We start from the raw sequence: 64836 nt of genomic DNA, 5'->3' as shown, positions 1-64836 counted from the left end.
CACTCCAGCCTGGGTGACAGAGCGAGACTCCATCTAAAAAAAAAAAAGCTGCAAATGCCACTAAGAGAAGGCACGTTAATAAGAACAATGATACTAGCTTCTACTGAGCACTTACTGTATTGGGCTGTTTTTGCATTGCTATGAAGAAATACCTGAGTCTGGGTAATTAAAGAAAAGAGGTTTGATTGGGGCCGGGCACAGTGGCTCATGCCTGTAATACCAGCACTTTGGGAGGCCGAGGCGGGTGGATCACGAGGTCAGGAGATAGAGACCATCCTGGCTAATAGGGTGAAATCCTGTCTCTACTAAAAACAAAAAAAAATTAGCCGGGTGTGGTGACGGGCGCCTGTAGTCCCAGCTACTTGGGAGGCTGAGGCAGGAGAATGGCGTGAACCCAGGAGGCAGAGCTTGCAGTGAGCCGAGATCAACCACTGCACTCCAACCTGGGCTACAAAGTGAAAAAAAAGAAAAGAGGTTTGATTGGCTCCCAGTTCTGCTGGCTGTACAGCCATGGTGCTGGCATCTGCTCAGCTTCTGGGGAGGCCTCAGGAAGCTTACAATTGTGGTGAAAAGTAAAGTGGAAGCAAGCTTATCACATGGCAAGAGCAGGAACAAGGTCAGTGCCCTCTGGGGGGAGGTGCCACACACTTTCAAACAACCAGATCACTGTGAACTCAGAGCAAGAACTCGCTGATCACCAAGGGGATGGGGCCAAGCCATTTGATCACCAAGGGGATGGCGCCAAGCCATTCATGAGGGATCCACCCCATGATCCAAACATCTCCCACCAGGCCCCACCTCCAACACTGGAGATCACATTTCAACATGAGATCTGGGCAGGGCAGTGGGGACACACAGCCAAACCATATCACTTACTATATACTAGGTCAGTGGTCCCCAACTTTTTGGCACCAGGGAGTGGCTTTGTGGAAGACTATTTGTCCATGGTGTGAGGGGTAAAGGGGGATGGTTTTGGGATGAAACTGTTTCACCTCAGATCATCAGGCATTAGATTTTCATAAGGAGTGCACAACCTAAATCCCTCGCACATGCAGTTCACAATAGGAGATTCACACTCCTCAGAGAATCTAATGGTGATCTGACAGGAGGCACAGCTCAGGTGGTAATGTCTATGGCCCAGGGGTTGGGGACCCCTGTGCTAGGTGCTCTTCTCTACACTTTATGTATTTTTTAACTTATTTGATTTTCGTTTTGCTTTGTTTTTGAGATGGAGTCTAGCTCTGTTGCCCAGGCTGGAGTGCAGTGGTGAGATCTCGGCTCACTGCAACTTCTGCTGCTCAGGTTCAAGTGATTCTCCTGCCTGAGCCTCCCAAATAGCTGGGATTACAGGCACCCACCACCACACCTGGCTAATTTTTGCATTTTTAGTAGACACAGGGTTTCACCATATTGGCCAGACTGGTCTCAAACTCCTGGCCTCAAACAATCCACCTGCCTTGGCCCCTCAAAGTGCTGGGATTACTGGCATGAGCCAGCAGGCCCAGCCAACTTACTTGATTTTTACAACACCCTAAGAGGTAGCTGTTACTCTTCTCTCCCTGTTTTATTTATTTTAGAGACAGGGTCTCACTTGTCACCCAAGTGACAAGTCTCAGCTACTCGGAGGGAGCAGTGGTGCGATCGTGGCTCACTGCAGCCTCAAACTCCCAGGCTCAAGCAGTTCTCCCTCAGCCTCCTGAGTAACTGGGATTACAGGAAGGTACCACTGAACACCCAGCTATATCCCCTCTTGTAGAAGAGGAAACTGAGATACAAAAAGTTGAAGTGCCCAGGCTCATACAGCCGGGAGAAGCTGAGCTAGGACAGAAACCAAAGTGCTCAGGCTCCAAAGCCCAGGTCTTTCCACCACAATACATTACCCGACCCCCTGAAACACCCTCTCAGCCATCCCTGCAGCCTCTTTATTAAAGAGCCTCATTATAAAAGCCTCCTGGGAGCAGGTTTGAGTGGGAGGGAGGGGCAGAGAGCCCAAGTGCTTTGGGAGCCCAAGGTGAGGCGGGGCACAGAGAGAGAAGCTGGTGCTCCGCCAACACAACCGGGCAGCTTCCCAGAATGGGCCAGAGGCGTGGAGAGGGGCTGTGGGGCAGAGGTGCCTGAAGAAAGGGGCTAGACAGTCAGTTCCAGCTAGAGGAGGGCATGGAGGACAGGAAGGGGAGCCCCTTTCTCCACCTCATAGACTCTAGATTAGCTCCTCTGGCCCAGCAGGGCTACAGAAATCTGAGGATCCCTGCCAGCCAATCCTCTTCTTCCCAGCAAGAGTTCCCCTGGTTGCCCTCCAGTGGGCAAAGGACAGGACAGGATCACCCTCCACCACTCCCATCCTCCACATTCATCCTGATCTCATGGGATTGCTATAACACCCAGGCAACAGAGGGCAAAGGAGTCAAGTTCTCATGCTGCATTAAAAATGGGAAGACTCAAGCTGGGCACGGTGGCTCACGCCTGTCCCAGAACTTTGGGAGGCCGAAGCAGATGGATCACTTCAAGTCAGGAGTTTGAGACCAGTTTGGCCAACATGATGAAGCCCCATCTCTACTAAAAATACAAAAATTAGCCAGGTGTGGTGGCATGCGCCTGTAATACCAGCTACTCAGGAGGCCGAGGCAGGAGAATCACTTGAACCTGGGAGGCGGAGGTTGCAATGAGCCAAGATCACACCACTACACTACAGCCTGGGCGACAGAGTGAGACTCCATCTCAAATAAATAAACAAACAAATAGTAAAGACAATAAATACTCAAAACTCATCACTTACTAATTAGTTTACTACAATTTACTTTTTTTTTTTTTTTTTTTGACACAGGGTTTCACTTCTGTTGCCCAGATGAGTAGAGTGGTGCGATCTTGGCTCACTGCATCCCTGACCTCCCTGGGCTCAGGTGGTCCTCCCACCTCAACCTGGCACCCCTGGTGCCACCGTGTTGGGCTAATTATTTTTTAATAGACAGGATCTTACTGTGTTACTCAGGCTAGTCTCAAAATCCTGAGCTCAAACGATCTGCTGGCGTTGGCCTCCCAAAACACTGGGATTACAGGCATGAGCCACCGCGCCCAGTCAGTGGTGTGTTATTTACGGCCTATCTCTTCCAGGACAGCACTTGGTGGTGTTACATTGGTAACCTGAAATCAGCCATCGTGAGAGTATTTACACTACAAATCGACAAACATCATACATCAGAAGTTTTATTGATTTGTTGACTGCCTAGACCAGGGATGAGCAAACTATAAGCAAATCTGGACTACCACCTGTTTTTGTAGATAAAGTTTTTTTTTTTGTTTTGTTTTTGTTTTTGTTTTTGTTTTTTTTTGAGACGGAGTCTCGCTCTGTCGCCCAGGCTGGAGTGCAGTGGCCGGATCTCAGCTCACTGCAAGCTCCACCTCCCGGGTTCACGCCATTCTCCTGCCTCAGCCTCCCGGGTAGCTGGGACTACAGGCGCCCACCACCTCGCCCGGCTATTTTTTTGTATTTTTTTTAGTAGAGACGGGGTTTCACCGTGTTAGCCAGGATGGTCTCGATCTCCTGACCTCGTGATCCACCCGTTTCGGCCTCCCAAAGTGCTGGGATTACAGGCTTGAGCCACCGCGCCCAGCCTAGATAAAGTTTTATTGGAACACAGTCACACTCATGTATTTACGTCTTGTCTAAGGCTGTTTATGCACTACGCTGGCAGAGTTGAGTAACTGCAATAAGATCATATGGCTCCCAAAGCCTAAAACATTTACCACTTCATGGAAGGAGTTTGCTGACCTGTAGCCTGGATTTAAGAAAACACTGGAGGGGCCAGTCACGGTGGCTCATGCCTGTGATCCCAGCACTTTGGGAAGCCAAGGCAGGCAGATAACTTGAGGTCAGGAGTTCGAGACCAGCCTGGCCAACATGGTGAAATCCCATCTCTACTAAAAATACAAAGATTTGCTGGGCGTTGGGGCAGGTGCCTGTAATCCCAGCTACTTGGGAGGCTGAGGCAGGAGAATTGCTTGAATCTGGGAGGCAGAGGTTGCAGCGAGCCAAGATTGTGCCACTGCACTCCAGCCTGGGCAACACAGTGAAACTCAGTTTTTTTAAAAAAAAGAAAAGAGGCTGGGCTTAGTGGCTCATGCCTGTAATCTCAGTACTTGGGGAGCACAAGGTAGGTGGATTACCTGAGGTCAGGAGTTCGAGACCAGTCTGGCCAACATGGTGAAACCCCGTCTCTACTACAAACACAAAAATTAGCCAGGCTTGGTGGCGGGCACCTGTAATCCCAGCTACTTGGGAGACTGAGGCAGGAGAATTGCTTGAACCCGGGAGGTGGAGGTTGCAGCAAGCCAAGATTACACCATTGCACTCCAGCCTGGGTAACAAGAGCAAAACTCCATCAAAAAAAAAAAGGAAGGAAGGAGGGAGGGAGGGAGGGAGGGAGGGAGCGAGGGAGGGGAAAGAAAGAAGGAAGGAAGAAGGAAGGAAGGAAGGAAAGAGAGAGAGAGAGAAAAGAGAAGAGAAGAGAAGAAAAGGAAGAGAGAAAAGCGCGCCAGGCATGTTCACTTATGCCCGTAATCCCAGCATTCTGGGAGGCTGAGATGGGAGGATCACTTGAGCCCAGGAGTTTCACACCAGCCTGGTCAACATAGTGAGACCCAGTCTTTACAAAAACAAGTTTTAAAAATTAGCCAGGTGTAATGGTGCATACCTGTAGTACCAGCTACTTGGGAGGCTAAAGGGGGAGGGAGGATTGCTTGAGCCCAGGAGTTTGAGGTTACAGACAGTGGTGAAGGAAAATTCTCCCAGTGGGTGGAACCTTGGGGCAATACATCTGTGGATGCTTTCTGTGGAGGAAAGGTGGCCTAAGGTACAGATTTACACAGACTCGTGAGCAGCATCTGATAGGCTAGCCAGCTGCAGAGACTTGAAAAGAGCACAACTGGCAATCCGATGGCCTAGGAGACAGGACTGTGAACAGCTTCTCAAAATAGTCACAGGGTGGGAAGATTCCCATATGAAATGCCCATCAGAGAGCAATCGGTGGAGGAGCCCTCAGTGATGAGATACGATGACTCGCCGTAGATTGTGTCAGCCTCTTTACGTGGCCAGACCCATGCTTTCTCAATGGTCCCATACACAGAGTGCTCCACCACCAGATGTCTGTGCGTGCTAGAAAATGGCTGTGCTCAATTGGCCAGGCGTGGTGGCTCATGCCTGTAATTCCAGCACTTTGGGAGGCTGAGGCGGACGGATCACTTGAGGTCAGGAGATGGAGACCATCTTGGCCTACATGGTGAAATCCCATCTCTACTAAAAAAAAATACAAAAAATTAGCTGGGCGTGGTGGCGGGCACCTGTAGTCCCAGCTACTCAGGAGGCTGAGGCAGGAGAATCCCTTGAACCAGGGAGGTGGAGCTTGCAGTGAGCCGAGATGGTGTCACTGCACTCCAGCTGGGGCGACAGCGCGAAACTCCGTCTCAAAAAAAAAAAAAAAAAAAAAGAAAGAAAGAAAGAAAGGAAAAAGAAAATGGCTGTGCTCAGGCCAGGTGTGGTGGCTCATGCCTGTAATCCCAGCTACTTGGGAGGCTGAGGCAGGAGAATCACTTGAACCCGGGAGGCAGAGGTTGCAGTGAGCCAAGATCACATCATTGCATTCCAGCCTGGGCAACAAAAGTGAAACTCCATCTCAAGAACAAAAAAGGAATGCCTTTGTCTAAGTTTTTATACAGTGTTTTTAATTCATTTTCTTTTTTTTTTAAGATTTTTTTTTTTTTTTTTCCCCAGACAGAGTCTTGCTCTGTCACCGAGGCTGGAGTGCAGTGGCACAATCTTGGCTTACTATAACCTCCACCTTCTGGGATCAAGCAATTCTCAGGTCTCAGCCTCCTGAGTAGCTAGGACTACATGCTCCCACCACCATGCCCAGCTATATTTTGTTTTTATTTTTGTATTTTTAGTAGAGAACTAGGGTTTTGCTGTGTTGGCCGAGCTGGTCTCGAATTCCTGGCCTCAAGTGATTCACCTGCCTTGGCCTCCCAAAGTTCTAGGATTACAGGCGTGAGCCACCATGCCGACATTTCTTTTAGTTTTTAAAATTAAAAAGAAATATATTGCTAGGCCTGGTGGCTCACGCCTGTAATACCAGCACTGTTGCCCAGGCTGGAGTGCAGTGACAAAATCTCAGCTCACCGCAACCTCCGCCTCCCGAGTTCAAGTGATTCTCCCACCTTGGCCTCCCGAGTAGCTGGGATTAGAGGCATGCACCACCACACCCAGCTAATTTTTGTATTTTTAGTAGAGATGGGGTTTCACCATGTTGGCCAGGCTGGTCTCGAACTCCTGACCTCAGGTGATCTGCCTGCCTTGGCCTCCCAAAGTGCTGGGATTACAGTCGTGAGCCACCACACCCAGCCTGCCTGGCCAGATTTATTTATTTATTTATTTATTTATTTATTTATTTTATTTTATTTTATTTTATTTTATTTTGAGACAGAGTCTTGCTCTGCCACCCAGGCCAGAGTGCAGTGGCACAATCTCAGCTCACTGCAAGCTCTGCCTCCCGGGTTCACGCCATTCTCCCGCCTCAGCCTCCCAAGTAGCTGGGACTACAGGCACCCGCCAGCACGCCCAGTTAATTTTTTGCACTTTTAGTAGAGACATGTTTCACCGTGTTAGCCAGGATGGTCTTGATCTCCTGACCTCATGATCCGCCTGCCTCGGCCTCCCAAAGTGCTGGGACTACAGGCGTGAGCCACCGCACCCAGCCTGCCTGGCCAGTTTTTAAAACATTTTCAGGTTAGCTAGTCTTTGTTGAATAAAGGCAAACATTTTGCTGCATCATTACTTTCCATCTCCAAGAGTTTCTGACACCAGTGCCTCTCTGTGAAGAAAGCAGTGTGTTGTGATAACATCAAGTTTTTGTTTGTTGGTTTTGTTTTTTTCCAAGGACAGTAAAAATTCTTATGGAGCCAACCATTGATTTGAACCATCAGTATAAATGCCAAGGTAGTTCTTCCAAGACAGACTTTTTGATGATTCGTCATATGAAATGACATTAAATCTATCTTGGCTTTTTGTTTGTTTGGGAAAGCTGAAAAATTTTCTTGATGATCGTGCTGACCATTTACAGATCTTACTAGTACTATAGCGTGGTAAGCATTCACCATTTTATTGATGAAATCAGTTGACTCATCAACCAGGATAAAGATTAAGTTGTAGCCCGGCGCAGTGGCTCACGCCTGTAATCCCAGCACTTTGGGAGGCCGAGGAGGGTGGATCACAAGGTCAGGAGATCAAGACCATCCTGGCTAACACGGTGAAACCCCATCTCTACTAAAAATACAAAAATAAAATTAGCTGGGCACAGTGGTGAGTGCCTGTAGTCCCACCTACTCGGGAGGCTGAGGCAAGAGAATGGCGTGAACCCGGGAGGTGGAGCTTGCAGTGAGCCGAGATCGCGCCACTGCACTCTAGCCTGGGCGACAGAGCGAGACTCTCTCTCAAAAAAAAAAAAAAAAGATCAAGTCGTTTTTCAGTTTATTATCAAGAAAACAAAAATAGGCCGGGCGCGGTGGCTCAAGCCTGTAATCCCAGCACTTTGGGAGGCCGAGACGGGTGGATCACGAGGTCAGGAGATCGAGACCATCCTGGCTAACACGGTGAAACCCCGTCTCTACTAAAAAAATACAAAATACTAGCCGGGCGAGGTGGCGGGCGCCTGTAGTCCCAGCTACTCAGAGGCTGAAGCAGGAGAATGGCATAAACCTGGGAGGCGGAGCTTGCAGTGAGCTGAGATCCGGCCACTGCACTCCAGCCCGAGCGACAGAGCCAGACTCCGTCTCAAAAAAAAAAAAAAAAGAAAACAAAAATAAAATCCTGTTCAGTATCAGAGATCATGTCGTCAATATGTGAGGTTGCTGTTCTCTCTCAGGATAGAGTCTTTTCTTTCTTTCTTTCTTTTTCTTTTTTTTTTTGAGACGGAGTTTCGCTCTTGTTGCCCAGGCTGGAATACAGTGGCGTGATCTCAGGTCACTGCAACCTCCACCTCCTGGGTTCAAGCGATTCTCCTGCCTCAGCCTCTCAAGTAGCTGGGATTACAGGCGCCTGCCACCACACCTGGCAAATTTTTGTATTTTTATTAGAGACGGGGTTTCAGCATGTTGGCTAGGCTGGTCTCAAACTCCTGACGTCAGGTGATCCATCCTTCTTGGCCTCCCAAAGTGCTGAGATTACAAGTGTGAGCCACCATGCTTGGCCTTTTTTCTTTTTCTCTTTTTTTTTTTTTTTTAATAGACAAGGTCTTGCTCTGTCACCAAGCCAGTGGAGTTATCACGGCTCACTATAGCCTCAGCCTCTTGGACTCAAGTGATCCTCCTGCCTCAGCCTCTGGAGTAGATGGGACCATAGCATGCCACTGTGCTCGGCTAATTTTTAAATTTTTTATGGAGAGGGTCTTTCTCTGTTTTCCAGGCTGGTTTTGAACTCTTAGCCTCAAGTGATCCTCCCTCCTTGGTCTCCCAAAGTTCTGGGATTACAGGTGGGAGCCACTGTGCCTGGCCTATTATAGTACATTTAATTGTGAGGATTTCACATTTTTTGCAAGTTTCTTGTTTAGTCATCTGTCCTGCCCTTCTGTTTTATACCTTATTAGCCTCTGTGTTTTACAAATGAGTCTGACGGGTTAACGTGGGGTTTTTTAAAACATAGGCTGTGAAATGAAAGGGGAGAATTCTAGGCCTAGGTCCATGGACAAATCTGGTAAGGTTGGTTAGTGATAAAGAGTTACAACCTAATTGTAGTTAGGTTCTTTTCCATTTTGCTGGAGCCATTGCTACGTGTCTAACTGCAAATCACAGCCACTTGACAAGTAAATGTGCCATTTTAAAAAATATCTATTTGGGCTGGGCACGGTGGCTCACATCTGTAATCTCAGCACTTCGGGAGGTTGAGGCAGGAGGATCACCTAAGGTCAGGAATTTGAGACCAGCCTGGCCAACATGGTGAAACCCCATCTCTACTAAAAATACAAAAATGTGCCAAGTGCAGTGCTAGGCGCCTGTAATCCCAGCTACTTGGGAGGCTGAGGCAGAAGAATTGCTTGAGCCTGGGAGGCAGAGGTTGCAGTGAGCCAAGATTACGCCACTGCACTCCAGCCTGGCCAACAGAGTAAGACTGTCTCAAAAAAAAAAAAATTTTTTTTTACTATAATACTAACCTGCCTAATTCATGTTTTATCATGTTTACATCAACAGCAAAGTAGCAGGGAAGCAGCTGAGTCACAGCACTTACAAATTCTTTCTTTAGAAGGAAATTTTCCTCTGATTTTCTGTCACACCAGTTGAGTTTTGTTTGTTCCCATAAGTCAGTTGCTGGTGCATAAAGGGAGGTTGGGGAGGGAATTCAGTAGAGCAAGGACGATATCATCAGCCTCAACCTCCTCCCCAGGCCATGCGTGCTCACATACTATCAACAGACTTCCTGATGTCATGTTAAAAAATGAGAAAGACTCAACTGAATGAACACAGTCCTGCTTTTCTTTCTTTTTCCTTTTTTTTTTTTTTTTTTGGTGAGACAAGATCTCACTCTGTCACCCAGGCTGGAATGCAATGGTGTGATCTCGGCTCACTGCAACCTCCGCCTCCTGGGCTCAAGCAATTCTCGTGCCTCAGCCTCCCAAGTAGCTGGGACTACAGGCGCACACCACCACATCCAGCTTATTTTTTTTGTATTTTAGTAGAGACAGAGTTTCACCATGTTGCCCAGGCTGGTCTCAAACTCCTGAGCTCAGCTGATTCATCTGCCTTGGCCCCCCAAAGTGCTGGGATTACAGGTGTGAGCCACCACGCCCGGCCTGCACAAATTGTTTCTTTGTCTGCTGCTGGCAACAGATAGTGAGCTCCTTAAAACAGGAGCCATGTCTCTTTCATCGCTGGGAAGCCAGTAGCCGCTATGGACATGGCTCTGACCAAGCATTCAAGAAGCTGACACCCATAAGCTTCCAGAAGAGCTGTGCTGTGCACAATGAATTCAGCCTACAGGGCAAGCTCTGCGGTGGATTCCAGGAGGAACACAGGAAAGCATGAAGGTTACGGATACAGACTTGGAGTAAGATAGCACTGATGGTAAGTTTTCATTCATCAAGCAACTCATTTATACTCTCTGAGCCACAGCACCTTTGTCTGTCAAATGGGGATAAACAATATCCACCATGTGGGGCTATTGTGAGGATTAAATTAAATGTGTATGGGCCGGGCACGGTGGCACAGGCCAGTAATCCCAGCACTTTGGGATGTCGAGGTGGGCAGATTGTTTGAGGTCAAGAGTTCGAGAACAGCCTGACCAACAGAGTGAAACCCCATCTTTACTAGAAATACAAAAGAAATTAGCTGGGCGTAGTGGTGCACGCCTGTAATTTCAGCTACTTGGGAGGCTGAGGCAGGAGAATTTCTTGAATTCAGGAGGTGGAGGTTGCTGTGAGCTGAGACCATGCCACTGCACTCCACCCTAGGCGACAGAGCAAGACTCTGTCTCAAAAAAAAAAGAAAAAAGAAAAAAAGAAAAGAAAATGTGTATAAAGCAGTCCTCAATAAATGATGGCTGATAGTTTTATTTTGGTAATAACCCTAACAGGAGGTTTCCAGGATCAAGAAGAGAACAATAATGCCAATTAACATGTATTGGCCAGGCATGGTGGCTCACACCTGAAATCCCAGCACTTAGGGAGCACGAGGTGGGTGGATCATTTGAGGTCACGAGTTCGAGAGCAGCCTCGTCAACATGGTGAAATCCCGTCTCTACTACAAATACAAAAATTAGCTGGGTGTGGTGCGCACCTGTAGTCCCAGCTGCTAGGAAAGCTGAGGCAGGAGAATTGCCTGAACCCGGGAGGCAGAGATTGCAGTGAGGGAGATTGCGCCCCTGCACTCCAGCCTAGTGACAGAGTGAGACTCTGTCTCAAAAAAAAAAAAATTAGCCAGGGTGGGGTATAGTGGTGGGTGCCTGTAATCCCATCTACTCAGGGGGCTAAGGCAGGAGGATCACTTGAACGCGGGAGGCAGAGATTGCTGTGAGTGGAGATCGTGCTGCTACACTCCAGCCTGGGTGACAAAGTGAGACTGTCTCAAAAAAAAAAAAAAAAAAAAACACATAGGCCGGGGGTGGTGGCTCATGCCTGTAATTCCAGCACTTTGGAAGGGCGAGGCGGGCGGATCACAAGGTCAGGAGATCAAGACCATCCTGGCTAACACGGTGAAACCCTGTCTCTACTAAAAATACAAAAAGTTAGCCGGGCATGGTGGCGGGCGTCTGTAGTCCCAGCTACTTGGGAGGCTGAGGCAGGAAAATGGCGTGAACCTGGGAGGCGGAGGTTGCAGTGAGTCGGGATCGTGCCGCTGCACTCCAGCCTGGGCGACAGAACGAGACTCCTTCTCAAAAATAAAGTAAGAAATAAACAAACAACAACAACAAAAACTAGGTATTATGCTGTTAATATAAGGTTTACATATCTTAACTTTTTTGATCCTGTGGGCTAGGTGTTCTTATTCCCATTTTACAGAGGAAGAAACTGAGGCATGGGAAAGTTCAGCAACAAGCCCAAGGTCACACACTTATTTAGGAGGGAGTCAGGCAGTCTTCACCCCAGAGCCAACTGACCTCTAGATGGGACTGGAGACTGGACCACTTGGACCATTTTCTTTCCAATAACAGGGCTAGAGCAGCTGATGAAGCCATGGTGCCCCATAGACTTCTTGGTCCAGCTTTGCCAGTGACCTGTGGGGTCCCCTAGGTCCAGTCCTTCCCTTTTCTTGACCTCGGTTTCCTCATTTACAATGAAGGAGTTTGACACAATAATTCTTGATTCTGAACTGTAGTCCAGGAAGAGACATTTGGGAATGAGGCCCTGGCCTGCTGGTGACATCATAGAAGGGGGAGTTCCACGAGAATAGTCAGGCCTTTCTGGAAGCCCAGGGCCACAGTCTGCACTGAGCTCGGCTCAGGAAGGAAGGGAAATCCAGGCGGGGCCTGTTGGGCCCAGGTCTGGAGTTCTGTTCGCTCCAGAGTTCCCAGCACAGTCATGGATCAAAACTCAGTGCCTGAAAAGGCTCAGAATGAGGCAGACACCAATAACACAGATACGTTCTTTCGCTCCCACTCATCACCGCCACACCACAGGCCAGGCCACAGCGGAGCTCTCCACCATCATGGCGTGCCTCAGCGACGTGGTGAATCTCACCACCCTCCGGAGTTCGAAGACTTCCACGACCAAGCCTTCTCCTCCCACATCCACCCATCTCAACACCACAGTGAGGCGTGGAATCATGGCAGAGCCCACGGCCCCACAGGCTTTGGCCTGGCTCCCTCTCAAGGCGCTGTCCCCTCCCACCATTCCTACGGTGAGGACTACCTTAATGAGCTCCACCGTGCTGGCAGAAGGCATCATGACGGGTCCCAATACAGTGGGTTCCATCAGCAGAATGATTCTCACTACCGTAAGGCGTCTCACCATGGCAGACGCCAATATCTCGGTGAGAATTTATCCCACTATTCCTCTGGCGTGCCCCACCACCCCAGCGAGGCTTCCTACCATGGTGGGTCCTACCTGCCCCATGGAGCCAATCCCTACAGTGAGTCCTTCCACCACAGCGAGGCTTCCTACCTTAGCGGGCTCCAACACGACGAGTCCCAGCATCACCAAGTCTCCCACCATGGCTGGTCCACCCACCACCAAAGCCACCACCATGGCAGGTCGCATCATCACGAAGCCCAGCAGCATAGAAGGCCTTCTCATCACGGAGAGATCCTTTCCCCTTATTCCTCTGTGGGGTCCTACCAGCATGGGATATCTGACCATCACAGCGAGTACCCCCATAGTGAGCATTCCCACCACACACAGTACCACCACCGGACCCACCGGCACCGAGACCACCACAGTACGCATCATTCCAGTCACCTCTATGGCGACTACCAGTCCAGGGACTGCGTCCAGAGCACTTCCCAGCTCTCCATCCCACAAACGTCCTGGAGCCTGGTTCATGACGCCTCCGGCCCTGCTGCTTCTCATACAGGAGCCTTCCCCCCTCATATGGCACACCCACGGGGCTCGGCCCACAGCATGACTCGGTCTGTCAGCCACTCACGTGCCGCCCAGAGGTCCAAAAAAGTTCATCCCTGGGATACCTCCACCAAAGATTCAGAAGACTGGGGCAAAGAAGAGGGGCAGTTTCGGAGACGCAAAAGTGAGTCTTTGCTGGGTCCCCCATGCCAACTCTGCTGCCTGGCACAGGTTCCAGACCTGATCTCGGGCCCGCACTGACCTTCCACAGATCATAAGGCCTGAACCTCCTGCATATGTCCCCCATTGGCTATTCATTCTCCTGACTGTTCATGGTCCCATCTTTTATTTTTTGAATTATGCACTTCTTTAGGCCATGAGGTGTTTGTTCATTCAGTCACTGCCTTCTTTATTCGTATGTCCACCAGTCAAACATTGACACTCATTCAGTGTGGGTGTGTCACCTGCCTGCACCATGGCAGCACAGGGAAAAATTCAACACAGTCGCTGCCCTCGAGGGGCCCAAGACTGGGGGTGGTCACTTAGCCGACCACAGATCATCCTGTGCTCGGGGCCTGCCGTCCTCAGAACATTGACCATGGTGGATCCTATCTGTCCAGATTTCTCCCACTCAACTGTGAGCTGCTTGAGGACAGAGATTAGGAGCTAATGCCTGAATGAGGGCCTTATTGGAGGGCAAGGAGGGACCATGGGCTTTAGCTCTCACTCCACCGAACCTTCTTCCTAGTAGTTCAATAAACGTGACAACAGGCCAGGCGTGGTGACTCACACCTGTAATCTCAGCACTTCGGGAGGCCGAGACAGGCGGATCACTTGAGGTCAGGAGTTCGAGACCAGCCTGGCCAACATGGTGAGATCCCGTCTCTACCAAAAAAAAGACAAAAATTGGCCAGGCATGGTGGTGCGTGCCTGTAATCCCAGCTACTCGGGAGGTTGAGGCAGGAGAATCGCTTGAACTCAGGAGGCAGAGGTTGCAGTGAGCCGAGATCATGCCACTGCACTCCAGCCTGGGTGACACAGCAAGACTCCATAAGAAAAAAAAAACAAACAAATAGGCCGGGCGCGGTGGCTCACACCTGTAATCCCAACACTTTGGGAGGCTGAGGTGGGCAGATTGTTTAGGAGTTGGAGACCAGCCTGGTCAATATGGCGAAACCTTGTCTCTACCAAAAAAATACAAAAATTAGCCAGGTGTGGTGGTGTGTGCCTGTAATCCCAGCTACACAGGAGGGTGAGGCAGGAGAATAACTTGAAGCTGGGAGGCAGAAGTTATAGCGAGCCAAGATCACGACACTGCACTCCAGCCTGGGCAACAGAGCGAGACTCCATCTCAGAAAACAACAACAAATAAAACATGACAACAGTCTCAGGAACAAGCAGACAGGGGCAAGTGTGTTATTAAATGGGGGTGGGAAAGGCAACCCAGAGGAGGGAACATTTCATCAGGACCTTAAAGGGAGAGGATAAGTGCACCAAGAGGATGGGGTGATGAGGAGGTTGGGTTTTCCATGTGTAAGTTGCCACGTGAGCAAAGAAAGGCATGGAGACACAGGAGTGGGAGCCCTCAGGATCCCCAGAAGCCAACTCCAAATCCCCAACAGGCTGGCCCCTGCCACAGAAGGCACAGGACCAGCCTGTTGGGGATTTATTGGCCAGGGTGGTCTCGAACTCCTGGTCTCCAGGAGTGAGCTCCAGGTGCGAGCCATTACTTCTGGTCACAATTATCCCCATTTTAAAGACAAGAAAACGGAGACACAGAGCAGTAGTGAAGTCACGCAGCTGCTTAGGTAGAGCCGGGGAGAGCCTGGGAATCCAGGCTTGTGTGAGGCTCATGCTGAGGAGAGAGAGGACCCTGGGTGCTGGGGACAGCCCTGAGCGCACTCCTGTGTCCCTGCAGAGTGGTACTTCATAACCTTGGACTCCATATTCTTCTGCGTCTATGTGGTGGAAGCCGTGGAGGCCAGGAGTTCGAGACCAGCCTGGCCAACATGGTGAAACCCTGTTTATACCAAAAATACAAGAATTAGCTGGGTGTGGGGCAGGCACCTGTAGTCCCAGCTACTTGGGAGACTGAGGCGCGAGAATTCCTTGAACCCCGGAGGCGGAGGGCCAGCAAGCAGGTGGGAGTGACTATGGACGCTGAGCCAGGCTGGGGGGTGCCCGGGACCTCGTGTCCCCCACTTGCACACACTTGACTTTCTGGCCCTGTTCCTTTCAGCCGGCCGGCTCCAGCGGACCCACAAGAAGGGACACTCTACTAATCTCTTGCAGTGGCTGTGGGAAAAGCTAACCTTCCTCATTCAGGGCTTCCGGGAAATGATCCGGAAGCTGACCCAATCCCTGGCCTTTGAAACCTTCATCTTCGTCGTCGTCTGCCTCAACACCTTCATGCTGGTGGCCCAGACTTTCGCTGAAGTCGAGATCCGGGGCGGTAAGAGCCAGGGAGCCCTGTTCCCATGGAGAAGCCACCGATGCTGTTCCAGGACCTCCATGGGCCTGATTCAGTGCCGGGCGGTTCACAGGACTCAGCTCACTAGATCCTCACCCCTGGGAAGTAGATGGCATTGCCCAGCGTTTAGAGAGCGTCTCATAAAGACTCCGCTGAGGTCAGCCAGCCCGAGACAGGAGGACCAGCTAGGCGGGAGGCGGTGCTGTTCGCGCCGCAGCCACTAGGGAACGCATCTGCTCCAAATGTGCGACTGAGGGCGGCCGGGCGCCTGCAGCCTGAGCTTCGCGGGAAGGGCCGGGAACCCGAGAAGGCCCTGGAGGGGCGAGGGTGGAAGGCGCTGGAGGGGTGAGGGTGGAAGGCCAGGGAAGGTTGGGCCCTCTAATGTCATGGAGCAGGGTGAAGGACAGGAGCTGCCCGGCTCGTTGTCTCAGGCTCCAGTCTAAGCACTTCGCTTGTGTTCATGCATTTAATTCTCACAACTTTATCGAATGGACTTCAGTTATCCCTATTTTATTTTAGACGGAGTCTCGCTCTTTTGCCCAGGTTGGAGTACAGTGGCGTGATCTCGGTTCACTACAACCTCTGCCTCCCGGGTTCCAGTGATTCTCCTGCCTCAGTCTCCCAAGTAGCTGGGACTACAGGTGCCCGCCACCACGCCCAGCTAATTTTTGTATTTTTGGTAGAAACAGGGTTTCACCATGTTGGCCAGGCTGGTCTCAAACTCCTGACCTAGGGTGATCTGCCCGCCTCACCCACCCGAAGTGCTGGGATTACAGGCGTGCACCATTGCTGCCGGACACAATTAAACCCATTTTAAAGACAAGAAAACTGAGACACAGAGCAGTAGTGAAGTCGTGGAGCTGCTTAGGTAGAGCCGGGGAGAGCCTGGGAACCTGGGCTTGTATGAGGCTCATGCTAAGGAGAGAGAGGACACTGGGTGCTCGGGACAGCTCTGAACGCGCTCCTGTGTCCCTGCAGAGTGGTACTTCATGGCCTTGGACTCCATATTCTTCTGCATCTACGTGGTGGAAGCCCTGCTCAAGATCATCACCCTGGGTCTCTCGTACTTCTATGACTTCTGGAACAATTTGGGTGGGTGGGGCTGGGGCCAGGCCGTGTGTGTTTAGTCTCAGGGAGGCTCAGGATGAGAGAACGGTGGGGAAGGGAGCGCTGGTGTTGGGAGCCCGCCAGGCTCAGGAACCCTGTGCCCTCAGACTTCTTCATCATGGCCATGGCCGTGCTGGACTTCTTGCTGATGCAGACCCACTCCTTCGCCATCTACCACCAAAGCCTCTTCCGAATCCTCAAGGTCTTCAAGAGCCTGCGAGCGCTGAGGGCCATCCGGGTCCTGCGGAGGCTCAGGTCAGTGGCCACGGCTCCCACCTGGGGTGGGGACTCCAAAGGAAGAGGGGACACAGACCGGGTCCCCCAAGAAATCCACTGTGACCTGCTCAAGGGATGGGGGCGCCGGAGGCTGCTGACCCCAGCCTGCTTCTGCCTCCTGCCATGCACTGGAATCAGCCCCTTCATTTTTCCAGAGAGGGGCCGGGACTCACCCAAGTCACCAGCAAGTCAGGAGCCTCCTGCCTTCAGCGCCAGCTGTGGCTGCTAGGCATAAACACCCCCCTGCCCCACTGATGACTCAGCCCCCGCTCCATTTCTGCCCACAGATTCCTGACCAGCGTCCAGGAAGTGACAGGGACCCTGGGCCAGTCCTTGCCATCCATCGCAGCCATCCTCATCCTCATGTTTACCTGCCTCTGTATCCTGGTGCTGCAGGGGCTGGGGTGGGGGCCTGAGGGGTTGCGGTGAAAGGGGTGCGGGGAGCAGGGATGGGGCAGGAGGAGGGGTGCTGGGACAGGGATAGGACTGAGAGCCCAGTTTGGCCCTGAACAGCCAGTGCTCTTCTCCGCGGTCCTCCGAGCACTGTTCCGCAAATCTGACCCCAAGCGCTTCCAGAACATCCTCACCACCATCTTCACCCTCTTCACCTTGCTCACGCTGGATGACTGGTCCCTCATCTACATAGACAGCCGTGCCCAGGGTAGGGCAGGCCCCAGGCGGCAGGGAGGGCAAGGGATTGGGGGGGTGGACCGGCCAGGGCTTGGTGACCCCATCGGCAAAGTGGGGCTTCTGATGCCTGCATGTCAGAGTGTGGGGAGGGAGCAGGTCATGGTTGGGGGTGGCAAGCACAGCCTGACTGTGCCCTCTGGCCTGCTCCCCCTAGGCGCCTGGTACATCATTCCCATCCTCATAATTTACATCATCATCCAGTACTTCATCTTCCTCAAGTGAGGACTCGCCCCTGCTGTGCTGCCCAGCACCACCCGTGCTTCCTCCTCCCCCTGGGACCCTCACCCCAGCCCTCTCACCCTGGTCGTGCCACACTGAACCCACAGGAAGTACAGGGTGCCCCTCTCCTCTGGCCTCTTCACTGAGGGCACACTCCTGTCCCCTTCTCCAGCCTGGTGATTACTGTCCTGGTGGATAGCTTCCAGATGGCGCTGTTCAAAGGCCTCGAGAAAATGAAGCAGGAGGTACCAAGTGGGGTGGGACAGGTGGACCAGATCAGGAAGCTGGAGGAGTAAGGCCATGGGGCTCCAGGGTTGAGCAGGCCTGGGACTCTGACAGATCTGAGGCCTCTTCTTCCCAGAGGGCCGCCAGGATCCAAGAGAAGCTGCTGGAAGACTCACTGACGGAGCTCAGAGCCGCAGGTACCAGCTCAGCCCGCCCTGGCCTCACCTGCCAGTGGAGGCCATTCTCTCCATCCCCCTAACCTCCCTCCACAGATACAGAATTCCAGACTCAGTTTTAGAGTTTTAGAATTTGAGACTCAGGAGGACTTTAGTCCAGAGGACTCTAGGACAATCCTCCCAAAGCCATTTAAACTGCTTGTCAAATCGTTGTGGTTTTTTTGTTTGTTTGTTTGTTTGTTTGAGATGGAGTCTTGCTCTGTGGCGCAGGCTGGAGTGTGGTGCTGCAATCTCTGCTCACTGCAACCTCGGCTTCCCAGGCTCAAGCAATCCTTCCATCTCAGCCTTCTGAGTAGCTGAGACTGCAGGCATGCGCCAGCACACTCACCTAACTTTTTGTTTGTTTTTTTAGTAGAGGTGGGTTTTCACCATGTTGGCCAGGCTGGTCTCAAACTTGAATTCCTGACCTCAGATGATCCTCCCACCTCAGCCTCCCAGAGTGCTGAGATTACAGATGTGAGCCACCACACCTGACTGTGCTTGTCAAATCTTAAAAGACCTACTGGGGGCTGGGCATGGTGGCTCACGCCTGTAATCCCAGCACTTTGGGAGGCCGAGGCAGGCGGATCACCTGAAGTCAGTAGTTTGAGACCAGCCTGGCCAACATGGTGAAACCCTGTCTCTACTGAAAGTACAAAAATTAGCTGGGCGTGGTGGTGGGCTCCTGTAATCACAGCTACTCGGGAGGCTGAGGTGGGAGAATCACTGGAACCCGGGAGGCAGAGGTTGCAGTGAGCCAAGGCGACAGAGCAAGACTCTGTCTCACACACACAAAAAAAAAAAAAAAAAAGAAGAAGAAGAAAAGAAAAAATACGTTCTAATTGGCTAGGCCTAAGTTACCTGTCCTTGAAGCTGGGGGATGGGGCTAACCTCAGCCAGAGGACTTGGACTAAAAGGGGGTAGAAGTGATTTGTTCCTCAGGAAAATTGGGGTACTTCTTCCAGAAGTGGGGTGGGTGCTGGACAAGCAAACAAAGGGAAGTGCATCATGCGGCACGCCCGGGGAAGCAACCTCCTGGAGCAGCCTGTACAGAAGCTCCATTAGCCCTTATCTTCCTGACACATGGGGTTCCTCTGCCTCCTCTCCAAATCCAGGCCTTGACCTCACCCTTCTTTCTCTACATCCAGAGCCCAAAGATGTGGCCAGTGAAGGCACCATGCTGAAGCAGCTCATTGAGAAAAAGTTTGGGACCATGACTGAGAAGTGAGGAGACAGGAAGGGAGTGAGGCCTGGGGTGTAAGGGTGAGGCCTGGGGGCCTGGCTGGAGGGTTGGGAGGGAAAGGGACATTGCCTGCCCCTCTAGAACGGGATGGAGTGCTGAGGCTTGCGGATGAGCCTGTGGGTGCAATGTGGAGACCCTGAGTGGCTTCTGCACGCCCAGAGGTGTGTGTGCCACCTGGCTAATCCCAGCAGCAGAGATTCCACCCATTCCTTCACCCCAGAACCATCCGCAACCTTTGTCAGGTCTGGGCCCTGTGAGGGCTCCAGGGACCCAAAGAGGACACAGACTCAGCCCCTGCCCATGAGGACCCCACCTCTAAAGCCCTGTGTTGGGCCGTGGAGGCTGAGTAGACTTCAGCCAAGTGGAGGGATAATGAGGTAGTTGGAGGAACAGCTTAGATCAAGGCCTGGAAGCCAAATGCTCAACCTCCATTCCTGTCCACTTGAGTGGCCAGCTGGGCCAGGACATCTGGGAACTCTGTCACCCAGGCTGGAGTGCAGTGGTGTAATCTAGGCTCACTGCAACCTCTGCCTCCTGGGTTCAAGCTATTCTCCCACCTCACCCTCCCGAGTAGCTGGGATTACAGGTGCATGCCACGATGCCCGGCTATTTGTGCGTGGTTTTTTTCAGTAGAGGCAGTGTTTCACCATGTTGGCCAGGCTGGTCTCGAACTCCTGACCTCAAATGATCCGCCTGTCTCGACCTCACAAAGTGATGGGATTACAGGCGTGAGCCACCGCGCCTGGCCTCTCACTTATCTTTCAAACTCGGCTCATTGACGCTGCCTCCAGAAGTCTTTCCAGGCCCCCAGCACCGGGCAAGGTTTCCCTCCTCTGGGCCCCTCAGAACCCAACTTCACATCTCAAGGTGTCAGCAGCTGTCTGGCTCTGAGGGCAAGCTGTCTCTCGTTAATCTCCATCTCCTCTGAGGCCAAGCTGTCTCTTGTTCATCTCCAGCTCCTCAGAGCACCTTGCTGTGTTCATTGTTTCCAGTGTTCTTTGATGAATGGGTTGACAAGATGGCCGGGAGGGTGTGAATGGGACAATGAGTAATGTAGTGGGCGCATGAGTGGGTGGATGGACAGGTGGATGACTGACTACACTGCATGGTGAAGGTGTTAATGGGTGGGTGGGGGGTGGCTACAGGGAAGAGCTGGTGGATGGAGGGGGAGGTGAGTTGTGAGTGGCTAGAGGGCCAGATGGTGAGTGACTGGATAAAGTGGGTGGATGGATGGACAGATGGTCGAGTGGGCGTATTGGGAGGAATGGGGCAGATCAATGGGTGGGTGGAGGGATGGGTGGTTAGGAAGATAAACAAAGCCAGAAGCCTCTACGCTACAGGCAGACTTGGGCACTTTCTCATATCTGGAAAAGGAGACCTCCTGGAAATAAAGGTCTGCAGTCATATAAATTTTGCGGGGAGGAGGCAGGCAAGAAGAGCCTCTGGGTGCTTCTGGGGTCCAGCAGGCCCAGCCAGCAGGTCAACCCAGCCCATCTCTGCGACCCCCACCCATCACCCGCAGGCAACAGCAGCTCCTGTTCCATTACCTGCAGCTGGTGGCAAGCGTGGAGCAGCAGCAGCAGAAGTTCCGCTCCCAGGCAGCTGTCATCGATGAGATTGTGGACACCACATTTGAGGTGAACCAGGCAGGAGCGGGAAGGTGCTGGCGAGGGGCTTGTAGCCAGAAGTGTCCCCAAGTAACAGCCCCATGGGGATCGGAGAGGGCAGAGGCTGGTTCATTCACCCACCCGTGCCCCACTAACCCCTGCAGGCTGGAGAAGAGGACTTCAGGCAGTGACCCCAGGAGGACACCAGATACAGACTTCAACCCCTGGCAGTCTGCCCACCTGGGTGCACTGGGACGGATCCCCAAATCTGCTGGAAGGATTGTCCAGGCCCTGCAGAGCGGGGGCCCCAATAGAGTTTTTAAACCCCAGGAGGCTCCATGTCCTCACTGGCTAGGCCAAGGCGCAGGGAAGGGAATTGGTGCACATTCACGAACGAGTGTGAGCCGGTGCTCCCTATGAAAGGGGCTGCTCTTGATTCCCTCCAGCCCTACCAGGGCCCACATGCTAACTCAGCCCAGCAGGGCATTAACAGCAGCTGGAGGGGTGAGGCAGAACGTGGGCTGAGCTCAGGTGTCGGTGGTGCCGGGAGAGCCGAGGAGGCAGTAACCCTGCTTTGGGGAGGAAGGCCCATCTGGCCCAAGAGTCAGGAGAAAAAGAATAGGCCTGAACACCGCAGGGTTGCCAGGGCCTGGGGGCCCAATGGGCTCCAGGAATGGGGACTCAGAGCCCGGGAACTCAATCCTGCCAGGACCCTCAGCTCCAGGAGAAGAGCACCAACCAGATGGGGATGTCATGAACCCAGAGGTCAGAGGTCATTGTCATATCCTGCCCTTCCTGGGGTCAGACTCTAGAGCCCACTGAGGGGAGGTGGAGTCGGGGCTTCTCAAGTCCTTCTGGCCTCAGGGCAAGGGGCGGGCAGGGATGTGTGGAGGACCTTGCTGCTGGGAGAGGGAAGCAGGGAATGAGGCTGAAGGCTGTGCCCCACAGCCTGCTCTAGGACTTAGATGACCTCCGGACTGATAGCCTGAGCCTAGGCTGGATGTCCAGAGCCCCTGTCCCCATGGCTGGGGGTGACAGTGGGACACTGGCTTATGCTGGGTGCTGGAAACCTAGCACTGAGTAAAGTGCAAGCCTTGCCCTGGCCCCAGGGGTCTCTCCTTGAGTGGAGGGTTTTCCATTATCTACAATAGCCATCTCACCTCTAGTAGAGGTGAATCCAGGGTGCAGTTCAGGCCAGAGGGAGTCAGGAGCGGGAGCTGAAGGGCAATAGTTTTTTGCCAACCCTCCCATCTCTGGGCCAGACCAGTCAGTGCTGTAGCTTCCAGGGCCCCAGGACAGAATAAGCACCTCTCTTTCCTGGTCTGGCTGAAGGCACTGGCTGGCCCAGGACCCAGGAATAGACTGTGTGGAGGAAATGCCATATGGGATTTGGGCACAGATGCCAGGGGCAGAGAGGTCACCGGGCAGGTGTCTCTGGGCCTTGCTTCTCTCCACCACCTCACACCTCACACATTCATTCAGCAGGCATTTCCTGCCCCCCACCCCCTGCCTGCCCAATGCTGGGAGCCCCTGCTTGGTGGCAGATGGGAGCCCTTCTAAGCAGCAGGCCCCCCACACACCCTGGGCTGTCTGAGCTGCCACATCTGACAAGCTTGAGCAGAAACAGGGCTGGATGTCGTCTCCCGGGTCCCCAGCTCCTGTCAAATGCCACCCCTCAGCTTCTCACTCCCAGGTGGGACCCAGGATCTACTTCCTGTTTCCTCATCCCTATCCCAATATGGGCTCCGAAGGCAGATGGCAGGGCCTGGGAGCTGGGGCTGCTGCTCATTAGGCCCTAGCCTTGGGCAGGGGACTAGGCAGGCACAAGCAGGGTGTGAGGCCTTGTCAGAAAGGAAGGGCCGTGGGATGCTCTCCGCAGCCACTGCGGTGCTGCCTGCCTGGGCCTGATGGTACCGACACCTAGCACCCCCAAGGCCCATATCCCAAGTGTGGGTGTGTGCTGGTGCATCTGAGGAACACCTCTGGGTGTGGCACGTGGGTCCTTGGGTTGTGTTTGGGTTTTGTGTGTACATCTCCAGGTTGTTTCTCTAGGGTGTGTTGCTTCTGTGCTCATGAGTTGCTAGGCTGTGTTTCTCTGGGTATGCATGTGATATCTGCCAGCATCTGAGTGTGTGCTGTGGGTGTCTGTGTGTGTATGTCTGGTGTGTTGTGCTTTGGGTGTATGCGTGTGTATATGTATGGGGGAGTATGAATTGCAGCCACAAATTCAGGTGTGCAAATGTTGCAATGCCGCTTTCTTTTTTGAGATGGAGTCTTGCTCTGTCTCCCAGACTGGAGTGCAGTGGCGCAATCTGGGCTCAATGCAACCTCTGCCTCCTGGATTCAAGAGATTCTCCTGCCTCAGCCTCCCGAATAGCTGAGATTACAGGGGCCTGCCACCACACCCAGATAATTTTTGTATTCTTAGTTGAGACGAGGTTTCACCATGTTGGCCAGGCTGGTCTTGAACCCCTGACCTCAGGTGATCCACCCTCCTCAGCCTCCCAAAGTGCTGGGATTACAGGCATGAGCCACTGCACCCAGCCACGATGCTGTTTTCTTTAAATGACATTACATTGAATCTGTCCCCTCACCCCTCCTGTGGGTGGCAGACAAGCTCTGTCCCTCTAGGGCTCCCAGTCTAGCCCCTTTCAGGCATCTTGCCCAGGGCAAGGCATGAGAGGCGTCCTTGTGGTGTGGAGCCCACAGCCTGGACTGAGAAGCACTGTCCTAGCCCTCATGGTCTCTTGGCCTGCAGGGACTCTGCCATCATTGGGCCACATGCAGGTGGAGGAATCTTACAGGCCGGGAGCTCAGCGTCCTGGGTGAGGACACTGCCTGCTTGAAGCCCCACATGCCACCCATGAGCTCCTCCTGGGGCTGAGCAGGAGCAGAGCACAGACTCCTCCTCGGAGTGCTCCCAGGCAGCCGGCCCTGTTCTTGTCTCCGGGCATCGCCCCTGCTCTGTGAGTCTGCCCCCACCCCTTACCTCTGAGAATATCGGGAGTCTCTGGCTATGTGTGGGGGCTCCAAGGTTTGTTCCTCTCTGCCTGTGATGCTGGGGTGTTTGGAGGGCTCCACATTTGGAGGCTCAGCCCTGCACCTTCAGCACTGTCTGGGCTGGGACAGCAGCAGCTCTGCTGCAGGTGGCAGGGTGACCTCTCAGCTTGGGCGGGGGAGCTGGGAGCTGCCAGAAGTGGGGGTGGGGGATGGGGGCAGAAGTGAAGCACTGAGAAGAAACCAATGCAAGAAGCAGCACTGGCCATTTATTGTGACAGATACGGCCCATGGACCTGAAGTACCCTCCACCGTGGCCCCAAAACAAATGGCCTTCGCCCTCAAGGACTTATCACACCTGCACACAGTTGTGCTTTAGGAGCTGAGAGGAGTTCTGCCAGGGAACCACAAGGACCTCAAAGTCACAGCGCAGCTTCTGTAGAGAGAATATAGGGGAGAAGGAGGGGTGAGCCCAGCCTCGACCTGTCTCCTCCCAATAGCCAGCCCTCTGCCTGCCAGGCCAATCCAGGGCAAGAAAAGGGCAATCACTGACCCAATGGATGTCAAGCCACATGGCCGGGACTAGACTCCAGATCTTGGTAGCCAACTTCTCCATTCCCCAAGGAAGCCCCAGCTTCCTTTCTGCACCCCATCTTGGCCCAGAGGCTGACTCATCCAGAAGGCCGACAGGTTCAGCCAGACATCTGGACATCTGCATGTCCAGCCAAACCAGTTCAGGCTGGACAACCTGAGTGCCTGAGGCTCTGGGGAGGGCTGGGGCTGGAGGAGCCCAGCTGTTACCTCCTGCTGCGCCCCTGCTGCAAGGGGGCAGGTGGTGAGGTCCACGTGGTCTCCAGCGACCCTGGTCTTGCGGCAGTCTGTGCTCCCCATCTCCATCGTCAGGAAGTACTTGATGCCGGCCACCAGCTGGGGACATAGGGTAGGGGCAGGTCAGGGGTCTTGACCCTTGATCCTCACTTCTCACCTCCCAGCATATTCTCCTGTTGCCCCCAGGCACTCAGGTGGGGAGAGAGGGGGAAGGGATGATTCAGACCTGGGGTCCGGGGTGGTGGAAGTTCTGGTGGGTGTGGAGGGAGGAGAGGCCTGGAGGCTGAGCCCCACCAGCAGCCTGGGCAGACATCAGACATGCCCCACCTGGGGAACTGCCCACTGTCCCCATCTGCCTTCCCTTCTCCCCGATCTACCCCATCAGGGCAGAGACTAGGACCAGGCAAGCCAGGAAGGCAGGTAGTGCATGCAATACAGGATTGAATGATGTCTTTCCTTGAAATTTAGATGGCTGCCCATTGTGGAGTTTTGGCATTAATTCGATTTTTTAAATATTGCATGAAAATATCCCGGTAGCGCTTTCGGGCCCCCTCCATGCAAGCCCGGGCAGCGCCTGTGGCCTCCCCCGCCTGGGCCAGTATCCCCTGCCAGCACCCCGCCCGCCGCACCTGGCTCTGCGCCTTGATGATGTGCGTGTCTCGGAAGTAGTAGAGGCTGTTGCTGCCCATGTTGTAACTGGCCACGGCCGCCTGCGCCGCCTTCTGCACCTGCGGGTCGTCGGGCGACAGGTCCTGGCGTTCTCCGACCATGCGCTCCTGCGGCCGAGCCCGGGCGTCGCGGGGCAGCGCCAGGAGGCAGAATGCGACCAGGGCCAGGCCCAGCGCCAGCGGGAGGCTCGAACGCGCCATGGCCGTCAGTGCCATCGGAGCCATCAGAGCTGTGAGTGCCGAGCCTGCGACCGCGCAGCTTTTACCTGCTGGGCCGCCCCGCCCGACGCCCGCGGTGCGCCCCCGCGGCCAGGAGCTGGGGCGGGGCTCGAAGTTGCCGGTTTCCGGGGTCCTGCGAGGTTCAGGGAGCCCAGGAGGTCGAGGGGGCGGCGCGCACCCGCGTGCCAAGACGCTTCCCTGCCCTCCAGGACACACCTGGCCCAGGGAGGGAGAGGACAACGAAGGTCCCCAGCAACAAGTGCCAGTAAAGGGACGGTTCACGGGAGGGCTGTCCAGAGTGAACTACCAACCGCAGCTCTTCGTGGGCTCTTACTGTTGCCACCATTTCCTAGCTGTGTGACCTCGGAGAAGTCACTTAACCACTCGCTGCCTCAGTTTCCTCTTCTGTACAATGGGTGTTGTGAGAATTCAGTGAGCTGAAACAGGTAAAGTTCTTAGAAGCGGCCTGGTGCTGCATAAACAGCAGGTGAGTAGGACACATTACTGCTCAGCGCTGCCTGACAACCTTCCTGGAGCACCAGTGACTAATGTTTCCACCTGGCCAGGCGCCTAGGCATGCTTGTAATTCCAGCACTTTGAGAGTCCAAGGTGGGAGGACTACTTGAGCCAGGGTGTTCAAGGCTGCAGTGAGTCGCAATCTCACCACTGCACTCCAGCCTGGGCGACAGAGCTAGATGCTGATTCAAAAAAAAAAAAGAGGGCTGGGTGTGAGGGCTCACGCTTGTAATCCCAGCACTTTGGGAGGCTGAGGCAGGCAGATCACTTGAGGTCAGGAGTTCAAGACCAGTCTGGCCAACATGGTGAAACCCCCTCTCTACTAAAAGTACAAAAATTAGCCGGGCGTGGAGGCACACACCTGTAATCCCAGCTACTCAGAAGGCTGAGGCAGGAGAATTGCTTGAACCTGGGAGGCGGAGGTTGCAGTGAGCCAAGAGGGCGCCACTGCGCTCTAGCCTGGGTGACAGAGAGAGACTGTCTCAAAAAAAAAAAAAAGTCTTCACTTTACAGAGAAGGGAAAATGGATTTGCCCAAAGACACCGGCGGAAAATAAATGGTGACACTGGTTTCGGTGTGCTGGCAGTCTAAGTCAAATCTGTGATCTTAAACCAGACTGAGCCCAAAGGACACAAACTGCCCAGAAGGAGGGGGTGTCAGTCATGTCAGGTCTGCCATCTTACTGACCGCATGGCTTTGGGCAAGCCCCTCAACCTCCCAGACAGAGCCTCTGTGTCCTTGTCTGAAAGACACCTTATCTCCTAAGTTTGCTCTGATATTGATAATCCGAATCTGGCTCTCCTATAGATACAGTGAGCATGTGCTGGAGGTACCAGCAAACAAGGTCCATGACTGTGTTTTTAAAGACTCCAATAATTGCCAGGCACGGTAGCTCATGCCTGTAATCCCAGCACTTTGGGAGGCCAAGGTGGGCAGATCATTTGAGGACAGGAGTTCGAGACTAGCCTGGCCAACAGGGTGAAACCCCATTGTAGCCCGCAGGGACCTAGGGGGACTGAACAAAGCCAGGCAAACGCGGGAATAAAAGACAAGAGACAAAAGAGTATTATTTGGAAGAAGCAGTCAGGGGGCACCTTGCCTCCAGTGGACAAGGGCCCTGAGCTTTACCCAGCCCTCCGTATTTATCAGGCAAAAGAGATAGCGAGAAACGGGGGATGTTTGTCGGGTATGTCAGGTAGTTGTCAGTCAGCCATTTGGCCCATAGCAGGCTTGCGAGACTGCATCCTTTGAACAATAGGTGCTAATTTTCTCAGTAGATAACTTGAAGGAGCACAGCGCAAGGGAGTGAGGCCCTCAGCAAACCTTTTGGTGGCAGGACAGTGGGAGTTTGCCCACATCCTGCATTCGTGATAAACAGTTTGCTGTTTGATCATATAGCCTTGAGTGGAATGCCGAGTTGGTCACGATCCCTTTGGCCTTTTTGGCTCCCAACACCCCATCTCTACTAAAAATACAAAAATTAGTTGGGCGTGGTGGTGCACACCTGTAGTCCCAGCTACTTGGGAGACTGAGGTGGGTGAATCACTTGAACCCGGGAGGCAGAGGTTGCAGTGAGCTGAGACCACGCCACTGCACTCCAGCCTGGGTGACAGAGCAAGACTCTGTCTCAAAAAAAAAAGACTCCAATAATTAATAGATCAGGGTGGTGATCTGTTAATCATGTGGTGATCTATTAATCACACGGTAGCTCACACCTGTAATCCCAGGACTTTGGGAGTCGGAAGCAGGAGGATCACTTGAGGCCAGGAGTTTGAGACCAGCCTGGGCAACATAGTGAGCCCTCATCTCTACCAAAAGATCTAAAATAAATTAGTTGTGCATGATGGTGCACGCCTGTGGTCCCAGCTACTCGGGAGGCTGAGGTGGGAGGATTACTAGAGTCTGGGAGTTTGAGGCTGCAGTGAGCAGTGATAGTGCCACTGCATTCCACCTGGGTGACAGAGCAAGACCCTGTCTCAAAAAAACAAACAAACAAAAAAAAAAACAGATGAAAAGCAGTGTTGAAGTAGTCAACTCAGGAAAAGTCTGGATTTTGTTGAAAAAAAATTTTTGTATGTGTGACAGAGCTCTGTCAGCCAGGCTAGAGTGTAGTGGCACTATCATAGCTCACTATACCTCAACTTCCTGGCTTCAAGCAATCCTCCCATCTCAGCCTCCCAAGTAGCTGGAACCACAGGTGCATGCCCCCATACCTGGTTAATTTTTTTCACACCTGGCTAATTCTTAAATTTTTTTGTAGAGATGGGGGTCTCACTGTAGTGCCCAGGTGGGTCTCGAATGCCTGGCCTCAAGAGATCATGAGATCCTCCCACCTCAGCTTCCCAAAGCACTGGGATTACAGGCAGGCCTTGCTGGAATTATTTGTCTGCATTTTAGAGTTCACTGTAGTTTGTACTTGTAATTCCATGTTGCTGGGGGGCAGAGGCTTATTGTCCCTAGGGCACTAGGATCTTTTTTTTTTTGAGACGGAGTCTTGCTCTGTCACCCAGGCTGGAGTGCAGTGGCCGGATCTCAGCTCACTGCAAGCTCCGCCTCCCAGGTTCACGCCATTCTCCTGCCTCAGCCTCCTGAGTAGCTGGGACTACAGGCGCCCGCCACCTCGCTGGGCTAGTTGTTTTTGTATTTTTTAGTAGAGACGGGGTTTCACCATGTTAGCCGGGATAGTCTCGATCTCCTGACCTCGTGATCCACCCGCCTCGGCCTCCCAAAGTGCTGGGATTACAGGCTTGAGCCACCGCGCCCGGCCGGCACTAAGATCTTGCAGTGCTTAGAGCCTCCAGGGGCTTCACTGGGGCTTGGAAGAGGTGCTAGGTCACAGTACATAAAGAGCAGCCGGCAGCCCTCATTGGGATGGATATTGTGTATAGGCATCCAGCGTGTCACCCTCCCTTCCTGATTCTGGGCCTTAGAATTCCAGGACCACAAAAGGAAGTGATTTCCCACACAGAGACCTAGACCAGAGCAGTCACTCACTGCCCAGGGCAGCTGCCAGCCTGCTACCTGCCTCACTTCCTCAGCCCAGCTGTGGAAAACCAACTCTGCCATCTTCCTGGGATTCTAAGGAACCGTCACAAGTTCCTGGCAGCCTCAGGTGTCTGGCTTAAGGGGACAGACTCCAGTTTGTGGAAGTGCTGGCTGAGCTTGAGTTGATCAGGAGGATGACGCCTGGCCAGGACTCTGAGCTGAGAGCCTGGGAGGGGTAGAGGAAGAGGCCCAGGATTGTGCCACAGGGGCAAGGTGGGAGAAGCAGCTCCCCTAGGCCTGCTGTCTCATCACTTGGAGCTTAGCCATAGCTCCAGGTACCTCCAACACTCTCTCAAAAACTAGCCAAGGCCTGTCTGCGACTTGACTCACCATGGGCACTCACCCCACCTGCCACTGCTTTGTGCTGATGCCAAGGACTCTTTTGCAGTACAACCTAGCAATTTCTGAGCACTTTTCACCCACTAATTCTCACAAGCACCCTGAGGGAGCACACATTATCCTCACTTTGCAGATGAAAAAGTTAATCAGAGAGGTTGGGACACTTGTATAAGGTCACACAGCTAGAATTGGTATCTTGGTGAGAAAAGGTGGGGAGTGGGGTTAACAATGATAAGAGCTCTTGCTGTGTGCCAGGCCTTGCGCCAGGGATTCAATGTATGTTCTTTCTTTCCCATAGCAGCTGCAGAGGCAATGATTATCACCTCTTCCTACAAGGAGGAAATGGGAGGTCAAAGGGGAAGGGTAGTGGTGGGTCCTGGCGCATGAGTCCTTGGCTGCTCTACAGGGGTATGAGGTCTACTGTGCATGGTGTAGGGTTGTTTCTTGCAGGTGGGGTGTCCCTGAGTAGACTTTCCTGGGGCCTGACTCCATCCTGTCTGGACCACTTTGGCTTCCAGGAGGTTTGGGCCAAATGTGAGCTTGAGGTCGGTCAAATGTACTGGCCACAGGGCACAGCCTCCAGTTTTGCAGTGGCCCAGACATCCCAACCCAGGTTGTCCACAGCACCCCTCTCTTGCCCCTGGCCTGATGGGTAGAGATGACCAGGGCAGGTTCTTGACATCTCCTTCCCTCTGGGATCAGGCCCTCCAAGGCCTTGGTGCTTCCCCCAGAACCCTTTTCCTTGAACCTTCAGTTGGACAGAGGATATTGTCCTCCCCCAGGGCTCTGCAGTCCCATATCCTGAAAAGGAGATCCTTCGGCAAGGAAACCTGTAATCCAACAGGGATTAAAGCTCCCCTCTGGGGAGGAGCGCTCCTAAGCGCTGCTGATTCACTGGTTGAATCTTCACAACCCTGCACCAGCTGGCAAGGAGGCTGTAGCTCAAGGGAGTGAAGCAACTTGCTCCAGATTGCATGGGGAGCAAAGGCCCAGAATCGGGCCTGGCAGGCTCTTCAAGGCTGCCATCAGTCAAGGTTGGGAGTGACAGGAAAGAGCCCTGGTCCCTGCAGGGAGGGGCCAGCCTGGAAGGGGATCAGCCGTCACAAGCACCTGCTGGGAGCCTTCCATGCTCAGCAGGCTTCCGCGGGGCAGGGCTTGTGGTGCTCCAGGTAGCCTCCCCTTACTTCCTTTCCGGGGGCAGCAGGAGCCCTTCAGGACCCCGGAGTGCACGGGCTGTGTTCACACCAGGTTCTAGGCGGGCTCTGAGCACTCATGACTAGATCGGCTGAGGGGTGTCAAGCTCTGGCTGGGTGTGAGGGCATGGGGGCACGGGGTCAGTATTTGCTGATTTCCGGGCCCACCCATGTCCCAGGCTAGCGGATGGCCAGGCATGTCCTGTTGGGTACCATGGGCTGACACTTAGACAACCTGACTCTCACCCCTCACCACCAGGTCTGCTTTCTGCACCAGCATTCCAAGCTGTGGTCCCTTTGTCCTGCTGGCTGAGTCAGGCTGGATCTGAGAGGCCACACTGTCACAAGGTACATTCTAGATACCCTTTGTCTACTGCTGTCCCAGGACAGAGCCAAGAACTTGTGTGGGATGCAATATGGAGTCCTAATAAAGGGTTTGTGGCCTGCCACCTGGTATACGCACTGCCCGAGCCCCAAGGGAGAGGTGAGAAGGCAGGTTCCAGCCCCTTCTAAGGCAAAGCCTGTGGGTGAGCTGGGAAAGGCAGATGACAAGGAAATAAAGCAGACAGCATGAGCCGCAGGCTTCCAGCAGGCTCCTAGTGCCAGAGTCAGGCGAGGCCAAATCAGGAAGCCAGTGTGGGCAGGAGCCCAGGCAAGGGCTTCGTGGAGGAGGAGGGAGTCTCCATGACCTCACAGAGCACCAGCAACAATCTGGCAGCATCAGGGCTGAGGTGTGGGTGAGGCCAGGGCCCTGCAAAGTCCCCACCTCAGCACACCAGGCCTGCGACAGCATCACAGCACGAGGGTCAAGGCTGAGGGGACTTACCCAGGAAGACATCAGAAACAGTATGAAACTCAAGAGAGAGCCCTCGTGACCTCAGCCAGGCCTCGGACCAGCAGCCTCCCAGGAAGCGGCAGGAAGCACAAGCTAGGCCCTGCTGCAGCCACCCAGTGTCCCTTTCAGGCTGTGCCACTCGCACTTCCCGGTCCCAGCCTTGCCCAGAACTCTCATCCCTACAAATAACAATTTAGTTTCTGACCTGTCACACGATCGTTCCAGCCTCAGGTCTTTATTTTTGGTTTTCCTTTTATATTTTTATTGTTCTGAGATGTAGCTAATACACAGAGAAGGGCGCAGAACACACTCTTTTGGTCAATGCCTGTACCACCCCCCCACAGGCCAGAAACACAGGTCAGGGTAGGCCAAGCCTACCCTTAAGCCCTTCCACATCCTCCCCCAAAGATAATCACTGTAGACTTTTTCCTTTACCATTTACCATAATCATTTCCTTTGTTTTCCTATCTATGTAGGAATTCCTACGAACTTGTTTGGCTTCATTTGCTATTGAGATTTGTGTTGTACACAGCTATCATTTGTTCATTTTCACCTCCGTTCAGTGCCCGGTGGCATGAATGCGTATTTATCTGCTCCAGTGTTGACAGCCGCTAGCGTTGCTCCCAACATTGCAGCTGCGAACTCACCTCAGTCCTGCTGCAGGTGTTGGGGACTTTCTTCAAGGCACAGTCCTGAGAGTGGAACTGCTTGGTCACAGGGTGTGTCAGTTTTACTAAATAACACCCAACTGTCTTCCCGAATTGTTTAGACCAATTTATACTCCCACCAGCTGGGTATCAGTTCCTGTTGTTTCACCATCTCATCAATACTTGGTATTGTCCAACTTAAAAGTGTTTGCCAGTCAGATGGGTATTAATGGCATGTGATTTCTTATTACTAGCAATATGGAGCACCTTTCCTGTGCTTATTTACTGGGAGGGAACCTTCTTCTGTGGCCATCTTAGGTCTTCTACCTATTTTTCTGTTGTGCTGTCTGCCTTTTTTTTTCTTTTCTTTTTGAGACAGAGTTTCATTCTTGTCACCCTGGCTGGAGTACTATGGCATGATCTTGGCTGACTGCAACCTCTGCCTCCCAAATTCGATTCTCCTGCTTTAGCCTCCTGAGTAGCTGGGATTACAGGCGTGCACCACCACACCGGGCTAATTTGTGTATTTTTAGTAGAGATGGGGTTTCATCATGTTGGCCAGGCTGGTCTTGAAATCCTGACCTCAGGTGATCCACCCACCTCGGCCTCTGAAAGTGCTGGGATTACAGACGTGAGCCATCACGCCCAGCCAGTCCACCTTTTTCTTGATTGCAGTTGTATTTGTGCTACGGAAATACTCCTTTGTTGTTCACACTGCTGCAAATATCCTTTCCCTACAACCATCTCATTTTCCAAGTGGGAAAACTGAGACTCAGAGAGGATAAGCCATATGACCAAGGAACACAGGGCCCGGTCCATGCGTTTCCAAGCTAGTTCTGAGTTCCAGTCTGGCTACTTCCCAGGAGCAAGTCCACGGGCAAATTCGCCTCTCTGAGCCTCAAGTTTCCTCACCTGTAAAAGAGAAAATAATTATTATTGTGAAAGAAAAAAATGTTTGCAAAGATTTTAGCTTCAAGCCTGGTTCATACTAAGTGTTCAAGACATAACAGGGCTGGCCGCGTATGGTGGCTCACACCTATAGTCATAGCGCTTTGAGAGGCTTAAGGATCGCTTAAGGCCAGCCTGGGCAACACAGAAGGGCCGTCTCTATTAAGTTAAAAAGTAAACAAAAAGAATAGGACTAAAATGTACTGAGGTGTACTCCCCTCACATCCTTCCAGCTGTGATGCCTGTGCTCCTTCTCCTACCTAAGAGATCATGGAAGATGGCAAGCGCCCTGCCCACCCTTGCCGAGGTCAGAGGAGCAGATGATATGCTGACTGGCAGGTGAACTCTCACCCACATCTGGCCCACCCTGGTACCTCTGACTCCCACTGACTTTTCCACCAGGTGCTGCCTAGCCCAGCTGTTGACTTAACTAACATCTGGAACACAGTCCATCTGGCTCCCAGGAAAAGATCCACCCACACCCTCTCCCACATCACTCGGGGATTGAGACACAAGTCACCTGCCTGAGGCCTACATGGCTAGCATGACTGCCCTCTGAGAATGGAAGGGAAGCTGCCAGTTTCGGTCTCTACTGATAAGGAGTGAGGGAAACATGGTCCGTCCCTGGAGGAGAGGCAACTCCCAGCCCACTTGCTTTTCAGTGCACAAAGCCCAGTCATGAAAGCCACTGACTTTATTGATCTAAAAAACTTTACAAGGACAGTGACTGTTCTGCCCAAAAAGGAGCCAAATGGTATCAAACGGACTGAAAGTGAGGGTGGGTGGGTGAGGGACGGGGCCAGGAATCCATTCAGGAAAGCTGGTAACTGTCACCAGGGAACTGGCAAGGGAAAAAGGGCGGGGGAGGCATGCAAGAGCGAGAATCCAAAAAAGCTGAAATGGTTAGGGGAGAAAACTCCCAAAAGACCCTGGAGTACGTCGGAGGTGAGTACAACAATAGCAATCTTTTCCTTCGTAGAGGGCAGGGGAGGAGTCCCTACTCGGCTGCAAACTCTGGATCAGGGCTGGGGATTGAGAGCTTCCCAGAGAGCATCACAAGAAGGCGTCGCACCACTCTCGAAGGCATCCGAAGCAGTCCCGGGACTGCTTGGCGTTGGCGCCACACGTGTCCTTCAGCCATTCCCGGAAGAGGTCTTCATCTTTCTTTAGCACCAGAAACTGGCCAAGGACAACATAGGCCTGCAAAACAGGGAAAAAGGAAGGGGTGTGCTGCTCAGTGTTCAGTGAGGGATAAGAGCAAGGCGGCCATTCCTGTGCCATTCAGAGTACACAAGCCCAAGAAGCAGCGTGGGTTTTGCCCCCATCTCCTCTCCACCAGGTGCCCAGGCTCTGGCAGCCTCTTCAGATTATACCCCACTGTCCACCCCCTAGCAGATGGACTCACTTCCCTCCCACCCCCGCCTGCACCAGGTACAGGCGGCCACCCCACACCTTGTCAAAGCCCCTCTCCTCCAGCTTCTTGCCCAGGACTTCACCAATCCCAGCCAGGCTCCCCACTGGCTTCTCCCCCATGGGCTCTGCCACGAAGTCTCGGTGCTTTTGGGAGGTTGTCATCTTGATCAGGCTTAATCTAGGAATCCCAAAAGAAAGGCAGATTAGGGCTGAAGACCTGGAACTCCTAAGAGCCCACTAGCAATCTCACAGTAAGAGGCAGCCAAGCCAGGGGTTCCGGTGGCTTGCTCTATCCCCCTCATCCTGAAAGGAGAAAACCGAGATCCAGGGAGACCCTTCCCTACTATTCTGAAAAGGAGTTTCTTCCTGCAGGACCTGGATTTTGATCTTGCCCCAGAAGAAAAACAATCTTGCCTAACAGGTGGCGCAAGCGGGGCAGTGGGAAGATTCCCAGAGTCAGTAGCCAGGGCTGCCCGGAAGCTGTCACTCCCTCTGTGACCTTGGCTGAGCCAAGAAGGTACTGACTGCCTGGAACAGCCACTTGGCGTGGAAAGCTAACCAAAGGGTCTCTCTACCTACAGGGCGAAGCGCACACCGAGCGCTACGAAACACCCGCTACGCGTCCACGGGGCACACGCCGCACCCAGCTCCGCCCCCACCGCGCGCAGCCGCGGCCCGCCCCCTCCCGCGGCCCGCCCCCTCCCGCGGCCCGGCTTCCACGCGCCGCACCCCGCCCCCTCCCCGCAGCAAGGCCAAGCTCTCCCCCAGGGCCAGCCACAGCGCCTGCCGCCCCTCTCCTCCCCTTCTCCCTGCAATCCCTCTGGCCTCCAGCCAGGGCCCTGCTCCGCGGCTCGCGCTCACCGGCAGCTTCAGTTCCCGTAACGGTTCCTCCCGCCACCCTGCTGCTCCCGCGGATACCTCAAGCCACTAGAACTTTCTTTCACTTCCGCTTCCGGGTCGCCTCAGCCGCCTTTTTAAAAAAAAAAAAAAACCTTCCACGTTGGGCCCTTCTAGCCAGTTAGAGCTATAGAGTTGAGGCGCCACGGACCTCGAGGGCGTCCTTAGTAGTCGCTCCTTTCCGGTTCTTCGCGGGAAGCCCTGTTTTCTAAGGTGTCGCTCCTCGAGCAGTTCTGAGGGAGAGAGGCCTACAGGGAGAGAACTTCCTTTCTGTGCTGCCCGGACCCGGAACTCAAGGACTTAGGCTTGACCGACCTGGCGTAGGGAAGAGTTAGAAGACGGACAAGGGAGGGGACGGGTGGCCGGGAGGCCTCTGAGACAGCGCCGGAAGACGGTTTTCGGAGGGATCCGACTCAGACTCACGTCGCACTCCTCGCAGTGGGGCTGGTGGGAACTGGGAACGCTGGAGACCTGATTTCGAGGTGACGCTACCGTCGCGGCCGCCGGCAAGTTCCTTTACTGTGTTTTCTTGGCTCAGCCTTGAAGTGAGTCGTGGACGATCCTCTCTCAGCGTCCAGCCTGGACAGCGGGGTTGCTCCGGCAGCATCCCTGGGAGCCCAGGGCCAGAGACTGAGTGTGGGTGTTTCTCTGAGGGTCTTTTCTCCGGGATAGACAGGGAGGAGGAAGGAGAACGGCAACTAGAGATGACAGTGTTTCCTTCGGAAACCATCAGTCTTAAGGGTACTGGCCCTCGTCTTCTAAGTACGCAAGTCAGAAAAATGCAGATGTCGCAGACAAGCCTGCTCACCTCAACCTTTAATTAACTAATTCCTGGCTTGGACCATCACGGTGGCCACCTAATTTGTCTCCGGCTGTAGTGTGTTGCCAGACTGAACTTCTCTGTTGTGTGACTATGCCAGACTTGGGGTGTACAAGCGTGTTGAGAAAGATACGGTTTATTTCAGACTCCTTCCAAAGAGGTTGCCAGGATGATTTCTCTGGAACTTTCCTATAGTTTTACATTACACCAGGACTTAAGATTGTAGGAGTTACTTTTTTTTTTTTTTTTTTTGAGACCAAGTCTCACTCTGTTCCCCAGGCTGGAGTGCAGTGGCACGATCTCGGCTCACTCTAAGCTCCGCCTCCCGGGTTCACGCCATTCTCCTGCCTCAGCCTCCCAAGTAGCTGGCGCCCGCCACCACGCCCGGCTAATTTTTTGTATTTTTAGTGGAGACGAGGTTTCACCGTGTTAGGATGGTCTGGATCTCTTGACCTCGTGATTCGCCCGCCTCGGCCTCCCAAAGTGCTGGGATTACAGGCGTGAGCCACAGCTCCCTGCCAGAGTTACTTTTACATGACATGCACTGTTGTCCCATTCTGTAACAGTGCTGAGTTAGCTGTTATTTTTCTGGGACCTAGAGAAGTTGAATAGTTAGGAAATAAATGAGGGTAGGATTTGAATCCAGGCAGTTAGACTTCAGAGCCCATGTTCTTAACCAAGACACCGTGTCACCCCTCAGTAAAAGGCCCCTCCCCATCTTCAGAACAGTCCTGGGTTCTGAGCCTGCCATCCAAGGAACTCAGGAGGAGGAGTTGACAGTCTCTTCGTTCCTAACCGCCCTGGGACAACTTCAGCATGTCTCAGGCCACCAAGAGGAAGCATGTGGTGAAGGAGGTGCTGGGGGAGCACATCGTGCCCTCCGACCAGCAGCAGATTGTCAGGGTGAGTGGCTTTGGGCACAAGCTGCTCTGCTCCCCACCCCTCCGGCCCTGGAGGGCCCCTGGGGTGGTGGCAGGGTGCGCGTGGCTGAGAGAGTGTTTGACCGATGAGACTGATTCTTGGTCTCTCCTGAACCAGGTACTCAGGACCCCAGGGAACAATCTGCATGAGGTGGAGACAGCCCAAGGGCAGCGCTTCCTGGTGAGCATGCCCTCTAAATACCGCAAGAACATCTGGATCAAAAGAGGTGAGAGGATCACTCCTGTAATCCCAGCACTTTGAGGGGCTGAGGTGGGAGGATCGCTTGAGACCATCCTGGGCAGCATAATGAGACCTTGTCTCTACAAAAAGTAAAAAATTAGTTGGGCACGTGCCTGTGATCCCAGCTATTCGGGAGGCTGAGGCCTGAGAATCACTTGAGCCTGGGAGGTGGAGGCTGCAGTCAGCTATGATCATGCTATTGCATTCCAGCCTGGGCAACAGAGCAAGACCCTGTCTCAAAAAAAAAAAGAAAAAAAGAGAGACAGGGAGGTGAGAGAGGCAGCCCTCTCTAGGAGATAGAACCACTTCTTATGGCTTTGGCTTTCCTTATTGCAGGCAGGCCTGACTTTGCCTTTTCTCTTCTTACCTACAGGAGACTTTCTCATTGTTGACCCCATTGAAGAGGGAGAAAAGGTGAAGGCTGAGATCTCGTTTGTGCTCTGCAAGGACCACGTGCGCTCCCTGCAAAAGGAGGGCTTTTGGTAAGTGGTCCCCTTGATCACTGACTCTCTGGCTTCTGAAGGCATTGCCTTCCTAGCTTGGGAATTAGGGGAGGGAAGGTCATGGCATCCCAGGCAGAGACAGCTGGAAACAGCTCTTTTGTGAGAAAGTGATTTGTCCTCCCTGACCTTGCTTATCTCTTGGCATAGGCCTGAGGCCTTCTCTGAAGTGGCTGAGAAACACAACAACAGGAACAGGTGAGAAACAAGCCTTGCGGTGGGACACATGGAAAATAAGGGGTTCATGCTTTGGTGCCTTGAGGGAAAAATAGAGCCTTTTTTCCTCCTTACATAGGGTATCTGTTGAGAGCTTCTACGTATGTGGTACATAGTTATGAATGTGGCTTGAAGGTCAGATTCTCTGGGTTAAAATCCTGGCTTTGTCACTTAAAGCTGAATGACTTTAAGCACGTCATTTAATTCCTTCAAACTCTATTCTCCTTATATATAAAATGGGAGCATTGTGAAGATTAAAGAAGTGGATGGCTTGTAAAATTGCTTAGTGCAGCATCTGGTGTGTGATGCGGGTTCATTAAGCATTAGTTGGTGGTCGTAGAATCATTATTCCTGACTGAAACAAATGGCTGTGGCACATGTTTGGGGAGTGGGGTCAGTCTTTAGCCTGTTTCTCTAGCCAAGTTTCCCCACTGTTTGCTCTGCCTCTGTCCCTTGTTTTAGTCTTTAAAGGGTCCTGTAGGGCCCTGACTGCTGGGCCGGATGGTCCTCCTTTTTTTGGAACTCCTTGATTGTAGATCTGGTTTTCTCAGAAGGTGCTGGGCTAACTCTGCTCTCTTCCCTTCGTGCAGACAAACTCAGCCAGAACTCCCAGCTGAGCCACAGTTATCAGGAGAGGAGTCCAGCTCAGAAGATGATTCTGACCTGTTTGTTAACACAAACCGCAGACAGTATCATGAGAGTGAGGAGGAGAGCGAAGAGGAGGAGGCCGCCTGAGACTCCAGGACCCACTTTTCCACTTGCTCAGGGATGGGCCCCTGGCTCTTCTGGGCTTGGACATTCCCAGGGTGCTTTGCAGATCTTCACCCCTGGATGGGGACAAAGCAGGGCCCCTCTCTGAACTGATGTTTTGATTAGGAGAATTAAACCCCTGGTGGGTTGGTGACTTGTTCTGGTGTCTGAGTGGCTCTCTCGGGGGACGGAGACTTGTGGTGAGGTGAAGAACTGCTCCCTGGTAAAGAGACCTTGTGACTGGGTGGGCTGAATGGGAAGGAAATGGGAAATGGCTGGAGTCTTTCCCCGGTTGTTTGTTCTTTCTTACTGGGCACTTAGAAAGTGCCAGGCCCTGCGCTGGGCCTCCTTGCATGTGTGTAACAGCTGGGAGCACTCCTGCTTCCTTGCCTGCTTGCAGTTCATACCGATTCAAGCATTCAGGATGACAGCCCTAGGACCTAACACCCACCTGCCTCTAAGAGACGCTCAGGAGCCCATGGTGCCTCATGCTGTTCTCCCCGCCTTTCTAGTCACCCTGCGTACGGGAGTGCTCACCTCCAGCTACTGTGTCCATCCCCACATGCCATCCCGTCTCTCCCACCACTCTTCACCATCCGTCAGCTCCAGAAGGTGGCTGGCAAATCTTTCTGTCCTTACCTTTGTTTTTTTTTTTTTTTTTTTTTTTTTTTTGAGACGGAGTCTCACTGTGTCTCCCAGGCTGGAGTGCAGTGGCGCGATCTCGGCTCACTGCAAGCTCCGCCTCCCGGGTTCACACCATTCTCCCGCCTCAGCCTCCCAAGTAGCTGGGACTACAGGCGCCCGCTACCGCGCCCGGCTAGTTTTTTGTATTTTTAGTAGAGACGGGGTTTCACCATGTTAGCCAGGATAGTCTCGATCTCCTGACCTTGTGATCCACCCGCCTCGGCCTCCCAAAGTGCTGGGATTACAGGCTTGAGCCACCGCGCCCGGCCCTTACCTTTGTTTTGAATGGTCCGGCCATCTGACTTTAATTGAAACCTGAGTATTCCCTGAGGACATTGATTGTCTTGTAACCTTTTAAATGGAGGCTGCTTTTCCACCCTGACCCTTCATCCTTCTAACCAGCCCTGACATTCTCATGATTAACCTTCTGTCTTCACTTCCCTCTTGCATAGCATCAGTTCCATGGTCCACCCTACACCCCCGTGTCCCTCCATTCTGTTCAGCTAGTAAAACCCTAACCCTGGGTAAACCCAGTCATTCAACTCTGCCCAAACCCAAGTCACCGTCATTAGGTGAGAAAACAGCCAGCCTGGCCAGCCGTTGTACCTTAAGTTTATCGTTACAAACCTCAGATGGACACTAAGCACTGCCCAGTGGATCTACTCTGGGATGTCTATTTCAAAACTTCTCTTATCTATCAATTCCCCCTTCTTGTGGTAGTTACCACAACCCATGCCTCATTAAGAAATAGCAGCTATCAGAGGGAACACCTGCCTCCCCGTTACCAACTCTGCAGATGTGCTCACATACCTTCCCGTTGTAAGCCAGTGGGACTTAAACCTTACCTCTTGTGCTTCGAAGCCCCTTTTTTTTTTTTTTTTTTTTTTTGAGACAGATTCTACCTGTGTTGCTCAGGCTGGAGTGCAGTGGTGTAGTCTCTGCTCACTGTAACCTTCACCTACCGGGTTCAAGTAATTCTCCTGCCTCAGCCTCCCAAGTTGCTTGGACTACAGGCGTGCACCACCACACCTGGCTAACTTTTTCTATTTTTAGGAGAGATGGGGTTTTGCCATGTTGCCCAGGCTGGTCTCGAACTCCTGACCTTAAGTGAACCTCCTGCTTCAGCCTCCCAAACTGCTGGGATTACAGGTGCGTGCCACCATGCCTGGCTAATTTTTGTATTTTCAGTAGAGACAAGGTTTTGCCATGTTGGCCAGGCTGGTCTCGAACTCCTGACCTCAAGTGGTCTACCCACTTCGGCCTCCTAGAGTGCTGAAATTACAGGTGTGAGCCACTGTGCCCGACCTCTTTTGCTTTCTTAAAGACTTTGGTCGGGTATATGTGTTGTTGGGTTTTGTTCTGTTTGGGTTTGGGTGTTTGATTCTTTTGTTTTTTTGTTTTGTGTTTTTGGCCGTCCTGTCTACTGGATATGATGTGTTAGTGCCAAGCGTGCTGTAGAATCTCCCATTTCAGAAACAGGCGTGAAAACCTGTACTGATTCCCACGTCTTCCAGCTATCACTTCATTTATCTGTTTCTCATTTGCTTTCTCTTATAGTGTGGCTTTAAACATATATACATCTGTATATATGTATGTATGAATATACATGTATAAAATATATAGATGTATATACCAAAAATAGACAATATGGGTTAAAGATACGTATGTGTGTGTATCTATAATTCATCTGAAGTTGTTTTTCTGAGAGGTAGCAAACTTCTCCTAAAGGGAAAGTCACTTGTCCCTATACTATTTCTTGGACGGTTCATTCTTTGCTCACTGGAAATATCTTTTTTTTTTTTTTTTTGAGACGGAGTCTCGCTCTGTCACCCAGGCTGGAGTGTAGTGGCACAATCTCGGCTCACTGCAAGCTCCGCCTCCCAGGTTCACGCCATTCTCCTGCCTCAGCCACCCAAGTAGCTGGGACTACAGGCGCCCACCACCACGCCTGGCTAATTTTTTGTATTTTTTTAGTAGAGACAGAGTTTCACTGTGTTAACCAGGATGGTCTCGATCTCCTGACTTTGTGATCCGCCCGCCTCGGCCTCCCAAAGTGCTGGGATAACAAGAATGAATCAGCATGCCCGTCCCTGTTTTTTATTTTATTTTTAAATAAATATTGTAGAAAAATTAACAGTTTTTCATCTTCCTATCCAGAAATGAGGTATGTTCTTTGGGAAGGTGGTGTGGTCTTCACATGGGCTTTTACTTCCAATTTGATTTAGTCTTAGGAGTTTTATGAAAGTCCTAGTTACTGGTAGTGAAGGATCTGCAGAAATCACCTTTGCCCATCCCTGGCATCCACCTGTGTGTCCATCTTTGTGTTGCCCACCTTGTCGAATGCGCAGTTCTTCAGTTGATCTTGTGGCTTTCTAGATAGCCAAATTGTATCCCACTAATGGCAGTTTCATCTCCTCCTTTACACTCATGTCTATTTCTTGTGACTCCCAGAGGCCAGGACCTCCAGTGTGATGTTGCATGGCACCCTTGATTGCCCCTTTCTCAGTGGGAATGGTTTTCACGTTGCGTCCTGAGGTAGGACACTTGCTCTGGGCTTCCAGTAGATGATCTTCATTAGGCTGAAGATGTTTTCTTCTGTTCTAGCTTATTGGGTTTTTTCTTTTTTTCCCCTTCCCTTTTGTTTAACAGTGATGAATGTTGACATCTATGGAGAAAATAAAAAGATTTTATTGTGTGATTGTACTGAGTTACAGTAATAGGTTTCCTAATGTTGAACACACCTTGCATTCTGATATAAACCTTGCTTAGTTTTACAGTATATTACTTATTAACTTACGAGTTTTGTCTCTGTCCCTGTGCCAGTCCCCTCCCTTGTTTTAAAAAATGACCTTCCTGTTCTATTTCGATATTAGCTTTATGCTAGCCTTGCAAATGGGTTTGGAGACGTCTTTTTCTTCAGGCTTGAATTGTTTATAGACCAGGTATTTGTTTCTTTATCATTTTGTAGAACTTGTTTACAAAAACATCTGTGCTGGATACTTTTTTCACGGGTTGATCTTTGCCTTTTAGTTTATTCAGTTGTGTTCTGTCTACAGTTTTCTATCCTTAAGTCAATTTTGATAATTCATATCATTCTAGGATCATATTTCATATATATTTAAACTTTTTGGGCAAAAGGTCTTGCATAATATTTGTATTATTTGGAACTTTCTTTTTTTGTTTGTTGTTGTTTTGTTTTTGAGGCAGAGTATCGCCATGTTGTCCAGGCTGGAGTGCAGTGGTGTAGTATTGGCTCACTGCAACCTCCATGTTCCGGGTTCAAGTGATTCTCCTGTCTCCACCTCCCGAGTAGCTGGGATTACAGGCGCCCACCACCATGCCCGGCTAATTTTTGTATTTTTAGTAGAGATGGGGTTTCGCCATGTTGACCAGGCTGGTCTCGAACTCCTGACCTCAGGTGATTGGCCCCCCTTGGCCTCCCAAAGTGCTGGGATTACAGGTGTGAGGCACCATGCCTGGCCTATATGGAACTTTCTTATGAATGACAAAATTGAACTCAGAAGTAAACAAGGCTTGTTGACCTGAGGTCTCTGAGTGGCACGCTTCGGACAGGGTAAGCCAATGCCAGCAGCACGATTCCTCAGGCTCTCTCATTTATCTCTGTCATCTCTGCTCCCAGCTGATCAATGTCTTTCCCTCCTACAGACGTTTTCTGTAGGAAGCTTGAGTGTATACACAGAGCCTGTTCTTGAGGATCCCTGTATTTCAGTGAAGAGCAGTGGGTCTTCCTCAGGTCACTTGTTGTGCTGAAGCAGTCACTGCAGCCAGGGCTGGGGGTAGGAGGGTGTGGAGGACTGGGGTGGGGCAGGATGAGCCACAAGTAATTCTTATATGTTTCCCATGGAATAGAGAGGTTCTCTTACCAGAAAAAGTGGGGCAAGGGGTGAGGGCAGGTGAAATCAAGAAACACATGTTTATATTGTGTATTTTATTTGGCTAGCTTTGCAAGAGGTCTTCCTTACTGGCCTTTGCCTTCGTTTCTGTGGGTTTATTTGCTCATTTTGGATTCTTGAGATGTGGGCTTAGCTAATTTAATTTCAATTTGTTTTCTAATATATTCAGGGCTATACGTTTTCCTCTAAATAGTCCTTTGTTGCCCACTTTGTGTGTGTGTTTTTTTTTTGGCCTTGTATCTGTAAGCTTGGTCTTATGTTTTTCTTCAGCTCTCTCAGTGATACTGTGATCTACCTAGTAACATCTTTCTTTTCCCCCTAAAACCTTTTTGTTTCCACTTCTTCATCTCTTACCAGCCATTCAGCTTCTATGGGCTGTAACTAAGGGTCCTGATGGAGGTAGGGTCCTTGTATTCTGCACGATACTTTCCTGTGTCATTCTCTGAAGCTGAATTCCACCTCTGTTCTCCCAACTGAATGGTGGGATCCAACCATGTATGAATAGATCTCCCAGAGTGAGCTGAGATCTGACGTTAAGAGCCCCTTGTCCTGATGTCATGGCCAGTCCCTGTGACTGGCTGCCTAATAGTACTTACTGGCTTCTCTTGCAGTTATGCTTGAGACTTTGTGGCCCTTCAGACTGTGCACCTCTGTCACTTCAGGACTAACCTCTACAGCCAGGTCATTTCCACCACGGCTTCCCCGTGTGGCCCAGTGCACTTTCCTCCCTTGCCACCCAGCCACCCCTGTGTGTGTGCCAAGGAGCACAGATGGCAATCTGAGCTCACCACATGGTTTTCCTCCTCTAATCTGTAAATGTGATGGAATATCATAAATTTCTCACGTTAAAATATCCTTGCATTCCTGGAAGAAGATAGTCATGATGGATTTGTTATTATACTGCCAGATTTGGTTCTCTGGTATTTTGGCATCCAGGTGTGTAGGTGAAATGGTTTAAACTTTTCCTTTTCTGTAGTGCCCCCACCCTTTGTTTTGTATCAAGGTTATACCAGCTTCATAAAATAAGTTGAAAAGTGTTTTCCCTTTATTTTAATTACAAGTTTGTATAAGATTGGAATTTTGCATTTCTAAAATTTTTGGTAAAGCTTGCTGTAAAACCAACCATGCCCTGGTGTTTTTTTTTTAGGTGGGTGGGTAGGTAGGTTGGAACTAAATTGTCAGTGGTGATAGATTACTCAGGTGTTCTGTTCTTCAGTCATATTTTCAAGGAAAAAATGTTTATATTATTTATTTATTTATTTTTGAGACAGGATCTTGCTCTGTCACCCAGGCTGGAGTGAAATGGCACCATCTCTGCTCACCGCAACCTCCGCCTCCCAGGTTCAAGTGATTCTCATGCCTCAGCCTCCCGAATAGCTGGGATTACAGGTGTGTGCCACCATGCCCGGCTCATTTTTGTATTTTTAGTAGAGACAGGGTTTCACCATGTTGGCCAGGCTGGTCTCAAACTCCTGATTTCAGGTGATCTGTCCACCTCAGCCTCCCAAATTGCTGGTGTTACAGGCATGAGCCACCGCACTCAGCCCCCATATTTTCTCATGTTTGCTATGGCTTCAAATTTACTAGTACAGAGATATTTGTATGATTGCCTTATGTTTGTAATCTTGGCTGTATCCAAAGTTATGTCCCCCTTTTTATATGTAATATTGTTTATTTGTGCTTTCTCTCTGTTATAGCTGGTCAATCTTGGCAGAAGGTCATTATTAGTCTTTTCTAAGCACCAGCTTTTTGTTGTCATTCTTTGTCATTGGTATTTCATTAATTGCTGCTCTTACCGTATTTCCCACTTATACTCCCTTTGTTTTTTGTTTGTTTTTGTTTTTCTCTCATAACCAATGGGAAACAAACCAATCCCTCTGGGTTTATCCTGTAGTTCTTTTTCTTTTTCTTTTTTTTTTTTTTTTTTTTTTTTTTTTTTTTTTTTTTTTTTTTTTTTGAGACGGAGTCTTGCTCTGCCGCCCAGGCTGGAGTACAGTGGCCGGATCTCAGCTCACTGCAAGCTCCGCCTCCCGGGTTCACGCCATTCTCCTGCCTCAGCCTCCCGAGTAGCTGGGACTACAGGCGCCCGCCACCTCGCCCGGCTAGTTTTTTGTATTTTTAGTAGAGACGGGGTTTCACCGTGTTAGCCAGGATGGTCTCGATCTCCTGACCTCGTGATCCGCCCATCTCGGCCTCCCAAAGTGCTGGGATTACAGGCTTGAGCCACCGCGCCCGGCCTTCTTTTCTTTTCTTTTGTTTCTGAGATGGAGTCTTGCTCTGTCACCCAGGCTGGAGTTCAGTGGTGTGATCTCAGCTCACTGCAACCCCTGCTTCCCAGGTTCAAGGAATTCTCCTACCTCAGCTTCCCGAGTAGCTGGGATTACAGGCGTCTGCCACTACACCGGCTAATTTTTGTATTTTTAGTAGAGACAGGGTTTCACCATGTTGGCCAGCTGGTCTCGAACTCCGACCTCAGGTGATCTGCCCACCTCGGCCTCCCAAAGTGCTGAGATTACAGGCGTGAGCCACCGTGCCCAACCCCTGTAGTTCTTTTTTTATCCCTTTCGGTTACTTTTCAGCTTTACCTCACCCTCACCCCAAACTGTTTTAGAGAATTTTCAAACCTAAAGAAAAAGGTGAAAGAATTGTGAAATAAGTCTTGTTTGCCTTTCAGCAGGGTCACCAGTCGAACATTTTGCCGTGTTCTGTTTCTCTGCACATGCACACATGCATACAGTTTTTACTTTTTTTTTTTTTTTTTGAGATGGAGTTTTGCTCTAGTTGCCCAGGCTGGAGTACAGTGGTGCAATCTCAGCTCACTGCAAACTCTGCCTCCTGGGTTCAAGTGATTCTGCTTCCTCAGCCTCCTGATTAGCTGGGATTACAGACGCCTGCCACCATGCCCGGCTAATTTTTTGTATTTTTAGTAGAAACAGGGTTTTACTGTGTTGGCCAAGCTGGTCTCAAACTCCTGACCTCGTGATCTGCTGGCTTCAGCCTCCCAAAGTGCTAGGATTACAGGCATGAGCCACTGCGCCCGGCCAATTTTTGTATTTTTAGTAGAGACAGGGTATCTCACCTGTGGCTAGGCTGATCTCAAACTCCTGAATTCAGGTAATCCACCCGCCTTGGCTTCCCAAAGTGCTGGAATTACAGGCATGAGCCACTGCACCTGGCCTCCTTTCTTTTTAAGGCTGAATAATTCATACAGACCACATTTTGTTTATCCATTTATCCACTGATAGATGTTAGGGTGGCCTCCACCTTTTGGCTGTTGGGAATAATGCTGCTGTGAACATGGGTGTACGAATCTCTCTGAGACCCTACCTTCAGTTCATGTGGGTATAGATCCAGAAGTGGCATTGCTGGCTCATATAGTAATTCTATTTTTAATTTTTTGAGGAATCACCATTCTGTTTTCCATGACAATTGCACCGCTTTACATTCCCACCAACAGCGCACGAGGGTTCTAATTCCTCCCATCCAAGGGTTCCAGTTCCTCCCCATCCGAGGGTTCCAGTTCCTCCCCATCCTTGCCAACACTTGCTGTTTTCTGTTTTTTGTTTTCACAATAGCCATTCTGATGTGTATGGAGTATCTAGTATTTTACTTATAGCTTAGTTTTGAATATTTTCTAATTTCGATTATGGTTCCTGTTTTGGTCTATAAATTATTTACTTTTTTTTTTTTTTGAGAGTCTTGCTCTTGTTGCCCATCTGGAGTGCAATGGTGCGATCTTGGCTCACTGTAACCTCTGCCTCACGGATTCAAGCCATTCTTCTGCCTCAGCCTCCTGAGTAGCTGGGATTACAGGCGCCCACCACCATGCCTGGCTAATTTTTTTATTTAGTAGAGACGGGGTTTCGAGACCAGGCTGGTCTCGAACTCCTGACCTCAGGTGATCCACCCGCCTTGGCCTACCAAAGTGTTGGGATTACAGGCATGAGCCACTGAGTCTGGCCTATATTTAAACATTTTGGTTGGGCGTGGTGGCACATGCCTGTAATCCCAGCTACTTGAGAGGCTGAAGGGAAAGGATTGCTTAAGCCCTTGAGGAGTTTAAAGCCAGCCTGGGTGACATAGTGAGACTCCATTTCTATAAAAAATTAAAAGTCAAGAATAATTAAATATTTAGTTGGTTATTTTTAATAATGTGAGCAGCTTCAAACCCACCACCACAAAATAAAAGCTAGGACTTTAACAATAACCCAAGCAACATACTCTGCCTCCCAACCTACCCTGACCATCCCATTCTCTGCTGTCCCACCCAAGGCAACCATCGTCCGAGTTCCATGTGCACTTGTTTTCTTTTTACATGGTTTGCTTTATTTTTCCTTATTTTACTTATTTGTTTGTTTATTTATTTACTTTTTGAGATGGAGTCCTGCTCTTGTCACCCAGGCTGGAGTGCAATTGTGTGATCTTGGCTCACTACAACCTCCACCTACTGGATTCAAGTGATTCTCCTGCCTCAGCCTCCCAAGTAGCTGGGATTACAGGTGCGCACCACTACACTTGACTAATTTTTTTGTATTTTTAGTAGAGACAGGATTTCACCATGTTGGTCAGGCTGGTCTCAAACTCCTGCCCTCAGGTGATCCACCCGCCTTGGCCTCCCACAGTGCTAGGATGACAGGTGTGAGCTGCCGTGCCCAGCCTGGTGCTTCATCTTCAGTAGTTGCCCAGCTGTCCCCCAGGAAAGTGACTTGGATCACAGAACCCTGGATTTTGTCTTCATTCAAGGCCCAACCATCTCTACTGACCTATGTCTGAGAAGCATGCAGAGAAGTTTGGGTGGTTTCCTCAGTGGGAGCCGCTCTCAGAAAATCACTGATAAAGCAAGAAGTCAGGACACCATGGACACCACCAGCAGTTCATGCTGTGCATGTGTTTGATCCACTGGCGACATTTGCAAGAGAATCCAAAAGTCCCTGTGGGAGGTGTGGAGGCATGCCGCGTGCCTCACTTGGTGACACTGAAGAATGAAGAATTAGCAGTAGAGGCTGGGCGCGGTGGCTCACGCCTGTAATCCCAGCACTTTGGGAGGCCAAGGCAGGTGGATCACCTGAGGTCAGGAGTTCGAGACCAGCCTGCCCAACTGGTAAAACCCTGTCTCTACTAAAAAAAATACAAAAATTAGCCAGGTGTGGTGGTGCACACCTATAATCCCAGCTACTCGGGAGGCTGAGATTGGAGAATCACTTGAACCCAGGAAGGGAGGCAGAGGTTGCAGTGAACCGAGATGGCACCACTGCACTCCAGACTGGGCAAGAGCAAGAATCCATCAAAAAAAATATATATATTAGCAGTGCCCAGGGCTGTACACCAGGTGCCAGTACTGGCAGCAATTCTTTCAGTTATTGTGATAGATTCTCATGACGATAAAATACTCACTTTGTTATTTAACCCTTGCTAATCCACAAAAAGTTGCCAAGTACCAGAATCCTTTGTTACTAATAGACCAGACTGTTCATTCTTTTTTTTTTTTTTTTTTATTGAGACGGAGTCTGGCTCTGTCGCCCAGGCTGGAGTGCAGTGGCCGGATCTCAGCTCACTGCAAGCTCCACCTCCCGGGTTCCCGCCATTCTCCTGCCTCAGCCTCCCGAGTAGCTGGGACTACAGGCGCCGCCACCTTGCCCGGCTAGTTTTTTGCATTTTTTAGTAGAGACGGGGTTTCACCATGTTAGCCAGGATGGTCTCGATTTCCTGACCTCGTGATCCGCCCGTCTCGGCCTCCCAACGTGCTGGGATGACAGGCTTGAGCCACCGCGCCCGGCCAAGGCTGTTCATTCTTGAACAGCATTGGGGCATCACTTTGTTTTAATAACTCTTGTATGAGAAGAGCACTGTCTTTTCCTCCTGGTAGCAATGTGGCTCCAACTACTGGCTGATGTAAGAAGGTACAGGCAGTTGCTGGCTGTGTATTCAACTGACATTTAGAGAAGCCACCAGCAGAGGTCACCCTAAGCACGTAAAACCAGCAAGTCAGCACCTTGCCTCGGGCTACAGAACCCTAAAACATCGAACCTAGTAACACAGTCTCCTAAAGGAACTGCATTCTTGGTCCAATCAAAAGGTCCACATGCCCCAACAGCAGTTAGGACGCTGGTAGACCACTGTGAACAGAAGCTCCATGCCTGCAAAGATGGATTCACTCACCAGGCATGGTCAGAAGTGGCCTTCCTCCCCAGCAGCATTTATAAGCTGGAGTACAGTGCTTGGAGGGTGGTGGGGAACTGCCCTGGTTTGTTTGTTTTGTTTTTTGGGGGATTGTCACTCTTGTTGCCCAGGCTGGAGTGCAGTGGCGCGATGGCTCACCGCAACCTCCGCCTACTGGATTCAAGCAATTCTCCTGCCTCAGCCTCCCGAGTAGCTGGGATTACAGGCATGTGCCACCACGCCTGGCTAATTTTGTATTTTTAGTAGAGATAGGGTTTCTCCATGTTAGTCACACTGGTCTTGAACTCCCGACGTCAGGTGATCTGCCTCCCTCGGCCTCCCAAAGTGCTGGGATTACAGGCGTGAGCCACCACGCCTGGCTGCCCTGGTTCTTTCAGTTAGAAAGCACCCAAATTGAGGTGCAGGAGGACTCACATGGCGGTATCGGTATCTGGACAAGGATGAGGTACCCCTGTAGTTATTGTCTGAGGATTCAGGGAGCCTGGGACCTGGTAGGTTGGCAGCAAGGAGGGGCTGGTGAGACCTAAGAACTGTGGCCTCTGAAGGGGTCCTCTCCCCAGCGCCCCTCAGCACATGTATTCAGCTCCCCTTCTAGTGACTGCTGAAGCTTTCAGGCCTTTGGGGGTTTTGCCTCCCTGCATTCTTCTCTGAAGGCTCCAAGTGCCTTCTTTCATGTGGGTCCCCCAGCCACCTCATGTCTGCCATAATTTAGCTTTTGGGAATGGAGGTCTGTCTTACTGATCCTACTCATGATCTGTGGCCACACCCTTCCTTCCTCCTGCCCTCCCTTCCTTCCTTGCTTCGCGATCTCGGCTCACTGCAACCTCCAGCTCCTGGGTTCAAGAGATTCTCCTTCTCCAGCCTCCTGAGTAGCTGGGATTACAGGCACCCGCCACCACGCCTAGCTAATTTTTTGCATTTTTAGTAGAGACGGGGTTTCACCATGTTGGTCAGGCTGGTCTTGAACCCTTGACCTCAGGTGATCCACCCGCCTCAGCCTCCCAAAGTACTGGGATTACAGGCATGAGCCACTGCACCCAGCCCACACATTCCTTTTGTGGGGGCGGGGCCGCAGAAAGACCTGTCCATCTTTCCTCCTGCTTCTTCTCCCTTTCATTTTGTCCAGGGTTGACAAATCAGCCGTTTCTGAGGACCCCTCCTCTCTGCCTCCTCCCCCAGGTGGAATGTGCATTGGCACAGAAGGGCTGTGTTGCTTCTCTCACTCCCCTTGAACAGGTGCCTGGGGAGGGAAAGGTCTGGGACCCGAGGCAGAGCAGGTGGCATGCTGTGTCTGTTGGGCAGTGGTGAGGTGGGGAGAACACTGGCAAGGCTCGCTAAGGCCAGGAGGTACGGGGCTCAGGGACTCAGAGAATCAACATGCAATGACAGCATTGGTGTGTCTGGGGCTCAGGGAGAGGGAAGTGGGACCCAGCCTGGCCTGAGTGGAGACCCTGAGTAGGGCCAACTCCGTCTTCCCAGTGTGTTTGGGCTTTGGAGACATGCCCAAGGCAGGACAGCACTGATTCTCACCATAGCCGTGGGGGCCAGGATGGCTGTCTCCTCCCTACACCACAGTGAAGACATTCAGACCAACAGAATATAGGAGTTAATCACCAAGAGACAGAAGGGAACAAACTTCAGAAACAATGAAAAGATTTGACTATCAGTATTTTATTAATATCACAAAATACGTTAAGAGCGCTTACCATCTTTCTATCTGATCTGGAGTAGTTTAAATAGCATTTGAATGGTGTATTATCTAAAGGTAAAGCCTTTAGATAATAAACTTTTTTTTTTTTTTTGGTATGGAGTCTCACTCTGTCACCCAGGCTGAAGTGCAATGGCACAATCTCAGTTCACTGTAGCCTTCGCCTCCCAGACCCCAAGTGATTCTCCTGCCTCAGCCTCCTGAGTAACTGGGATTACAGGCACCCGCCACCATGCCCGGCTAATTTTTGTATTTTTAGTACAGACGGGGTTTCGCCGTGTTGGCCAGGCTGGTCTCAAACTGCTGACCTCAGGTGATCTGCCCACTTTTGCCTCCAAAAGTGCTGGGATTAAAGGTGTGAGCCACCGTGCCGATCAATAAACTTTTGAAGTTTTAAAAACATCTAGGCTTGGTGCCTTTTTTGATGTGTCAAAAAATAACCACAGCAAAGATTTACATTGTTTTTAGCTTTGGAAAATGGATAGCTCTTTATTAGAAGGCACCGTAGTGGGAAGACAGCAAGTTACAGGCCTAGGAAATGAAGAACTTTAGAGAAGAGAGGAAGGAGAAGGCAAAACCAGTGAGCTAGTTCCTTATGCCATATGTGAGTCACCATAGGAAGAGTTTATGAACTTTCACTCATTCTCATGTTGGCCTTTTTTTTTTTTTTCCTGAGACGGAGTCTTGCTCTGTCGCCCAGGCTGGAGTGCAGTGGCGCAATCTCAGCTCACTGTAAGCTCCGCCTCCCGGGTTCACAGCATTCTCCTGCTTCAGCCTCCCGAGCAGCTGGGACAACAGGCGCCCGCCACGTCACCTGAGTAATTTTTTGTAGTTTTAGTAGAGATGGAGTTTCACCGTGTTAACCAGGATGGTCTTGATCTGCTGACCTCATGATCTGCCCACCTCTGCCTCCCAAAGTGCTAGGATTACAGGTATGAGCCACTGCGCCCAGCCATGCTGGCCATTTTTTATATTTATGTCATTATGTAAAATGATGCTTGATGTTTTTTTTGAGACAGAGCCTCACTCAGTCGCCCAGGCTGGAGTACAATGGCACCATCTCGGCTCACTGCAACCTCTGCCTCCCAGGTTAAAGTGATTCTTATGCCTTAGCCTCCTGAGTAGCTGGGACTACAAGTGTATGCCACCAAGCCCGGCTAATTTTTGTATTTTTAGTATAGACGGGGTTTCACCATGTTGGCCAGCCTGGTCTCAAACTCCTGACCTCAAGTGATTTGCCCACCATGGCCTCCCAAAGTGGTGGTATTACAGGCGTGAGCCACTGCACCCAGCCAATGCTTGTTATATCTTAACATGAACTCAACATCAATTTTTTTTCTTGAATACTGTTATGTATACAAGAAAGTGCACAAATAATACATTCTCACAAACTGAGCACTCCCTTATCCAGCACCCAGATCAAGAGACAAAACAGCCCCCCAAAGAAAGCCCCGTGAGGTTTTGCACTATTGCCCCAAACCCCTATTATTATTATTATTATCATCATCATCATCATTATTATTTTAAGAACTGGAGTCTCTTTCTGTTACCCAGACTGGAGTACAGTGGTGTGATCAGAGCTCACTGCAGCCTCAACCTCCTGGGCTCAGGCAATCCTTCCACCTCAGCCTCCTGAGTAGCTGGGACTATTGGCACACACCACCATGCCCAGTTAATTTTTAGAATTTTTTTGTAGAGACAGCGTCTTGCTTTGTTACCTAGACTGCTCTAGAACTCCTGGCTTCAAGCAATCCTCCCACCTCAGCCTCTGAAAGTGTCGGAATTACAGGCATGAGTGACTGCACCCGGCCTTCTATACTGCTTCTAACAGAATAAAATAATGTTGCCAGTTTTTGTATTAAATGGAAGCAGACAGGAGGTACAATTTCATATCTGTGAGGTTTATCCATGTTACTCATTCGGTTATATGAATGTCTACCCTTTGTTGATTGTTTTTTTTTTAGAGACAGGGTCTCACTCTGTCACCCAGGCTGGAGTGCGGTGGCCATTCACAAGTGTGAGGATAGCTCACTGTAGCCTCAAATTCCTAGGATCAAGCAATCCTTTGCCTCAGCCTCCTGGGTAGCTGGGACTACAGCTACAGGCATGAGCCACCACACCCAGCTAAATTTAAAAAATATTTTTAGAGGTGGTTGCCAGGCTGGTCTTGAACTCCTGGCCTCAAGGGATCCTTAGCCTCCCGAGTTGCTGGGATTACAGGCACAAAGAACCATGCCCAGCTATTTCTTCTTCTGTTAATGGACATCTGGGTTGTTTCCAGTTTGGGGCTGTTATAAATAGTGCTGTTAAGAACATTCTTGTTCATGTCTTTGGCTGAACATATGTATACTTTTCTGTTGCTAAGCCAACATGTTCTTGTTCTCTCTTTTTAAACAAAGTTCTATAATGGAAATTTTCAAACATACTCAAAAGTAGATAGAATGGAATAATGAACCCCATTGTACCTGTTATGTAGCTTCAGTTTTCTTTTGTTTGTATCTTTTGGGGATTTTTTTTGAGACACAGTCGTGCTTTGTTGTCCAGCCTAGAGTGAGGTGGCATGATCCTAGAACACTGCAGTCTCCAACTCCTCCTGCCTCAACCTCATGAGTAGCTGGGACTGCAGGTGCATGTCACCATGCCTGGCTGATTTTTAAATTTTTTTGTAGAGATGGGGATCTCACAATGTTGCCTAGGCTGGTCTTGAACTTCTGGCCTCAAGCAATCTTCCTGCCTCAGCCTCCCAAAGTTCTGCGATTACATGCACGAGTCGCCATGCCCAGCCAATATCATCATCATTATTACTAACAATAAGACTATTAAATGTGTTTAAGAATTCATTATGTTAATTTAAAAAATTATTTTAATAGACATCCTACTAGGGATGTGAGGTCAAAATATTCTATAGACATCCTACTAGGGATGTGAGGTCAAAACATTCTATTGTAAAGTCTTTTGAAATAATTCTGGTTGGATGTGGTGGCTCACGGCCAGAACTGCAATAGGTGCAGTTGCCTGAACTGAATCCTTTTGCTAAAACAGACAGTTGGCTGGGTGTGGCTTATACTGCAATCCCAGCACTTTGGGAAGCTGAGGCAGGAGAATTGCTTGAGCCCAGGAATTAGACCAGCCTGGGCAACATAGCAAGACCCTATCTTTGCAAAAAAATTAGCCAGACATTGGCCAGGCATGGTGGCTCATGCTTGTAATCCCAGCACTTTGGGAGGCTGAGGCAGGCAGATGTCGAGGTCAGGAGATCGAGACCATCCTGGCTAACACAGTGAAACCCCGTCTCTACAAAAATACAAAAAAATTAGCCAGGTGTGGTGGCGGGCGCCTGTAGTCCCAGCTACTCAGGAGGCTGAGGCAGGAGAATGGTGTGAACCCGGGAGGCGGAGCTTGCAGTGAGCCAAGATGGCACCACTGCACTCCAGCCTGGGCGACAGAGCAAGACTCTGTCTCTAATAATAATAATAATAATAATAATAATAATTAACAAAAATTAGCCAGACATGACAGCATGTGGCTGTGGTCCCAGCTACTCAGGAGGCTGACGTGGGAGGATCACCTGAGCCAGGAGGTCAAGGCTGCAGCCAGCCATGATCGTACCACTGCACTCCACCCTGAGCGACACAGCGAGACCTTGTCTTAAAAAAAGTAAAAAGGACATTACTAGGCTGGTGACCTGCTAGTGGTGGCTGCAGATGGAGAGGCTTCCCTCAGCAATGATTTAGTGGGGTGGGATGGAGGTGGGGCTGGGCCCAGAGGAATTGACCCCCTTTGTACCATTGAGTGAAGCCAGTAAACCTGCCCCACCCCAGGCATACCCCCTTCTATGAGGTACTGCCCAGCCCGGCGAGCAAGCGTGCCCACTGCTTATCAAGGTGGAAGGCAGGATTCATTAGCTTGTAGTCAATGCAGTGCCTGCAACAAAGCTGCTCCAATCCAGAACGCACCCAGGGGAGAAATATGTCTGAAGTCACCATAGCTGTCTCGTCTGCAAAGTGACTTCCCGGAGGGTTACCTGACCTCGGCCCTACTGCAAAGGAATCATCACTGTGGGGTCCAGAACCTCAGGTGGGTGTCAGGGCCATCCGTGGGCACTGCAGGAGTACTCTTCTGTGGACAGAGTTCACATGTCACCCTCGCTGCAGGAAAGTGTCACCTACGGGTGCAGACATCCATGGAAGTGACGTATCTGCTGCCTACTTTGGTGCAAGGAAGCACGCAGGGCGACACAGAGGCCTCCACGCAGCCTGGTGTCTGTCATCTTGCCGGCTGTGCTGTTTGGGCCTGGCCCTCTTTTGGGCCTGCCTGAAGGTCAGCCACCCTGTCCAGAGCTTCTCCTGAGCCCCTCGAGGATTCACAGACTGTGCCTGGCCCCTTCAAGGGAGCAGGGAGCCAGCAGCTGCCATCCTTTCTGGGTAGAGGTGGGAAGGAGCCGGGCTGTGTTTGGGTCTGGGGTAGGCAGAGCCTCTGCTGGCCAGCCACTCCCTCAAGGCTGCTGTGTTTACAGAGAAGCAAACCAGGTGTTGTTCCTAACACTGGGTCCCACAAGAAGACAGTTCTAACCTCGTCCTTCCCATACACTCCCTGAGAGCCATTCCTGTCCCTTCCACATTCCAGAGCACGACGGGTGGGCACCCCTGGGCCTGCCTCGGCTCCCTCAGGCTCTTCTCCCTACCTTCCACGTCCTGGTGTGGGGGTGGTGACAGCCGTGGCTCTGCAGACCACAGGATCTGGCCTATATGTGACCATTTAACAGAGTACATGTCCCTAGGCCTGTATTTCCCTTAATTCCTCCCTCAAGCCCCCTAGCTCCCAACTGTAGCATTTAACTGGGCTGGGGCTGGGTAGGGTTGCTCTGTCCTTGGGGTGGCCAGGGACTCATCCAGTGCTTATAAATAAGGCCACAACTCAAAGAAAAAAAAAATAGACATTAGGACAGTTGGGGTCTAAAATGAGGTGGAAGTGATGCATCAGTGTACTTTTCCCAATGTCCTGGGTGGTGTTATGTGGGAGAACGCCCTTGTTTGCACGAAACACACACTTAGTTGGGGCAGTACAGAATCCCCTTGTCCAATGATTGTCAAATGCCTCAAGGGGAACACTTTGTATTGCTTGCAACTTTTTCTGTGGGTTCTAAACAGTATCACAGTTTTGGAAACTCTTTTTAGCAATCTCTGCATTGTCAGGGTCCTCAGCCCCACCCTGCTCTCCATTGTCCACGTGGCTGCTGGTGGATCTCTCTGGGAACTCCAGCCAATTAGTCCTGCTCCTCCGGGACTCTTACTGCGAAATCCCCACTTTCCTGGGACCAGCCTGTCCCTCCCACCCATGGCACTGGAGCCCAGAGACCCCACACCAGCAGAGCCAGGTCCTCACCCTGGTTGTCACCTTCAGCCACTGCCCAATGTACACCTGGGCTGAGCCCTTCTTGAGGAAGCCAAGGGACAATGACAGGACCAGCTGGGGAAGGCAGGGCAGGAAATTAAAGCCCTGGGGCAATCGTGGGTTTGGCACTGAGGGGCGCCAGGGACCACGCTGTAGGATGAATGGGGGCGAATCTGCCTACCAGGCCGTGCTCCTGAGGCCTGCGTCCACTGCACAGAAGGGCACCTTTTCCCAGGTCCACAGGGAGCCCGTGCTGGCAGGGCCTGCCTGGGCCCTCCAGAGCATCTCTGAATTGTGGAGGAAGAGGCAGGGCCCTGCCTGGGGCTGGGTAAGGCAGGTTTGGGGCCACAGGCTGAGGCTTGGAGGAGCCTGGAGGACCCGGGTAGGATGTGGGCACAGGAAGGGGCAGGCCCGAAGAGCAAGAGGAGGACCCTGTCCTGGCCTTGCTCAAAACCAAGGCCACACAGCACTGGACCACTGGCCTGTGGGCTGGGGTCAGCATCACCAACCCGGAAATCCCATCCGGAGGAGAGATGGGCCCTGGGAGGGCAGGAGCTGGGCCTCCTCCCATCCTTCACACCTGGCTATGCCCTTGCGCAGTGGCTGCTTGCTCTTGGGACCAAGCCCCACAGGCCCAGGTAGCCTGTCCGGCTTTGCTCTGGGGTCTTGGACAGTGCTTGCCAATGCTAAGCACATTTTTGTTGAAGTTGTGGAAGGATCGGTCCTCAACTATACAGTAGGGTGGCCCTAGAAGTCTGAGCTCACGCCCCCCTCCCCCCACCATTTTGTAGGTGAGACAGAGACTTGATGACCTGCCCCAGGTCATCCTTCCCAGTGAAGGGAAACACAGAGGACAAACATAAGCACCCTCTCCTCCCTGAGTGCCACCCGCCTGGCTCCTGAGGTCCTAGCTGAGGGCTCACTGACCCTCAGGGCAGCCTTTGAGCCACCACTGCCCCTCAGGTACTTGAGGGCAGGGGAAGCACTGTTGGTGTCTGGCTACTGAGCAGCAGAGCTGGGAAGCCTCCTTGGGTTCTGTCTCCCCGGGCACTCAGGCCTCCAGGGATTTGGTAGTTCCCAGCCACTCCCAGCCCTGGGCACACGGGCAGGACACAGCTGGGGAGCGGAGTAGAGTATGCCAGGGCAGAGAAGGGAAGTCTCTGGGCTGGGACCAAGAGCCAGAGATGCAGAGAGGAAGCAAGATGGCGCGAATGAGGAGGCCCCTGATTCACCACGTACTCTGCCCCGTTACTAGCGCCAGAAAGTGAGTCAGCCTCAGAGCTGACGCCAGCCTGTTCTACCCCGGCTCCACCTGGGCCCTAGTCCAGGCTGCGGTCATTTTCAGCTGTGCCAGCAGCTTTGACAGCCTCCTAAAGGACCATTTCCTGCAGATGTCAAGGTGTGACTTGAACACTAGGCCGGGGCCTGGGGTCCATGCCAGGGACAACTGACTGCCCGGTCCCAACCCTGAAAGCACCTCCTAGGCTTCCTTTATTTTTTTTTGAAACAAGGTCTTACTCTGTTGCCCAGGCTGGAGTACAGTGGCACCATCTCGGCTCACTGTTACCTCGACATTCTGGGCTCCAGCGATTCTACTGAGTAGGTGGGATTACAGGCACCCGCCATCACACCATGTTTTTTTTTTTTTTTTTTTTGGTATTTTTAGTCAAGATGGGGTTTTGCCATGTTGGCCAGACTAGTCTCAAACTCCTGGCCTCAAGTGATTCACCCGCCTCAGCCTCCCAGAGGGCTGGGATTATAGGCGTGTGCCACTGTTCCCAGCTTCCTCCTAGGCTTTTGAAACTGCCCCAAGTCCTAGTCCCAGCCTAGACACCCCAGGACACCCTTCCTGAAGAAGCCCACGAAGCAGCCAAGATGAAAACAGAATCAAGAGTCAGACGTCAAACTACAGAGAATACAGAGCTCAAGGAAGGGCACCCAAAGACTCAGCCCTGCAGCTCCAGTCACACAAAAGCAATAGCGTCAGTGCCAACCGTGCTACTGGGTTTTGCACCTTGTCTACAGTTTTCTCACCCCAAGATTATTTTAAATTTTTTTTTTTTTTTTTTTTTTTGTGAGACAGGGTCTGAGTGTCACCCAGGCTAGAGTGCAGTAGCTCAATCAGGGCCCACTGCAGCCTGTCTCCCGGGTTCAAGCGATCCTCCCACCTCAGCATCCCAAGTAGCTGGGACTACAGGCGCTCACCACCACGCCTGGCTAATCTTTGTATTTTTGGTAGAGATGGGGTTTTGCCACGTTACTCAGGTTGGTCTCAAATTCCTGGGCTCAAACGATCCTCCTGCCTCAGCCTCCTAAAGTGCTGTGATTACAAGCATGAGCCACCGTGCCCAGTTGATTATTTTTTAAAGTTCACAGTTTTCATCAATTTATTTTTTGGTTTCATTTTTAAAATCTTAAAACGTGGGAGCCACCTGGGAAGTATGTGAGTGTACGTGGGGCCGGGCACCAGTGTCCTGGGCACCCAAGGTGGCCGTTTGTCTTTCTATGGATTTGAGGCTCACATGTCCCCCAGCAGCTCGGTCAAGCTCTATCACAGAGTTCAGGCCAAGGATCCCATCGTTCTGGGTCACTGCACGTGGGCAAGTCTCCCAGGAGGCACTGGGCTCAGCCCTCCCCGTACCGCGTGCACAAAACACTCCCAGCCCTCCCCGTACCGCGTGCACAAAACACTCCCAGCCCAACCTTGGGAATTTCACTCCTCTACACACAGACCAGAGTGGCACAGGACAGCCAAGACAGAAGGTGGCACCTGTGCCCTGCCCAAAACCCAATCCCCAGCCCACCAGGCTGGGCAGTCCTGGGCTGCCCTGGGCTCTCTGACAGGGAGAGATTACAGGACAGTGACCTGTGCAGCCCCCGAGGCCAGGAGAGAGCAGGGTGACAAGTTTCTAAAACCGCCTTCCACTTTCTATCAGAGAGCCGGCCCTGCAGAGATGTGACCGACAGCCAGGGGAGAAGGAAGGAGCCTCAGAGGACCCTTCTCGCTCTCTCTTCCGTCGTTTAGTTGTGTCATCTGATGGCCGGGTCTCACCTAGCAGGAGCCAGACTCTGTGCCACACCCAACCAAGGATCTAACCCTGGAATCTGTACCACGACCAGGGAGGAAAAAATAAGGAGGGAGCTTTATTTAATATGAAGGTTGCGGCGGGGCTGGGGAGGGAGGGCGCTGTCACTTGGTGATGGTGTTCCTGCAGAGAAGAACAGGGCGTGAGGCTGCAGAGGCGGGCACAGGCCACGCCACCTCTCCCCTCCCCACCCCACACACCCAACCCCACCAGCCTCGAGTCACTCACGCGTTCATGCTCTTGCCGCTGCCGCTAAGCACGATGTAGGGGGTCTTCTGAGCCTTCTGCTTCTCCTGGAGCAGGGCCACAGTGCCCAGGGGCGTGTCACTGGAGCTCATCTTCTTCAGGAGCTGCGGGGTCAGGGCCACTCAACAAGGGCTGCAGTAGGCCCCACACACCAGCCACCCCTGCCCCGCCAGGCGCAAGGCCCCCCACGTCCCCAAGAGCACCCACCGCCTCCTCATCCAGCTTCTTCATCCGCCGCTCTGTCTTCATCTTGCCTGAGCCCTTGCCATGGAAGCGGTGGGACAGCTGCCGGAAAGCCTGGGGACACAGGGCATGAGGGGAGCTGCAGAGCCCTGGCTGGGGCCGGAGCCACCTGTGCCCACAAGGTGTGTAGTAACAGGGCGGGTGTTGATTCACCCCAATGCCAGGCCTGGGGTGATGGGAAGGGGATAGGAAAAGGGCACAGACCCTGGCACTCTGCAGGGCCCCAGCAGAGGCCGGGAGACCAGCTTGGCTAGCAGATGTGCTGCCATGGTGGCAGAGTACAGGGAACCTGGAGACCTGCCACGCAGGGGCGGGGCCTGGACGCTGGGGCTGGAGGGAGACAAACCCCAGAGAGCATGGGGGCAGCTGAGTGGTGGGGCAGGAGGGTCGGGCAGCCTACAAGAGTGATGGAAGGGTCTGGATGCTGGAATGGCCCTGCGGGCCAGGAAAGCTGTTGAAGGGTTCACACAGGTGAGGACAGGAGGGCAGAGGTCCCGAGTGCCTGTTGGACCCTCCTGCCTGGCCTGCGAAAGGACTGCTGTGCCCACTAGAGACAAACTGAGGCAGAGCCCTTCTCGGCCCTGAGGGCCCCCTCCCTATCCGTGGCACTTCACCAGGCCCCCGGCCAGAGGCTGATGGAGCCAGGACCCTGGGGCATTGCACGGCCCTGGGCTTGGCCTCCCTGTGGCAGGCTGGGCCTCCGCCTGCAAAAGGCCCTGCTCACCTCCTTGGGTGTGAGTTTCCGGCCCGTCTCATCCACATATTCGATCTTAACATCAGGTTTGTAGCCGTCCTTCTCCTTGAAGTCCTGTGTGAAGCCTCGGTACTCCTCCCGCCGGCTGTACTTGTCATCGATGGCCCTGGCCCGAGACAGAGGGGGCCTTAGTGTGAGGAGCTGCTGCCTGCTGTGTTCCTGCAGCTCCGAGCTGGCACAGGCCCATCAGCCCTGCACACACCCCGCCACACTCACATCTTATCCTCGATGCAGTACACGGCTGAAGGCAGCGACTTGTTGGGGGCCTTCACCCGGGCCACCTTCTGCACTGTGGTCTCCAGCAGCCCTAGGGACGGAGGGGTTGTGAGACTCCCAACCCCTTGAGGGCCGCAGCTCCAGGGCCGCCTGAGAACGTAGAGCAGGCCCTGCGGGGGCACCTCCCTTTCCTTGTCTCTGGAAAGCCGTCAGGCCTGTTCTACAGGCAAAGCAAAGATGCCAGAAACGCGCCCCATGCCAAGGGCCACTGGCCAGGGAAATGCAGAGCTGGGGTCCTAACACCAGGGCTCTCTGTGCCACAGCTGGACCAGTTTCAACTCCGCTCTCCTTCCTGGAGCAGGTGTGGAGCCTCAAAGGCAGAGCAGACGGACAGACGCCGGGGTGGAGGGGAAGGAGTAGCTCTGGGCCAGGGACTTGGCTCCAGCATTGGGACTGAAAGGGGCAGCAGAGGGGACCGGAGGGGGCCCTGCCTGCACCTGCCGCACCGCAGGCCCTCACCAGCCCTTTTCCTGCTGCAGCACCCAGGCCCACCCAAGTTAGGGCTGCCCTGAGCTCCCTACCTTTGTTCTGACACAGGAGCAGGGCAGCCGCCAGCCCCCTATTCACGATCGGTTCCTCGTCCAGGATGGTGGTGGAGGAGGCCGAGAACTAGGGGACACGTGACAGAAGTGGTTAGCAGGCCACACCGGCTCTTCTCAGCCCCACCCACTGGTCACCACCCACCAGGCACCAGGCCTCCACAACATTTAATTTCCTCATTTACTCCTCAGATAGCCCTGAGAGGTCTACAGAGCCCACTTCGGATGAGGAGGCTGAGGCTCTGGACACTGAGCCCAGTGCTCATCTCTAGTTTGAGCGCCACCCCCATGCCCACCCGCCAGCGGCGCAGCCCTCACATCCTGCTGCTGCTTCTCCTCGTCCAGGTTCACTGTGCTCCAGCCGATGTTCTCCTCCCCGTCAGATTCGGAGCCGCCGTTGGCCGAGCGCTCCTCATCCCGTTCAAAGTCCTGGGGCACAAAAGGCCAGGGTTGGTGCAGGCGCCCAGCCAGCCCAGGGAAGCGCAGGGTGGGGCCGCCCCAGACGCACCATGAGCTCCTCCTGTTCCTCGCGGTTGCCAGCCAGCCCGTAGGTGGGGATCTCCCCCAAGGTGCGGCAGAACTCGGACGTGGCATTGAACACGATGGCCCCCTTCCGCTCAGGATCCTCATCCTCCTCCCAGCCCCGCTGGCGAGACTCCAGCTTCTTCACAATCTCCACCACCTGGGGGAGGGAGCAGCTGTGGGCAAACCCAGCAGTTTCTGGGGTGATGCCATTGAGACCCAAGAACCCAAGGGTCCTCCCTGGCAGCAGCAAGACAGGCCACGCCCACAGCCCATGCAGGCCCAGCTGCTCTCTGCCTCCTGACTCCACTCTGCACCTCTTTCACTGGGGTCACTGTTCTGCTCCAAACCCGTCAATGGGTTTGGATGCCCTTTAAATGAACACCCAACATCCTACAGGGCCTTCCTGACCAGGCCTGTGCCGATCCCCCTCCAAAGCCCCTCGCACACTACCTCAGCCTCAAGCTCCTTCCTCCAGGGTCCCTCCTGCCACTCGCCCCTCCCCCAACAAACTCGTTTCAGGACTCTCTAGACAGCACTTCTAGAACCCGCAGGGCGGTGAGGTGGCCCACTCTTTCGACTTCCCACAGCCTAGCTTCTCACTTCCTGCTTCACCAAGAAAGCAGGTTCCGTGACATGGGAAGAGAACTCGCTCGTGCTGCCAGCACTGAATCCAGTGACCCCCACACAGGCACCAGCACCCTCTGCTTTCCCTCCTGTCACAGATGCCCAGCCACACGCAACGATTACCCACTATCTCCCCTCTTAAAAAAACTCCTTCCTCAACCCTGCAGCCCCAACAGCAAACTCCTCACTCCTTAGTGAAGGTTCGAGTCACTATGTCCACTTCTGCATCCCTCTTCCATTTTATATGACATTCATTTTTTAAAAAAATCTTCTGAGGCAGGTGGACTGCTTGAGTTTGGGAGATCGAGACCAGCCTGGGCAACATGCCCAAATCCCATCTCTACAAAAAATATAAAAATCAGCCATTGTGGTCGCACACGCCTATAGTCTCAGCTACTGGAGGCTGAAGTGGGAGGACTGCTTGAGCTTGGGAGATCAAGGCTGCCAAGATCACACCACTGCACTCAAGAGTAGGCAACAGAGTGAAACCCTGTCTCAAAAAAAAAAAAAAAAAAAATCTCCCAGGGGCTGGGTGTGGTCGCTCACATCTGTAATCCTAGCACTTTGGGAGGCCAAGGCTAGAGCATCACTTGAGCCCAAGAGTTCGAGACCAGCCTGGGCAATAAGGTGAAACACAGTCTCTACAAAAAATACAAAGATCAACCAGGCATTGTGGTGTATGCCTGTAGTCTCAGCTACTTGGGAGGCTGGGGTGGGTGGATCGCTCGAGCCTGGAGGTCGAAGCTAGGGTGAGCCGTGATGTTGCCACTGCACTCAAGCCTGGGCTGAGCAATACACTGTCTCAAAAAAAAAAAAAAAAATCTTCCAGGACATCCAGGAACATTTATTTTTTTAATGAATTTCATTGTAAACATAAAAGGGGGTATATGTAATGCATCATATGCTATTTATTTATTGAGATCATCTCACTCTGTCACCCATGCTGGAGTGCAATGGCGTGATCTCGGCTCACTGTAATCTCCACCTCCCAGGTTCAAGTGATTCTCCTGCCTCAGCCTCCTCAGTAGCTAGGACTACAGGTACATGCCTCCACGACCAGCTGATTTTTGTATTTTTAGTAGACACAGGGTTTCACCATGTTGCCCAGGCTGGTCCCGAAACCAACTTCCAGTGATCCACCCACCTTGGCCTCCCAAAGTGCTGGGATTACAGGTATGAACCATCACACCCAGCTGCTATGCTTTTTTTTTTTTTTTTTGAGACAGAGTCTCGCTGTTGGCCAGGCTGGAGTGAAGTGGCACCATCTTGACTCACTGCGACCTCTGCCTCTCGGGTTCAAGTGATTCTCCTGCCTCAGCCTCCTGAGTAGCTGGGATTACAGGCATGCGCCACCATGCCCAGCTAATTTTTTTTTGTATTTTTAGTAGAGACGGGGTTTCACCATGTTGGCCAGGATGGTCTCGATCTCCCGATCTCATGATCCACCCGCCTCGGCCTCCCAAAGTGCTGGGATTACAGGCGTGAGCCACCGCGCCAGGTCGCTGATGTGCTTCTTAAAACAGTAACTAGGCCGGGCGCGGTGGCTCAAGCCTGTAATCCCAGCACTTTGGGAGGCCGAGGCGGG

The 64836-nt window shown here is 52.1% G+C and overlaps 5 protein-coding genes across 11 annotated transcripts; 2 read left to right on the top strand and 3 right to left on the bottom strand.

The window, feature by feature from the left end:
* Positions 1-11924: 11924 nt before the first annotated feature.
* Positions 11925-21415, top strand: LOC112617440 (cation channel sperm-associated protein 1-like). The gene is made up of 12 exons (XM_025374210.1): positions 11925-13218; positions 15274-15486; positions 16483-16596; positions 16719-16866; positions 17175-17266; positions 17405-17548; positions 17732-17795; positions 17969-18041; positions 18158-18218; positions 19385-19460; positions 21002-21116; positions 21251-21415. Exons 1-12 carry the CDS (start codon positions 12057-12059, stop codon positions 21275-21277), a joined length of 2289 nt encoding a protein of 762 aa, XP_025229995.1. The 5' UTR covers positions 11925-12056; the 3' UTR covers positions 21278-21415.
* A 2915-nt stretch (positions 21416-24330) lies between these two features.
* On the bottom strand, positions 24331-25828 carry LOC112617442 (cystatin-M). Its single transcript, XM_025374215.1, has 3 exons — positions 25541-25828; positions 24885-25010; positions 24331-24519 (listed from the first exon to the last, which is right to left on the bottom strand). The coding sequence occupies exons 1-3, from the start codon at positions 25802-25804 to the stop codon at positions 24436-24438; spliced, it is 474 nt and encodes a 157-aa protein (XP_025230000.1). The 5' UTR covers positions 25805-25828; the 3' UTR covers positions 24331-24435.
* An 8169-nt stretch (positions 25829-33997) lies between these two features.
* LOC112617443 (barrier-to-autointegration factor) lies at positions 33998-35914 on the bottom strand. 4 transcript variants are annotated; one of them, XM_025374216.1, is made up of 3 exons: positions 35596-35914; positions 34774-34912; positions 33998-34521 (listed from the first exon to the last, which is right to left on the bottom strand). In XM_025374216.1, exons 2-3 carry the CDS (start codon positions 34894-34896, stop codon positions 34375-34377), a joined length of 270 nt encoding a protein of 89 aa, XP_025230001.1. In that variant the 5' UTR covers positions 34897-34912; positions 35596-35914; the 3' UTR covers positions 33998-34374. The 4 variants fall into 4 exon arrangements, with proteins under 4 accessions (XP_025230001.1, XP_025230002.1, XP_025230003.1 ...); XM_025374217.1 differs by having other exon boundaries at positions 35653-35906; XM_025374218.1 differs by lacking the exon at positions 35596-35914 and adding an exon at positions 35079-35585.
* Positions 35915-36011: 97 nt separating this feature from the next.
* LOC112617441 (probable RNA-binding protein EIF1AD) lies at positions 36012-39237 on the top strand. 4 transcript variants are annotated; one of them, XM_025374212.1, is made up of 6 exons: positions 36012-36267; positions 37176-37354; positions 37490-37598; positions 37986-38094; positions 38263-38310; positions 38919-39237. In XM_025374212.1, the coding sequence occupies exons 2-6, from the start codon at positions 37268-37270 to the stop codon at positions 39061-39063; spliced, it is 498 nt and encodes a 165-aa protein (XP_025229997.1). In that variant the 5' UTR covers positions 36012-36267; positions 37176-37267; the 3' UTR covers positions 39064-39237. The 4 variants fall into 4 exon arrangements, with proteins under 4 accessions (XP_025229997.1, XP_025229999.1, XP_025229998.1 ...); XM_025374214.1 differs by having other exon boundaries at positions 36023-36137; XM_025374213.1 differs by having other exon boundaries at positions 36023-36267; positions 37181-37354.
* Positions 39238-59320: 20083 nt separating this feature from the next.
* On the bottom strand, positions 59321-62784 carry LOC112617445 (U4/U6.U5 tri-snRNP-associated protein 1-like; the record flags this gene model as incomplete). Its single annotated transcript, XM_025374220.1, has 8 exons — positions 59321-60167; positions 60273-60394; positions 60498-60587; positions 61258-61393; positions 61504-61594; positions 62085-62172; positions 62421-62531; positions 62611-62784. Coding segments are annotated over 8 exons (831 nt in total), but the record flags the coding sequence as incomplete, so codon positions are not given.
* Between the last annotated feature and the right edge of the window lie 2052 nt (positions 62785-64836).

The sequence above is a fragment of the Theropithecus gelada genome, unplaced genomic scaffold, assembly GCF_003255815.1.
Source record: "Theropithecus gelada isolate Dixy unplaced genomic scaffold, Tgel_1.0 HiC_scaffold_172, whole genome shotgun sequence".
In the NCBI taxonomy this organism is placed as follows: domain Eukaryota; kingdom Metazoa; phylum Chordata; class Mammalia; order Primates; family Cercopithecidae; genus Theropithecus; species Theropithecus gelada.
Note: the sequence above shows the minus strand (reverse complement) of the source record. Positions and strands in the feature narration are given on the sequence as shown.

Coding starts and splice junctions, on each gene's coding strand:
- LOC112617440 (XM_025374210.1), top strand. CDS start 12,057: ATGGATCAAAACTCAGTGCCTGAAAAGGCTCAGAATGAGGCAGACACC. Junction 15,487..16,482: donor TGAAGTCGAGATCCGGGGCG/GTAAGAGCCAGG, acceptor GTGTCCCTGCAG/AGTGGTACTTCATGGCCTTG. Junction 21,117..21,250: donor TTGTGGACACCACATTTGAG/GTGAACCAGGCA, acceptor TAACCCCTGCAG/GCTGGAGAAGAGGACTTCAG.
- LOC112617442 (XM_025374215.1), bottom strand. CDS start 25,804: ATGGCTCCGATGGCACTGACGGCCATGGCGCGTTCGAGCCTCCCGCTG. Junction 25,011..25,540: donor TCATCAAGGCGCAGAGCCAG/GTGCGGCGGGCG, acceptor CTATGTCCCCAG/CTGGTGGCCGGCATCAAGTA. Junction 24,520..24,884: donor CAGCAGGGGCGCAGCAGGAG/GTAACAGCTGGG, acceptor TTCTCTCTACAG/AAGCTGCGCTGTGACTTTGA.
- LOC112617443 (XM_025374216.1), bottom strand. CDS start 34,896: ATGACAACCTCCCAAAAGCACCGAGACTTCGTGGCAGAGCCCATGGGG. Junction 34,522..34,773: donor AGGAGAGGGGCTTTGACAAG/GTGTGGGGTGGC, acceptor CCTGTTTTGCAG/GCCTATGTTGTCCTTGGCCA.
- LOC112617441 (XM_025374212.1), top strand. CDS start 37,268: ATGTCTCAGGCCACCAAGAGGAAGCATGTGGTGAAGGAGGTGCTGGGG. Junction 37,599..37,985: donor GAACATCTGGATCAAAAGAG/GTGAGAGGATCA, acceptor TCTTACCTACAG/GAGACTTTCTCATTGTTGAC. Junction 38,311..38,918: donor AAACACAACAACAGGAACAG/GTGAGAAACAAG, acceptor CCCTTCGTGCAG/ACAAACTCAGCCAGAACTCC.